The sequence below is a fragment of the Somniosus microcephalus genome, chromosome 10 (assembly GCF_052327205.1).
Source record: "Somniosus microcephalus isolate GS21.2 chromosome 10, FLI_Smic_1.0, whole genome shotgun sequence".
NCBI classification, from domain to species: Eukaryota; Metazoa; Chordata; class Chondrichthyes; order Squaliformes; family Somniosidae; genus Somniosus; species Somniosus microcephalus.
Window position 1 is genome coordinate 183911312 of NC_140996.1, and position 64575 is coordinate 183975886.

Consider the following 64575-nt stretch of genomic DNA (forward strand, 5'->3'; position numbering starts at 1 on the left):
GCCACCAGGCTCCATCTACTCAAGGAGAAAGTACAAGCACTGCAGGACGCCCCTGCTCCTACAAATGTGGCTGAGTTAAAAGCTTACCTGGGACTGCTGAACTATTATAACAGGTTTTTACCAAACTTGTCAACTGTGTTAGCACCTCTTCACAAACTACTGCGCAAGGAGACACAGTGGCAGTGGGAAGAGGAGCAGGGGGTTTCATTTGAACAGTCCAAGAAACTGATGCTGTCGTCGGATGTGCTGGTTCACTACAATGCAGAGAAAGACATCATTCTCTCTTGTGACGCTTCACCTTACGGGGTGGGGGCAGTTCTATCACACTGCATGGAAGATGGAACTGAAAGACCAATAGGGTTTATGTCCCGAACTCTAACACCAGCGGGAAAAAACTATTCCCAGTTAGACAAAGAGGGGTTAGCAGTAATGTTTGGGTTACAGAGGTTCCACAAGTACATATATGGCAGGAAGTTCACCATATGCACCGATCATAAACCTCTTCTCTCCCTTTTCAATGAAATAAAAGCAGTTCCACAGATGGTGTCACCCCGGATCCAGAGGTGGGCAGTGACGTTGAGGGCATATGAGTATGTCATCGTCTACAAGGTGGGCAAGTACCATGGGAACGCAGATGCCTTGAGCCGTCTTCCACTGCCAGGCACACCTATCCGTGCAGCTCCAGAGGACAGAGTTTTGATGTTGGAGGACACTGACATTGCACTTGTGACTGCAGAACAAGTAAGAACATGGACAGGTAAAGATCCAGTACTGTCTAGAGTTCGAGAATATGTGGTCAGGGGATGGCCACAGCATCTGGAAGGGGCTGACTTCACACCCTACAGTGTCAGGAAAACAGAGCTGAGTGTGCAGGATGGTTGTGTGTTGTGGGGAGCACGAGTGATTATTCCACAGCCAGCACAACAGTCTATCCTAGAGCAACTACATCAGTGTCATCCTGGGGTCTCGCGTATGAAAGCCTTGGCTAAGAGTTACTTGTGGTGGCCAAAGCTAGATGAGGAGATAGAAAATCTAGTCAAGACATGCAGCACTTGTCAGGAACACCGGAAGGCACCAGCAGCGGCTCCTCTCCACCCCTGGGAGTGACCGGATAAACCATGGAGAAGATTGCACTTAGATTATGCGGGTCCATTCATGGGGAAGATGTTCCTCATAATCATTGATGCACATTCCAAATGGATGGATGTTTATCCTGTAAATTCTGCTTCCGCCACTACTACTATAGACTGCCTGCGTCGGAGCTTCAGTAATCAAGGGCTACCGGAGATCGTGGTGAGTGACAGTGCCACTTGTTTTGTGAGTACAGAGACAAAAAGAGTTCTTGAGAAAAAATGGCATAGTGCAGGTGACCTCGGCTCCATATCATCCGTCCTCGAACGGACTTGCGGAGAGAGCCGTACAAACATTTAAGGAGATGATGAAAAAAAGTGCAGAAGGGAGTTTAGCAGCCAAAGTGTCACGGGTTCTGTTCAGCTACAGAATAACACCTCAATCCACCACAGGACTCTCTCCTGCTGAGATGTTATTAGGTCGTAGACTATGCTCCACTCTTGACCTTGTCCACCCAGACCTAAAAAGGAAAATGGAAAACAGACAAAACAAACAAAAAGAGAACCATGACAAAAGAACAAAGAGCTGAAGTTTTGGAGAAGGAGATGCGGTCCTTACCAGGAATTTCAGTTATGGACCAAAGTGGATTCCTGGCTTCATAGACTCAATGACAGGTCCAGTATCATATAAGGTCATGTTGGGAGATGGTAGGGTAGTACGCAGACATGTAGATCAGATACTTCCCAGACAAGCGGAAATTGAAATGAAGGTTCCAGATGCAATGACTGAAGACAGGGTTGCCCCCAGTTATCTAAGTGCATCTGTGGTGCCACCACCAGAGACAGAGCCAATTCCACAGGAACCCATTCGTCAAGAGGAAACCATCATTGCCGAGTCAGATACTCTGAGCACTGCTCAGGAGCAGCTGGTGGCTTCACCACAAACAAGCAGGGACTTTACTGTTAGACGTTCACAAAGGACTCGCAAGCCACCAGAGAGATTGATACTGACCTGTTAGATTCGTCAAGTATGGAACATGATGAATGGAGGCTCCTTATGTGACCCTCAGGAATGGTTTGTTAAGAAATTCATACTGAAATCTTAAGGGGGGAGGGATATAGTAATCTGGGATGTTATGATTAAGGTTATCCACCAGGTGGTGCTGTAGCCAATGCTGCTGCTAAGGTCAGAGGTTTGCTTCCTGTTAAGGTCAGAGGTTTGCTTCCTGTCAAGGTCAGCAAAGGTGAAATGCCAGGATGCAGGCATGATGTTTGTTACTCTGTTTGTTAATAAAGTACTCGTGCTAATTCTACGATATCGCCTCTTCGAGTCCTTGTCTCATAACATGGATTTATCACACAACACCAGCAGCCTTCTCCTCACTGATCTGATGCTCCACAGGTGAGAGGGAAGCAGTAGGGGTGCACCCCGCCGGGGACGATACCTCCATCATGGTGTACAGGCAGAGGATGAGCTTCCTGGACTTGACTGAGCAGCAGTGCTTCAGGAGGCTCAGGCTATCACGGCAGGTCATCGCAGACATTTGTAGCTTGCTGGAAGAAGACCTGCTGTCCAGAGGACCTGGTGGACATGCCCTACCCGTGGCTGTCAAAGTCACCACTTCAACTTCTTCACTTCAGGCTCCTTCCAGGGATCTGCAGCAGACATTTGCAGGATCTCGCAGTCAGCCGCCCACAGATGCATCACCCATGACCCATGCCATGTTTCACAAGTCAGCCACTGATGAAGCCAGTGCCACTGAGCGGGCGATCGGCTTTGCGGGTCTGGCTGGCTTCCCACAGGTGCAGGGCATCATTGACTGCACACATGTGGCCATCAAGGTCCCCCCAGATCACTCAGGAGTGTTTGCGAACTGCAAGGGCTTCCACTCCCTCAATGTGCAGCTCATCTGCAACCATAAAAAGATCATCATGCATGTGTGTGCCAGATTCCCTGGCAGCTGTCATGACTCTTTCGTCCTGTGCCAGTCCACCCTCCCTCCGCTCTTAGCACCTCCAAACAGACTTACCAGCTGGCTGCTTAGAGACAAGGGCTCTCCGCTGAAGACGTGGCTGATGACTCCCTTGAGGAGGCCAAGCAATGAGGTCAAGGAGCGCTACAATGAAAGCCACATGTCCCCCAGATGTGTCATAGTGCAAGCAATTAGCGTGCTGATGATGCGCTTCAGATGCCTTGACAGATCTGGAGGAACCCTGCAGCACGCACCAGCCAGGGTCTCCAGAATCATCGTTGTTTGCTGCGCGCTGCACAACATAGCACAGCAGCGAGGATTGGAGCTGCAGGAGGAGCAAGGCATGGAGCGCACAGCCTCTTTGGAGGAGGAGGAGGAGGAGGAACAGGTGGAACACGAGGAGAAGGAGGAGGAGGAAGAACCTGAGGTGGAGATGGCACCAGCAGCAGTGCACATTGCTGCCCAGGAGGCCCAGGATGGCCTCATAATGGCCTGATTTACATAACTTGCACCAGTGCACCCATCTGCCTCCCAGATGCTGTACCAACCTCCCCCCCACCACCCTGACAAAGCAGTCCTAAAATGACCAAAGCATTCCTGTCAACCAAACCCCCATTGCTCGAGGTTAAGTAATGTCTCACCATTCACTTCAAGTGACAAAGCCAGTTCCCAGGTAGTAGGCAAAAATGGACAAGACGGGAAAGTGGTGCAAATAAATAAGTTTATGTGCATCATAAATAGAACTGAAACTTAACACTAACAGTTTGGCAAACACCCATGTGCATCTACGATTGTGTCTTTTTTCTTTTCCTCGTGCTTCTACGAGGTGCAACCCCTGTGGCTTCAGCAGAGGTAGAGACAGGCTGCTCACTTCCCTGCTGTGACTGCGTCGACACTTTTGGTGCACATCCTCTGAATTTTAGGGCTAGTGAGGGCCCCGCCAAAGACTGCTCCTCCTGCAACTATGCAGGGGCAGTCTCGGCCATTGGGTTTCGAGGCAGCTTGTGGGGCTCTAACTGAGGGGGAGGCAACAGGGGAGAAGTGGGAGCACTTTCAGCAGAGCCCCCACTTCCATGTCCCCTCTCACCATCATCTCTCTCATGGGCCACCCGCACTTCCCTGCTAGCAAGGAACTGGAGAGCACCTTGCTGCACATCAGTGGGGCGATGAACGCGCAAGTCTATGTTGGTATCCCTTCTAGAGATGAGGTCAATAAGAGTCTGCCGTCTGTTGATCACAGCTATCATGTTCTCGTTCGACTGGCGCACTAGCTGCTCCATGCAGGTGGCCATCCTTTCCATGGAGCAGCACATCGTCGCCATTGCCTGTGAGATGGTGGTGCTCATGTTAGAGATGGACTCCTCCATTCTCTGCACAATCATGCATACCACGGCTGGAAAAGCTGCCAGAGCCTCACACATTTGTTGCTGCTCCTCCAAGATCAACCTCTTTGTCGACGGCCCCCGAGGTTTAGCATCTGCATCAAGCTGAGCAGAGCTTGGAGTGACCTGCGCCCCTGGCGAGGACTCTCCACTGCTGTCTCTGTCTCCACCATCTGCTGTTGCTCACTTGTGATGTGTGAGACACCGGGTGACGACACTACTCTGTGTGTCACGGGACCCACCGACGTGGGTGTATCTGCACTGGTGCTGGGTGCGCCTGGCTCTGGTGATGGTGCACCCTCAGAGAGTGGAGCTTCCTCTGAGGAGTCGCCTTCCTCCTCCGGCTGGACAGTGGGTTGGGGGGGGGGAACACTTGATGGACCTTTGGGAGAGTAAAGACATGAATTAGACCTCTTATGATAAGAAGGTGCAATGTTACCATTACACACATGATAATATTTCACTAGCTGCTGACGTCAGTCACCATGAGTGACTGTTGTATGCCATGTGGGATATTTAATTCTGTCACCAGGTTGTTGGGAGGTCCCCTTCTCTCCGTCTCCCACAACCAGCAACTCTTTCACTCCACTTATTTCGAGAGCCTCCTCCTCTGCAGGCATCAAATTTGTATATATTGGACGGCCATCTCTGCATCTCTCTCTTTCTCTCCTGTTCTGCGCTCTCTTCTCCTGCAAGGAGGGAAAGAAGAGAACTTTGAGTGAGAGTGATGGAATGAGTGTAAGGGATGTATGGGCTACATCTGTAGAGGGTGACTATGAGGGAATGGCATGGCATTGCCAAATGGCCTCCTTCTCTGGTGTTATTTTGCAGGATTGCATTAGGATGAGGGTGAGTGTCATTGGTGGATAGTGAGATGGGGATGTGAGTAGGTGCATAGACAGTGAGGGATGGTCCACCTGCAAGGTAGGTTGGTGTGAGGAGTGATATACAGGAGTAGGCTTGGAAAAGCAGAGTGATGCGGTTGGGGTGACACGCACATCAGGATGTAGTCGAATGTGGCATTGTACTCACCTTTACTGACCTCATTAGATCATTAAATCTCTTCCAGCATTGAATCCAGGAGCAGTTGACCACACCGCTAATACTCAATTCTTGGGCAATCTCCAGCCACGCCCTCTTAGTTTCTCTGGCTGCTCTCTTCCTGATGCTGCCAGGGAATAGCATCTCCCTGCGTGCTCTGACTCCCTGGACCAGGACTTCCAGGGAGGCATCTGAGAACCTGGGCGTAGCCTTCTGTCACTGTGACTCCATGCTGCTTGCATCCACACAAATCTCTGTGATATACATCAATAGCCACCTCTCCAACCACCTGTATGCCTCCTCCAACAACCTTCAACTGGGATGTCTGCAAGGCTCCTTTAAATATCTGAGCTGAAAGCGAGCCATTGATGATGTCATCAGACCCGCTCCACTTAATTGGCCAGGAAACCCGCATGACTGTTTCAATTGATGTAATTGAGTTAAACGCGCAGTGCAGAACGTGCTGTTGAAAACTTCGGGATGGTGACCCACCGCGCGGCCCACAGGCATCCGCCCTGACTCTCAGGTAACGTTCCCGGCCTAAATCCCTCCACCTTTAACAGCCTCTCTAAACCCACCTATGACAAAGCTTTCGGTCACCCCTTCTAATATCGCTTTCTTTGGCTCGGCTTCCTTTTTTTATGATTATGCCTCTGTGTAACACTGGCATTTTTTTTACGTTCTCTATATTGCTCTATAATAGGAAGTTGTTGCCGTTGTTGTGTTTGGTGTAGACCCATTTCAAAACTTTGGACACAAGTGTATGCTAACTTTTCTGCAAGAAATTCAGCTCCATAGCGCCCGATTTTTCCGCGCTACGGGTGCCGTTTTGTATCAGAGATGACGTCTGCGCACACTTCTGGTGCAGGCTGTGCCAGACGGCATTTTGGTGAGGGCGGGCATTAGGAGCATGCGTGGATCGTGACGTCAATCAGCGTGCAACGCTGACTTGATACCAGTGCTGCCATTTTCGTCCTCAACGCTGGAGCAAATGCCCATCTTAACCTTGCACAGCTGAACATGCGTTCAGTTGCAGCAAGGATCCCCCACCAGCGATATTTAAAGGGATCATCAACCACTCTCAGGTTAGTTGCTGATTAATTTCTACTGGGTCTGTGTAAGTTTGTAGAAGTGTTTGGTGCTTCCAGAGTTGTTTAAAGTTGGAGGTGACAGGGAGTGATGGTGCAAGTAGAGAAGGCCTTGGTTCTGACTTCAAGGGTACTGGTCAGACCACTTGCTCCCAGTCATGGGTGCTCTAGTTGTCATCCCCCTTGGCCTTCAGCATGACAGAGAGATGGAGCAGAGGCAGCAAAGAAGAGAACAAGCTGCTCGCAGAGGGAGGAGGAGGAGGAGGAAGAGGAGGAGCAGGAGGAAGAGAGGAGGCAACCAGCACATCCTGTTTCCGGCTGGGCAGTCCATGATTGCCTCATTCGTCTATGATTCCAGTGAACACAACCCCAAATCCCCATTGTACAACAGTCACATACCTTACCATCTCTCTTGTCTGGACCAACACAGCATCCCCTTGGCCACAATGCTGAAATAAAAGCCACCACAAAAGAAACATTCCAAACCATCTAATATTGCATAATAAAGTCAACTAATCACCCTTGTGCATTCCCTTAGTGCCTGTCTTCTGTGTGTCTTTGCCTGTCCTAGTGTTCCTACAAAGTGCTACCCCAGTGGCTGCAGCATGGCTGGTGGAAGGCTGCTGACTTTCAGTGGGGAAAACTCTAGATGGCCTTGCAGGGCGACCTCGAGCAGCTCTGGGCCTAGAAGGCCCAGCTTTTGACTGCACCACCTCGGCATGGGCGGCGGCAGTCTGGGCTGGCTGGCAACAGCAAGGGCACTGGTGGAGTGGCAGTGGTGGGAGGACGAATGCTGTCATCCTGAGAGTGGATAGCAGGATCGTCCTCCAAGGAGCCACTGCCACTCCCCCGGGGCGGCACCATAGCAATCCTAGTAATCTGCTGGAGGACAGATTGCTGGACTGCTGTGACATCCTGCAAGCCCCTTTCAACACTGGTAAATGCAGCCACCTTGGTAGCAGTCTGTGCTTGCGTGGCAGCAAGCTGAGCCTGCATGACAGAAGTCTGAGCTTCCACGGCAGCACTCAGACATTGGGTGGCTTCTGCTCATGCTGCAATGGAAGCTGAGACATCGGCCATCACACGCTGCATGATGGTTGGGTCCACAAGTGCGCCAATGGAGTAGCCTACCACTTGCATGCTGGAAAGGATGGGCTCCAAGCTCTGCGCAAAGCCCTGTGCAAGGTTGGTGCCAGACTCCTCCATGCTCCTTGACATTGCACTCAGCCTTTCTAACAGGCCTGTCAACACACCAAGCATTTCATTGTGAATACCCATCAGCGTTCTTCTGTAGGCCGCCCCATCGAAGTCCTCATCTGAGTCCTCTGCAGCAGAACTCGTGTGCGACCTCGCCCTCTGGGGAGCTGGCACCTGCCCCTGCCCTGGCTGCTGGCCACTCGTGCCCTGTGTCTCACCACGTGCATCTAATCTATCCTCTAAAGTATGTGGAGTGTCAGTGTCTGAGCTGGTGGCTGGGAGTGTGAAATCAAGTGACGGTGCTGTGCTTTCTGCATCACTGCCTTCTTCCTCTTCCATTTCCTGCTCCTCCACCAGTGCCTGGCCAGGTGGAGAAAGGCACAAGGGTAAGGTTGTGGTGAAGGGGTGGGGAAAGCAAGAGGTGCATGCTTGCACCATGTGCCATTTGTAAATCAGAAGAGATTGAGGGATGAGGGGGAAATGGGATATGAGAAGGAGGATTATGTATGAGGATACTGTCATCTTGTATTGTTTCAGCCCCGCCGCTGGCCACAGGCTCAGCGATGGCCCTCCCAATAATGGCCAGCACCATCTCCTTCATCGGGATAAGGTTATGCAGGCGCGCCTGCCCCCCCGCTGGTTAGGTCCTGCTGCCTCCGGTTGTGAGAGACCTTGTCCTACAAGAGAAAGAGAAGTGTGTCAGTGAGTATGGTGCAACGTGTTTGTGTGATGTGGCTGTCATGGTTCAATAGCTGACAGTATGTGCTAGCTGTGAGATGTGGGTGTGAGGATTGCAGTAGTGGTAAGTGTGTGAGAGTGAGGTGAAGCTATGAATGTGAGGTATGAGTCGTGTTTGGTAGAGATTGTTGGTAGGTGAATGATGGGGGTGTGGTCCATTGAGCAGTGTGTGAGGCAAGTGGTGCAAATGGTGGGATATGGGGCTAAATTTTAACTCAGCCATCAGGCGGGCTTTGAGGCATGTGGGGCGGTTAAAATTGCAAAACCTGGGGGTCGGGACCCCCCCCGCCTGGTTCCCGACACCTAACCATTTTAACCCAGGCGTGTCTGATGGTCCCGAATCAGTCCCGCCTGCAACAGGCGGGTCTGGTCTTTAGGGCCCTTAAACAGCACTAATTGGCCTTTGTAATCCCATTTTAACAGGCCCTTGCCTGTTTAACCCTTTTCCCATGTAAAACACGCCTGGTGGGGATCACGCCTGTGAAACCTGGCGTGAGCACTAGTGGCTTGCTGACTATCAGCTGCAGGTCAACCATTAAAGAGGAGATTTGATCAGTCATCATTTGCAGGTGGCAGGACTTTGTTGTCTCAGGCCTGGGGCAACTTTTACCAGGCTTAACCACACCTGTGGAAGGTTGGAGCCTCACACACTTTTCCAGTGTGACCTCCTGCGAAACCCCTCTCACCACCCTCACTCAGCGCTTCCTCAACTGAGGCATCTACCAGAAGCATGGGAGGCCTTTTTTTCCTTCCCTTCTTGTCATTAGAGGACATCCAGCACCAGGCGCGGCAGCAGCAGAACCAGGAACAACAGCAGCACCAGCAACAGCAGCAGCAGCAGCAGCAGGAGCAGGAGCGACAGGCTGCTGCTCACCCACCTGAGGCAGCACAGGCCAGAAGGGGCCAACACATGGAAGCCCGTCGGCGCAGGAGATACCCCCCAAACAGGGTCTACAGACATAGGGTCAGCTACCTCAACATGACTGAGCAGCAGTGCCAAAGGCGGCTCCGACTTTCGCGACAGGTAGTGACTGACATCTGCGCAATGATACAGCAAGACCTGCTGCCCAGAGGACCAGGTGGACACTCCTTACCAGTGGCCATCAAAGTCAGCACCGCACTCAACTTTTTTGCCTCAGACTCATTCCAGGGATCAGCAGCAGACATCAGCGGCATCTCCCAGTTGGCCACACACACTTGCATCATGCAGGTAACCAATGCCCTCTTTGCCCTCACGCACAATCACATCCATTTCACCAGGGATCGCACAAATGTGATGGCGCGAGCGGTTGGATTAGCTCATCTGGCAGACTTTCCAAGGGTGCAGGGCGTCATTGACTGCACACATGTGGCCCTTAGGGCACCCCATCACAATCCAGGTATTTTTGTCAACCGCAAGGGCTTCCACTCCCTTAACGTTCAGCTGGTGTGTGACCACAAGAAGGAGATTTTGCATGTTTGTGCCAAGTACCCTGGCAGTTGCCATGACTCCTTCATACTGCGCCAGTCTGGTGTGCCTCTGCTATTCAGTCCGCCAGACCAACTTCACGGATGGCTGCTTGGAGACAAGGGCTATCCCCTGAGGACTTGGCTAATGACGCCGTTGAGGAGGCCAGCCAACGAAGCTGAGGAGCGCTACAACTCCAGCCACATTTCCACCAGATCCGTAATCAAGCAAACCATCGGCTTGCTGAAGATGCGCTTCAGATGCCTGGATAGATCAGGTGGAGCCCTACAGTACTCAGCAGCCAGGGTCTCCAGAATCGTCGTGGTTTGCTGTGCACTCCACAACATGGCACAGCGTCGTGGCTTGCAGATTGCTGAGGGCCAAGTGGCTCCTCACATACCCTCCTCAGATGATGATGATGATGATGATGATGAGGAGGAGGAGGAGGAGGAGGGCGAGAACGAGCATCCTGCAGAGGCCCATCAACCAGCGGCAGCATTACGTGAGAACATTGCTGCCCGGGATGCAAGGAACGCACTCATCCTGGCCAGATTTGCTTAGCCTAGTAAATCAAACTCTTTTGCCTCACAGCTTCTTACCTGAGCATCGACAATGGCCAAACCCTGCGGATTCTGAGCTATTTGACCAGCATCCTGACAACTGCAAGTAATCCTAAGCCCTCAATGTGAAAGCCCCATTCGCGAAATGACACATGCCAGAACTGCAGCAGTTGCCATCAGAATTTTTATGCAAAACAAACAACTGATGGCATTTTTACAAAATACACAACATTTCACCCAAGTGACTACCCTTGTGACTATTTGTGCTTTATTTTCCTCTTACACGTGCTCCTACGTAGTGGTTCCCTTGTGGCTTCAGCAGATGTGGAGGCCCCTTGCTCACTTTCCTGCTGCTCCTGTCTCGACACCTTTGGCGGGCGTCCTCTGGGGTGGCGAGCCTGTGAGGGCTCATCAGCAGTCTGCTGCTCCTGCAGCTGTGCAGGAGTTGAGATGTTTATCTCCGTTGGGTGTGGACGCCGGCGGGGCTCTGACCGAGGGCTCAGCAGTGGCATGGAAGTGTGAGCGCTTGGAGAGGAGCCCCCACTTCCTTGAGGTCTGCCACCAACCTCCCTCTCATGGATCAGGTCCCCCTCAGTGCCTGCAAGTGGCTTGAGAGCAGCTTGCTGCACATGAGGGGCGCCATGGGGACCCGTATCTGCAATGGCAGTCCTACTCAGAAGGACTTCCATGAAGGTCTGGTTTCTCTGTTCAATAGGTGCCCATCGCTCCTCAAGAGATGTCATTCTATTCTGAACATGCACCATGTTTTCCATACCCTGGCGACTAACCTCCTCCATGGCCGTAGCCCTCCTCTCCTCTACCGTAGCCCTCCTCTCCTCTACCGTAGCCATCCTCTCCTCTATGGTAGCCAGCCTTACCACGGAGGCAGCAAACATTTCCACGTAGGTAGCCATCCTTTCCGTGTTGATGCGTTCATGCACCAATGATTCCACAAAGGCTCTGCTCATGTTCGCTATGGACTCCTCCATTCGCTCCACACTCGCAGCGACCCTGGAGACAAAACCTGCCAGAGACGCCTGCATCTGTGCATGGAGTTCCATCACCTCTGATCTTACGGATGGACCCAGAGGCAGAGGGTCGACATGCAGCTGAGCCAAGCTGGCACAGTCCTGCGCCCTCCGACGAGGACTCTCCACTGCTGTCCCTGTCTCCACAATCTGCTGATGCTCACTAGTGAGCTGTGCTACACCAGGTGACAATTCTACTCTATGTCCCGAAGGTCCCACCGAGGTGTGAGTGTCTGCGTTGGTGCTGGGTGCGCTGAATTCTGCTGACACTGCACCCTCAGAGCTTGCAGATTCCTCTGAGGAGTCTGGCATCTCAGGCTCTTCCTCCTGCACACTGGGGACAGGGGCTCTCGATGGTCCTGTGGGGGAGTCAAGGGAAAAGTTAGAGATGTGATGCCAAGGTTACATGCACATTGCATTTTGCAGATGATCATAAGTCCATATGATATAGCTTCAGAATTATTATCAGCGACTCATGCAATGCCAATGAGAGAGATGGAAAACTATTCTGTCACCAGCTTGCGGGGATGCACCTGTCTGTCCTTCCCCAACTTCCGCATCTCTGTCAGCCCCGACAATCTCCAGGACGGCTTCCTCCCAGGGGGTGAGCTGGGCTAATGAGGGCGGCCCTCCTCCTGTCCTGGCTCGCTCTCTCCTGTTGTGAGCTCTCTTGTCCTGCAATGATGGAGACAAGTGGAGGTTGAGTGAGAATGAAGGAGTGAGTGCAGAGATTGTATAGCATAGATACTTAGAAGGAGACAAAGATGGAGTGAGGTTGCAAGACCAAGGGCCCTCCCTGTGTGTTGTCAGTTGTGTTCAAAGCATCAGAGTGAGAGGGAGTGTGAGGGCAGCATGGTGGAATAGTTATGTGAATGTGAGCATAGAGAGGGAATGGGTAAGGGTGCATGGATGTGAGTGTCAAGTGGGATGTGGAGGAAGAGATTGCTAAAGCTGACTGCTGGTGAGGAAAGGCATTGGGGATCAGATTGAGGGTGATGGAAACTTCATTAGGAAGGACAGACAGGAAGGAAAGGGAGGTGGGGTGGCTGTGTTAATAAAGGATGGAATCACTGCAATAGTGAGAAATGATATTGGGTCAAAAGATCAGGATAATGAAACGGTTTGGGTGGAGATAAGGAATAATAAGGGGAAAAAGTCACTAGTGGGCATAGTCTATAGGCCTCCTAACAGTTGCAACTCTATTGGTCGGAGTATAAATCAGGAAATAGTTGGGGCTTGTAATAAGGGAACAGCTATAATCATGGGAGATTTTAACTTTCATATTGACTGGACAAATCAAATTGGGCAGGGCAGCCTTGAGGAAGAGTGCATAGAGTGCATTAGGGACGGGTTCCTTGAGCAGTATGTTACTGAACCAACCAGGGGGCAGGCAATCTTAGATCTGGTCCTGTGTAATGAGACAGGATTAATAAAAAATGTCCTAGTAAAGGATCCCCTTGGAATGAGTGACCATAACATGGTTGAATTCCAAATTCAGTTGGAGGGTGAAAGAGTTGGATCTCAAACCAGCATACTAAGCTTAAATAAAGGAGACTATGAAGGTATGAGAGCAGAGTTGACTAAAGTGGACTGGGAAAATAGATTAAGGTGTAAGACGGTACATGAGCAGTGGTGTACATTCAAGAAGATATTTCACAACTTTCAAAAAAAATATATTCCACTGAGAAAAAAGGGGCGTAAAAGAAAAGACAGCCATCCGTGGCTAAGTAAAGTAATAAAGGATAGTATCCGACTGAAAACAAGGGCATATAAAGTAGCCAAATCTAGTGGGAGGATAGAAGATTGGGAAGCATTTAAAAGCCAGCAAATAACTAAAAGATTAATTAAGAAAGGGAAGATAGATTATGAAAGTAAACTAGCAAAAAATATAAAAACAGATAGCAAGAGTTTCTACAGTTATATAAAAGAAAAAGGGTGGCTAAAGTGAATGTTGGTCCCTTAGAGGATGAGACCGGGAAATTAGGGGTGGGGAACATGGGGATGGCAGAAACGCTGAACAAATATTTTGTATCAGTCTTTACAGTAGAGGACACTAAAAATATCCCAACACTGGACAAACAGGGGGCTATGGGGGGGAGGAGCTAAACACGACTAAAATCACTAAGGAGATGGTACTCGGTAAGATAATGGGACTTAAGGCGGATAAATCCCCTGGACCTGATGGCTTACACCCTAGGGTCTTGAGAGAAGTAACTGGATTCAGGAAAGGTCCCAGCAGATTGGAAAACTGCTAATGTAACGCCCTTATTTAAAAAGGGAGGTAGACAAAAGGCTGGAAACTATAGACCAGTTAGCCTAACATCTGTGGTTGGTAAAATGTTGGAGTCCATTATTAAGGAAGCAGTAACAGGACATTTGGATAAGCATAATTTAATCGGTCAGAGTCAGCATGGTTTTATGAAGGGGAAGTCATGTTTGACAAATTTGCTCGAATTCTTTGAGGATGTAACAAACAGGGTGGATAAAGGGGAACCAGTGGATGTGGTGTATTTGGACTTCCAAAAGGCATTTGACAAAGTGCCACACAAAAGATTACTGCACAGGATAAAAAATCACAGGATTGGGGGTAATATACTGGCATGGTGGAAGATTGACTATCTAACAGAAAACAGAGAGTTGGGATAAATGGTTCATTCTCGGGTTGGCAATCAGTAACTAGTGGTGTTCCGCAGGGGTCAGTGCTGGGACCCCAACTCTTTACAATCTATATTAGCGATTTGGAGGAGGGGACCAAGTGCAACATATCCAAGTTTGCCGACGATACAAAGATGGGAGGGAAAGCAGTGAGTGAGGAGGACATAAAAAACCTGCAAAAGGACATAGACAGGCTAAGTGAGTGGGCAGAAATTTGGCAGATGTAATATAATGTTGGAAAGTGTGAGGTTATGCACTTTGGCAGAAAAAATCACAGAGCAAGTTATTATCTAAATGGAGAGAAACTGCAAAGTGCTACAGTACAAAGGGATCTGGGGGTCCTGGTGCATGAAACACAGAAGGTTAGTATGCAGGTACAGCAGGTGATCAGGAAGGCCAATGGAATCTTGGCTTTTATTGCAAGGGGGATGGAGTATAAAAGCAGGGAAGTCTTGCTTTAGTTATACAGGGTACTGGTGAGGCCACACCTGGAATACTGCGTGCAGTTTTGGTTTCCATATTTAAAAGATATACTTGCTCTCGAGGCAGTTCAGAGAAGGTTCACTTGGTTGATTCCGGAGATGAGGGGGTTGACTTATGAGGAAAGGTTGAGTAGGTTGGGCCTCTACTCATTGGAATTCAGAAGAATGAGAGGTGATCTTATTGAAACATATAAGATTGTGAGGGGGCTTGATCGGGTGGATGCGGGATGTTTCCACTGATGGGTGAGACTAGAACTAGGGGGCATAATCTTTGAATAAGGGGCTGCCATTTCAAAACTGAGATGAGGAGAAACTTCTTCAGTCAGAGGGTAGTAAATCTATGGAATTTGCTACCTCAGGAAGCTGTGGAAGCTGCAACATTAAATAAATTTAAAACGGAAATAGACAGTTTCCTAGCTGATAAGGGAATTAGGGGTTACGGGGAGCGGGCAGGGAAGTGGACGTGAGTCTAGGTTCGGATCAGCCATAATCCTATTGAATGGCGGAGCAGGCCAGAGGGGCCGTATGGCCTACTCCTGCTACTTCTTATATTCTTATGTTCATACAGTACTTACTTTTCCAGTGCGATGAAGGTCATGGAATCTTTTCCTGCACTGCATCCAGGTGCGCCGTGTGAGCCCCAAGGAGTTGACTTCCCCAGCCACCTGTTGCCACAGAGCCTTGGTCTGACTGGGAGGCCTCTTCCTCCCTGAAGAAGGGAACAGGACCTCCCTGTGGGCCCTAGCACCATCCAGCAATGCCTGGAGTGAAGCCTCATCAAATTTTGGGGCAGCTTTTGCCGTCCCGCTGGCCGTTGCTCCTGCAGGCTCCTGTGCCATCTTAATGGTAAAGTTTGGAAGCCTGCAGAAGAAGCAAGGCTTGCTGTGGGCCTTAAAAGCAGCAGCAATGATGACGTCATATTCTGCGACTTTCTGACTGGAAATACTCAATTGCCAAGGCTTCCCACACGTTGGAAATCAATTGGCCAATTGAGTTAAAATTGCATCAATCTCGCAGAACGATTTAGATTCGTGTGGGAAACACTAAATTCGGGGAACCCGACAATTCCCCGCACCTGAGTTAAAATTGACCCCATGGTATTTGAAGATGAATGCACTCACCTTGACCACACGTGTGAGATCATTAAGCTTCTTCCTGCACTGCATCCAGGTCCTCGGGGCTACACTGCTGGCTATCTACTCCCATTGTCTTTTCTGAATTTGCCTGGAGGTCCTCCTGGCCCCCTGTGGAAACAGGACCTCTCTCCTCCTGTCCACCTCCTGTACTACGGTCTCCAGTGCTGCATCTGAGAACCTTGGAGCACGGTCTCTCTCCTGTTGTGCCATTAGTACTACTTCTTCCTGCTCACACTCTGTTCCCCAGCCAGTTGAATCACCTGCTGCAGCCAGAATGCACCTCCCCTTTAAGAGGGACAGCCTTTAAAAAATGCAGGCTAGCTAGCTTTAATTGGTGCTAGCCTCACATGAACTTGGGCCCCCAGCTGAGTGTGCAGCCACTCAGCAGCGCATTCAGCACTGGGCTGCATGCCACAATCTTGTTAATCAGCAGGCAGCATGTTTGCAGGCTGCCTGCGTTACTTTGAACGGGCGTGGGTTGATCCTGCATTGCAATCCCCATTTTTGGGGGCAATCGCATTTCTAACCCTTTTGTAAACTCCAGTATACACTTATACACTTGCCTGAGTCACCGATTCAAAGGAATTCTTCCAAAGATTCAAAAGAGAAATATGGACAGGACAACCGCAGCTAGAGACAGCAGCAATTGGGAAATTCAAAAACTGGGAGCGCAAAAGGTGTGTGAGGTACTGTAGGCAGATTTAGTGTAAAATTCTTAGTTAATATGGAACCCTGCATTCCTGCACTGTCACCTTGCTACTATTGCTCTTGCTGGTGTTGCCTCTCCTGTTCTGCTCGGCCTGTCTCACACCTGGTCACTAGCCCTTTTACACACCTGGTCTGTTGGCTCCTATTTGACCTTGCTCTGCTGGCTTGATCCCATATTTGTTCGGCTGACTCCCTTGCTCTCCTGCATCTGCTATCTTTTAGCTGTTCCTAGTTGCAGATTTTATCATTGCCTCTCTCACTCGTGCTGCCTTCCTAACTCCTGATGGCTCTCCTGCTGACAATTTTTCTCTTGTCCTGCTGGCTCTATTGATGCCTCCACTGTTCTAGTTGCTATGGCCTGGCTGCTGGTGATAGCTGGCTGTGGGATGGCCTGGCTTGTTTGAATGGCTCAGGTGGGATATGCTTGCCGACCCATCAAGGGGAATTTGTTTTGTGCGTTTTGATTGTGCTGGTGCTAAATGTGTTGCATAATGCAATTGGTGACAGTAAAAGTATCGCCATACCAGTTTGCATTTATATAGTGTTTTTAATTGTAAAAAAAATGCCTGAAAGTGCTTCACAAATAGGTGTACTCTTTTGAGCAACCCATAAACAAATAAACTGTAACTTAACAGAAATACCTTAAATGAAACTTAACAAATTAAATTAAAATTGTATTCCCAGGGGTGATTATGCACTCCAGTCCCTGCGGTGCCCACCGGTCGCAGAAGGCTTCGAGCGTGCCGGCGGACACCGCGTGCTCCATCTCCAGGGCCACCCGGGCGCGAACGTGGCCTTGGAAGAGAGGCAGGCAGTTGGGCTGGACGACCCCCTCAACCGCCCACTGCCTGGACCAGTTGATGGCCACTTTGGCCAGGCCCAGGAGCAGTCCCACGAGGAGGTCCCCCGATCTGCAGCCCCTTCAAATAATGGAAGAGGGGCTGCAACCTCTCACATTCAATATAAACCTGGAACACGGACTCCTCCAGGCCACAGAAAAGGCAGGCGGCCTGGGAGTCCGTGAACCTACTTAAAACCTTATTGCTCGGGACTGCCCTGTGCAACACCCTCCAGGCCAAGTCCCCAATAGATAAAGGGAGGACTCCCGCATAGAGAGCCCACTATTGGGGACCCCCGCCTCCGCCGGACGGCAAGATCGTGCGCCAAGGCGTGTCCGGACGGCAGACGAGGGAGGATGGCAAAATGGAGGGTGTGCAAGAGCAGCCCATACAGGACAGACCTGGGAGTGAACAGTGAGGCAAGCAGCGAGGCTTAAAACCGGCAGCGAGGCCCGACCAGAGCGACGGACCTGGGAGTGAGCAGTGAAGCGAGCAGCGAGGCTTAAAACCGGCAGCGAGGCCCGACCAGAGCGACGGACCTGGGAGTGAGCAGTGAGGCGAGCAGCGAGGCTCAAAACCGGCAGCGAGGCCCGACCAGAGCGATGGACCTGGGAGTGAGCAGTGAGGTGAGCAGCGAGGCTTACCAATTCAACAGCGGGGGAGAGAGGTAAAAAGTAATCAAAGTGTGACGTCACCAGGAAGCAGGTAAGTGATTGGTTGGTGAGTATTTCTCTTTTTAAACTTTAACTCTGTGGTTTATAGTTACTAAGGTCACTCTGGTGTAGCGGGGACTGTTGGTAAACCAGTTAACTGTAGTATAATTAGTGGGATTGATTGATTTAATTTAAATTCAATTAATTAAAGGGTAAGTCATGGCAGGACAGCCAGGCCACGTGATATGCTCCTCCTGCGATATGTGGGAAATCAGGGACACTTCCTGTGTCCCTGACAATTACATGTGCAAGAAGTGCATCCAGCTGCAGCTACTGACAGACCGCATTGCGGCACTGGAGCTGCAATTGGATGCATACTGCAGCGCTCACGATGCTCAGGACATCGTGAATAGCATGTTTACGGAGTTGGACACACCGCAGGTAGAGGTTGGACAGGAAGAAAGGGAACGGGTGACCAACAGGCAGAGTACTAGGCGCAGGCAGGTAGTGCAGGGGTCCCCTGTGGCCATCCCCCTCTCCAACAGATACACCACTTTGAGCACTGTTGGGGGGGATGGCTTATCAGAGGAAGGCAGCAGCAGCCAACTTCCTGGCACCAGGGGTGGCTCTGCTGCACAGAATGTGAGGAAAAAGAGGGGTAGAGCTATAGCAATAGGGGATTCAATTGTAAGGGGAATAGATAGGCGTTTCTGCGGCCGCAAACGAGAGTCCAGGATGGTATGTTGCCTCCCTGATGCAAGGGTCAAGGATGTCTCCGAGCGGCTGCAGAACATCTTGGAAGGGGAGGGTGAACAGCCAGTTGTCGTGGTGCATATAGGCACCAACGATATAGGTAAAAAGCGGGATGAGGTCCTAAAAGCGGAATATAGGGAGTTAGGAGATAAATTAAAAAACAGGACCTCAAAGGTAGTAATCTCAGGATTGCTACCAGTGCCACGTGCTAGTCAGAGTAGAAATAGAAGGATACTTCAGATGAATATGTGGCTAGAGGAATGGTGCCAGGGGGAGGGATTCAAGTTCCTGGGACATTGGAACCGGTTCTGGGGGACTGGGACCAGTTCAAACTGGACGGTTTGCACCTGGGCAGGGCTGGAACCGATGTCCTAGGGGGAGTGTTTGCTAGTGCTGTGGGGGAGGGTTTAAACTAAAATAGAAGGGGGTTGGGAACCTGAGCAGAGAGACAGAGGAAAGGGAAACAAGGATAAAAGCAAAAGGCAGGAAGGAGAAAAACAAAAATGGCAGTCAGAGAAATCAACAGTTTAAATCAAACGTGGCCACAGTAAATAATAATTCTAATAGGTCTAAGAGCATTAAAAAAACAAGCTTGAAGGCTTTGTGTCTTAATGCGAGGAGCATTTGTAATAAGCTGGATGAATTGGCTGCGCAAATAGAGGTAAACGAATATGATTTGGTTAGGATTACGGAAACGTGGCTCAAGGATGGCCAAGACTGGGTACTCAACATCCAGGGGTATTCGATATTCAGGAAAGATAGGCAAAAAGGAAAGGGAGGTGGGGTAGCATTACTGGTTAAAGAAGGGATTAACACAATTGTAATGAAGGATATTAGCTCTGATGATGTGGAATCTGTATGGGTAGAATTGAGGAATACTAAGGGGAAAAAAACGTTAGTGGGAGTGGTATATAGACCTCCAAACAGTAAGGCAGAGGTTGGGGATGGCATTAAAAGGGAAATTAAAGAAGCGTGCAATAAGGGCACAGCAGTCATCATGGGTGACTTTAATCTACATATAGATTGGGCCAACCAAATTAGTAACAATACTGTGGAGGAGGAATTCCTGGAGTGTTTACGGGATGGTTTCCTGGACCAATATGTCGAGGAACCAACCAGAGATCAGGCCATCTTAGACTGGGTATTATGTAACGAGAAAGGATTGATTAGCAATCTTGTTGTACGAGGCCCCTTGGGTCGGAGCGATCATAATATGATCGAATTCTTCATTAAGATGGAGAATGAAGTAGTTGACTCAGAGACTAGGGTCCTCAATTTAAATAAAGGAAACTACGATGGTCTGAGGAGCGAGTTGGGTAGGATTGATTGTGGAATGGCACTCAAAAGGTTGACGGTGGATAGGCAATGGCAAACATTCAAAGACCGAATGGATGAGCTACAGAATTTGTTCATCCCAGTTTGGCATAAAAATAAAACAAAAAAGGTGACTCAACCGTGGCTAACAAGGGAAATTAGGGATAGCATAAGATCCAAGGAGAGGACATATAAATTGGCCAGAAAAAGCAATAATCCTGAGGATTGGGAGCAGTTTAGGATTCAACAAAGGAGGACAAAGGGATTAATTAAGAAAGGGAAAATAGACTATGAGAGTAAGCTTGTAGGGAACATAAAAACTGACTGTAAAAGCTTTTATAGATATGTGAAGAGAAAAAGATTGGGGAAGTCAAGTGTAGGTCCCTTGCAGTCAGAATCAGGGGAATTTATAATGGGGAACAAAGAAATGGCAGACCAACTAAATACATATTTTGGTTCTGTCTTCACAAAGGAGGACACAAATAACCTCCCAGAGATGCCGGGGAACATAGGGTCTGATGAAAGGGTGGAACTGAAAGAAATCAGTATTTGCAGGGAAATGGTGTTAGGAAAATTGATGGGACTAAAGGCCGATAAATCCCCAGGGCCTGATAATCTACATCCCAGGGTACTTAAGGAAGTGGCCCTAGAAATAGTAGATGCATTGCTGGTCATCTTCCAGAACTCGATAGACTCTGGATCAGTACCCATGGATTGGAGGGTAGCTAATGTTACCCCACTATTCAAAAAAGGTGGTAGAGAAAAAGCGGGGAATTATAGACCGGTAAGCCTGACATCGGTAGTGGGGAAAATGCTAGAGTCCATTATAAAAGATGTAATAGCAGAGCACTTGGAAAGCAGTGACAGGATCGGACAAAGTCAACATGGATTTACAAAAGGTAAATCATGCTTGACTAATCTATTGGAATTTTTTGAGGATGTAACTGGTAAAATAGGTAAGGGAGAACCAGTGGATGTGGTATATTTGGACTTTCAGAAGGCTTTCGATAAGGTCCCACATAAGAGATTAGCATGCAAAATTAAGGCACATGGGATTGGGGGCAAGGTATTGACTTGGATAGAGAACTGGTTGGCAGACAGGAAGCAAAGAGTTGGAATAAACGGGTCGTTTTCCGAGTGGCAGGCAGTGACTAGTGGGGTACCGCAAGGATCGGTCCTAGGACCCCAGCTGTTCACAATATATATTAATGATCTGGATGAGGGAATTGGATGTAATATCTCCAAATTTGCAGATGACACAAAGCTGGGTGGGAGGGTATGCTGTGAGGAGGTTGTCATGAAACTCCAGTACGATTTGGACAGGTTGGGTGATTGGGCAGAAACATGGCAAATGCACTATAATGTGGATAAATGTGAGGTTATCCACTTTGGTGGCAAAAACAGGAAGGCAGATTATTATTTGAATGGCAATAGATTGGGAGAAGGGGAAGTGCAAAGAGACCTGGGTGTTCTTGTGCACCAGTCGCTGAAGGTAAGCATGCAGGTGCAGCAGGCGGTTAAGAAGGCAAATGGTATGTTGGCCTTCGTAGCAAGAGGGTTCGAGTACAGGAACAAGGATGTCTTGCTACAGTTGTACAGGGCCTTGGTGAGACCGCACCTTGAGTATTGTGTGCAGTTTTGGTCGCCTTACCTGAGGAAGGACGTTCTTGCCATGGAAGGAGTGCAGCGAAGATTCACCAGGCTGATACCTGGGATGGCAGGAATGACGTATGAGGAGAGATTGTGTCGACTGGGCTTATACTCACTGGAGTTTAGAAGATTGAGAGGGGATCTCATCGAAACCTATAAAATTCCGTCAGGCCTGGACAGACTCGATGCAGGAACGATATTTCTGATGGCCGGGGAGTCCAGAACCAGGGGTCATAGTTTAAGGATAAGGGGTAAGCCATTTAGGACTGAAATGAGGAGGAATTTCTTCACCCAGAGACTGGTGAACCTGTGGAATTCTCTGCCACAGAGGGCGGTGGAGGCCAGTTCATTAAATATATTCAAGAAAGAGTTGGATATATTTCTTAAGGCAAAAGGTATCAAGGGATATGGGGAGAAGGCAGGGACATGGTACTGAATTTGGATCATCAGCCATGATCTCATTGAATGGCGGAGCAGGCTCGAAGGGCCGAATGGCCTACTCCTGCTCCTATCTTCTATGTTTCTATGAAGCCCCTCCGCGCAGAATGAAAAGGCACGGAGGACATTTCCCTCCCTCAGGTTGTGAGGCACCGGCTCCCGAGAGAGGTTTCAGGCACAAATAGGTGTAAGGAAAGCAGACACTCAGCCAATAAGGAAGAGATTAGGAAGGGGGGAACCAAAATTCAAATTGAAAAGATGAGTTTTGACTGAAGTTTTTAAAGGTAGAACGAGCGTTATAAAGGCTGAGAGGTTTAGGGAAGAAGCTCCAAAGAGAAAGGAGGTTGGGGCAGGCGATTGGGAGAACCCCACCCTGTAAATTCCTGGCACAAATGCTTTTCACAAAATTATACATTTTAATGATGCAACACCTAATGGAGGGAGGAGATTGGATATGTTAGTAGGAGTGGCGAGGCCCCCCCAGGCAGTGACCGCTTCAAGGCAAAGCGCCCCGCTGCCGATCGTGGCTCCGTTCACAGTCCTCCCCCACTCCGAGCTTTCCCTCTGGACGGTCCCCGGCTGCGGCCTCCTGCCGCTTGTTTGCCCGCCCGCCGGCCAGGCTGTCGGGCGGGAGCCTTCAGACCGGCAGGGCCTCCAAGTCCCCCGGCCTCGCCAGGTCCGTCGGCCGATCGCAGCCTCCCCCACACCCTCCCCGTTAATATCTTTAGTGCCGCTTCAGGACCGTCCCAAAATAAAACAGTTGTAAGAAAAAATTCAGAATGATCATCTACCGATTTAGAGAATTGTAAACAAAACTCAACCCAAAAAGTGCAACGCGACTTAAATGTTTCCTAAAACTGACTGGGACAAAAGAAAAACTTTAAAATAATTCTTGAAGGGTTAAAGCACAGGTTAGATAAAGTCGTTAACATTTAACTATCATGACGTGTGCATCTTACTGTGGCGAAATAGCAAATCCGATGTATCAATGATATGAATCAAATTTGCAGAGCTACGTGGTATCCTTATCAACGCGATGCAAATAGTGTACGAGGAGGTACAGGCAATTGAAGCCCAAATACTTGGTATGGTTTAAAAAACATTTTTGCTAAGAAAAAAATCTTTCCAGTAAGGGGTTGTCACATTAATGCCCTTAGGTTTGGAGACAGTAGAGATTATTAGGAACAAAGGTCCATTCACGGTGAAGAGGGCTAAAGCATTATGTAAATAATATAATCACAGTGAACTTTCAGAGACTTTGTCAAATAGACAGCTGAGCCGAGAATATTGGCAGAACATGACACTATTGTTGACTGCAACGTTAAACCAAGAAAGGAATTGTGTGATTAATTGTTACTAATAGCACTGACCACAGTGGTGTCCTTAGATACCAGTAGAACATAGAGCTAAGAAATATTGCCTGAAATAGCAAATAACAAAAAAATGTTGATATTTTAATTCTTAAACAGCTTGCATGTCTAGAGAACGAACTTGTCTCCTTGTACTGGATGGTTTTCTCAATTTTCAACTCACATACTGATCATTCTGAAACAGCTGTGTATTATTATTGTAATAAAGTTCCTCAAATGTCAAGACATTTGGGATGTCAGCTGCTGTCGGGCATTACCCAGAGGCCATGTGCTCATATTTCGAGTTTTCAGTGCCTACTATCATTTTCTTGCAGAGAGGCGAACCACTGCTGCTGAAGCTCCACAGCTACAACTGATGGGGAGCCCCATTCAAAGGGTCATGGTGTATCCATGGAGAATGGTGGCTATGCATTCCCATATTTTATGGTGAGTTGTGCGGATACATAGATACATAGAAGATAGGAGCAGGAGTAGGCCATTCGGCCCCTCGAGCCTGCTCCGCCATTCAACGAGATCATGGCTGATCATCCAAATTCAGTACCCTGCCCCTGCTTTCTCCCCATATCCCTTGATCCCTTTAGCCTTAAGAAATATATCCAACTCCTTCTTGAATATATTTAATGAATTGGCCTCCACTGCCTTCTGTGGTAGAGAATTCCACAGGTTCACCACTCTCTGGGTGAAGAAATTCCTCCTCATCTCTGGCCTAAATGGCTTACCCCTTACCCTTAGACTGTGACCCCTGGTTCTGGACTCCCCGACCATCGGGAACATCCTTCCTGCATCTAGTCTGTCTAGTCCTGTTAGAATTTTATAAGTTTCAATGAGCTCCCCTCTCATTCTTCTAAACTCCAGCGAGTATAAGCCCAAACGACCCAATCTCTCCTCATACGTCATCCCTGCCATCCCAGGTAGCAGCCTGGTGAATCTTCGTTGTACTCCCTCCATGGCAAGAACATCATGCTGCTCATGGGGTGTACCCTAGTCTGCCTAGTGAGGGCTCAACCTCTGCTTGTTCGTTTTCTAATGACCACCTAGTGACTATTTTCATTGTGAGGATAGTCATTAGAAAACGGAGAAACTCAAATGACAGGTTCTGGCCTCCACCATGGAGAGACAGATTGGTGGGACCGAATAGACAGGGGCGTTGAAAGAGTTCAGTGGAAGTGAAGAGCCCCAGCCCCACAGAATTGGCAGTGGCTCTATGGGAGCAGTACGGATTGCCCTCTCCCAGAATGTCAGCACATATACTCCTTCGTCACCCTCTCAACCAATACCCGTCATGGTGCCAGCAAGTCAACTGGGCCACAATGCCCGGGCAGCAGCCGAGATGCAGCATTCTGCAGCTGGGTCCTCACAGGCTCGAGTGCCCAGAAGTCGCCAACCACGAACATTTCATGGGTCCCAACAAGAGCAACAGCAGCCTTCTACCATCTTTACTGAGCACCTCATAGGACTAGTAGAACATCTTTTAAGAAAGGCACCATGGGTTGACATTTGGGTGAGAAATTAATTCAAGACAATTATTATGTTGGGAATTAAATTCATCAACTTTATTGTTAAGTCTGTGTGTTATATTGAGAATTACTACACAGACCACAAGAGTAAACTTTAACAGGTCTTTACTAGTTGAAGGTCAGGGCGGAGCTGCTCAATAAATCCTTACACAGCACTTATATACCGGTGTGGTCACCACCGGTATTACAGTATACAGCAGCCAAGATAAAGTAGTGCAACCCTTAAAATAGTTCTCTTAAAGGTGGAACGGTTACATACACTACAATCCTCCCTTTTTAGGTTAATAGTATATATTCCCATTAAACATAACATCATAACATATATACACAACTTAATGTAAAAACAGTTCACAGATTCAGTCTCTCTGGAGGCTTCCTGACTCGGTCCGGATAACGCCTCGGTGGTGTAGTAGTTTTCGGTGGTGTAGTAGGTTCTTTTGGCAAGGTCGATTCGGCTTGAATGTCAGTGTCGGGTTCATCTGGTTCCAGTATCACCGGATCGGAGGTAGATACTATGGGTATCTCTGCTTCATTATTAGGCGTATAGAGTTGTGGTGTAGGTTGTCCCTTTTCGGATGACGCTATGATCTGATCAGCATGGCGCCTTATGCTTTCACCAATGTCCACGGTATACATCAGCGGTCCTAGTCGTGTGCAAATAGTTCCAGGCTGCCATTTCTCGGTACGGTAGTCCCGGGCCAAAACTTGTTGACCTATCTGGAAGGTTCTAGTTGGCCTTTCATTCATGCCTTGAAATTGCCGGTTCTCTACGTCCCTTCTGATGTTTGGCTTGATCAAATCCAGCCGGCATCTTAGTCTTCTATTGAAAAACATCATGGCGGGAGTTTGGTTTGTGACCGCATGTGTTGCATTCCTGTACGCCAACAAGAAGTTATCTACCTTATGTTGTAGATTAATGTCTTCATTACCCATGGCCTTTATGGCCTTCTTGAAGGTCTGGACAAACCTTTCAGCTAATCCATTGGTGGCGGGATGGTATGGGGCGGACGTGTAGTGCTTAACCCCATTGTTTTTTAAGAACTTCCTGAATTCTTCGGACACAAATTGCGGTCCATTATCAGAACAGATCTGTTCCGGCAGCCCATTCCTGGCAAATATGGTCCTTAATACTGTGATGGTTTTTTCCGTGGTGGTGGAGGACATCTTTATTACCTCCAGCCACTTGGAGTGTGCATCCACCGCGATTAAGAACATTGAGTCCATAAATGGACCAGCAAAGTCGATATGTACCCTTTGCCATGGAGATGAGGGCCACTCCCATGGATGCAGAGGAGCTTGTGGTGGGGCGTTTTGGACCTTCTGGCATCCTGAACAGCTCTTGGTCATTACTTCGATGTCTCCATCGATACCTGGCCACCACACGAATGCTCTGGCTAGGTTCTTCATTTTCACTCCACCCAGATGCCCCTCGTGAAGCTCCTTTAGCACTTTATGCTGGAGTTTGGGTGGAATCACCACTCTGGATCCACACATCAAAGTTCCTCGGCACACTGACAGCTGTTCTCTTCTTTGCGAAAATGCTGGCAACAGTGGTTCGCCATGTGCTGGCCATCCCTTCACCGTTAAATCGTAGACTCGTGAGAGAGTCGGGTCATTTCTTGTTTCCTTTTCGATCGTAGAATTTGTTACTGGTAGACATTCCACTATGGTTGAGTGGAACATCTCCACTGGGTCCACTGTAGGCGCCTCTTCTACCGTTGGCAACGGTAGGCGTGATAAACCATCAGCATTCCCATGCTGTTTTGATCCTTTGTATTCTATGTCATATTGGTGTGCCCCTAGGAAAAGGGACCACCTCTGTAGCCTTTGCGCTGTCATAATGGAAACGCCCTTTTTAGGGTTGAATATGGATACCAACGGCTGGTGGTCTGTCAGCAGTGTAAACTTCTGGCCCTGCAGGTAATGATTAAACTTCTTTACTCCCCACACCAGGCTGAGAGCCTCCCTATCTATCTGAGCATAGTTGCGCTCAGCGGAGGTCAATGATCTGGATGCAAATGCGACTGGCCTTTCCGAGCCATTTGGCAACTTGTGTGAGAGTACTGCTCCAATACCATAAGGAGAAGCATCACAAGCTAAACGAATAGGTAGCGTTGGGTTGAAGTGAGCCAACACTTCCTCTGAGGTGATCAATGTCTTGCTTTTGCGAAAGGCCTTCTTACAGTCCTCGCTCCACTTCCATGGTACTTCTTTCTGCAAAGGAGCATTCAGCGGGTGCAGCACCATGGATAGATTTGGCAGAAACTTATGGTAATAGTTAATCAACCCTAGGAACGATCTCAACTGGGATACATTTTCCGGAGCGGGAGCCTTCACAACAGCTTCGATCTTGTCAGGTTACTTGTGCAGCCCCTCCTGGTCAATGACATGACCACAGTACGAGATCCGTTTCTGAAAGAACTCACATTTCTGGCGATTAACTCGAAGGCCATATTCCTTCAACCTGGTGAGCACCAGTTTCAAATTCGCAAGGTGTTCCTCATCGTCATCTCCTGTAATCAGGATATCGTCCAAGTAACATTGAGTGCTTGGAATTCCCTGTAATACCTGCTCCATGGCCCTCTGCCAAATTGCCGGAGCCGAAGCCACTCCAAAAACCAGTCTATTATATCGATACAAGCCTCTGTGCGTGCTGATTGTGAGATACTGGCGCGACTCTTCCTCAACTTCCATCTGTAAGTACGCTTGCGCCAGGTCTATCTTGGTGAAGCGTTTCCCGCCAGACAATGAAGCAAAGATATCCTCAATCCGCGGAAGCGGATATTGCACCGTGTGAAGCACCGGATTAACTGTGATCTTGAAGTCTCCACAGATGCGGACCTTCCCCGGTTCCCCTGGCTTGTTACTCGATGAACGCTTCATGACGGGAACAATGGGCGTGGCCCACTCACTCCAGTCCACCTTAGACAGTACTCCTGAACATTCCAGCCCTTCCAGCTCAGCTTCCACAGCAGGTCGTATCGCATACGGTACCGGTCTGGCTTTGAAAAATTTTGGGTTTGCATGTTCTGCAATCTTGATTTTTGCCTTAATTCCTCTCAGTGTTCCCAGTCCCTGTTGGAACACCTTTTTAGCCTCATCCAATATTCTGGACAATCGTTCAGGTTTGACATCTTTTTTTCCGGAATCTACCGTTATTGCGTTTAAGGAGTGCCAGTCCATATTTATTTTCCTGATCCACTCCCGTCCCAGAAGTGGTGGACCTCCCTCAGGTAGTACATATAAGTCCATTCCTTGGTGTTCTTTGCCCTTGTGTATCACCTTGACTTTTATCTTTCCGATGGGGTATACTTTTTGCCCCGTGTATGTCTGCAATACTATCTCCGTATCCCGTAGGGGAATATGTTTGAATAACTTTTTGTAATCTTGCTTATTCATGACCGTCAACGCCGATCCGGTGTCCAATTCCATCTTCACTTGGACTCCTGCTATCTGCAGTGTGACCCAGATAGTTTGTCGGTCAGCTTCCTTACTCACGTTGTGAATTCTCAGACTACCCAGTTCCTTGCTGTTGGAGTCTGAATCCGAATTCTGTTCATCCGAACTCTTCTCAGCCACCTTATGTACCTTTCTGCACTTTTCCTGTGGTGACTTTTTGTTGCTGGTCTTCTTTCCTGACCGGCATACTTTAGCTATGTGACCAAGCTTGCCACATTTTCTACATTCCTGGTTTTTAAACCAGCATTGGTTCTGATTGTGTGTTGTCTTCCCACAACGATAACATTTCGTTGTACCCGAAGCCATTTGATCTACGCTGAGTACCGCTGCCTTCAGCTGCATTTCCGCGGTGCCTCTCGCTGCGGCTTCGTGCGATGCTGCAATAGTGACCGCCTTATCAAGTGTAAGATCATTCTCTTCAAGCAACCGCTTTTGTGTTCCTTCTTTCGACAATCCACACACGAATTTGTCTCTCAGTGCCTCTGTCAGGCTTTCCCCAAACTGACAGTATTTCGCTAGCTTACGCAGTTCAATTAAATACTCCGCGTTGCTTTCCTCTTTCAGTTGCGTTCTCGCATAAAATCTAAATCGTTCCGCTAACATCAGCGGTGTGGGGTTCAAATGATTCTTCAGGACAGCAACAATATTAGCGAAAGTCTGATCCGCCGGTTTAGCTGGTGATAGAAGATGCTTCAATAGCCCGTATGTCTTCGCACCCATTGAGTTTAGTAAGGTTAGTGCTTTATCTTCATCTGATATTTTATTTGCCTTACAATATATCTCTATGCGTTCTACATATGTGGCCCAATCTACGACATCGGGATTGAAATCGTTGATGTTACCACGCTTAGGCATCCTCGCGATCTTCTTGAGAAACAAAAGATTTTTTTTTTTTTTACAAAATGGCGGTTTCCCGCGCTTGTCTTCTTCCCCCGCCTCCGAAAATGGCGGCTTCCCACGTTTGCCTTTCTCCCCCACTGGCTGTAATGGCGATTGCCGATTTGCTGCGTTCGCCCTCCCCCAGCGGTTTTCAAATCGTGCCTCCCAGCCCCTCTTGCAGTCCGGTCCTTTCCCCCCCGGCTGCGGCTGAGTTCTCCGCGTTTTTTTAAAATTTTCTCCCGCGCCTTACGCTGACCCGGTCGCTGCGCCTCGCGGCCTCGGTAGCTGCCCGGCCTTTTTCACTGGTCACGGTCGAGCTCTCTCTCGACGCTGTTGCGTCTCCCAGCCCGCTTGCAGCCCGGTCTTTCGCACCGGCTGCGTTTGCATTCACCGCGGCTTCCGTGCCTTACGCTGCCCCAGTCTCAGCGCCTCTGGCCCCGACTTCTGTCCGGCTCCTTTCCCCGGCCGTGGTCGAGTTCTCCGCCCTTATATCCTCCGTTTTTTTATTTTATTTTCTCCCCTACTCACAGTCAACGTGGCCGACTTGCTGCTCGTCGCTGATCGGCTTACCCACCACCGTGATAGAAGGGATGATCACTGCCTGTTGCTGATGGAAGGCTTCGTGTCAGAATTCTTCCTTTGCTCTGCAGACCCGAGTCTTTTCTCAGCAGAATGATGAGGGTGGATGCCTCCTCTCGACGCCCGTTAAACTGCCTTGGATGTATCTCTGCCACAGGGTAAGATCGTACTTGTCGCCACTGTTAAGTCTGTGTGTTATATTGAGAATTACTACACAGACCACAAGAGTAAACTTTAACAGGTCTTTACTAGTTGAAGGTCAGGGCGGAACTGCTCAATAAATCCTTACACAGCACTTATATACCGGTGTGGTCACCACCGGTATTACAGTATACAGCAGCCAAGATAAAGTAGTGCAACCCTTAAAATAGTTCTCTTAAAGGTGGAACGGTTACATACACTACATTTATCACATTTGGCACATTTTTTTACAGTGTGGTTTTATGGCAGTTTCTGAGTCAGCATTGTCAGTATGTCATTGATATTGAAGGTGGCTGAATGATTTCAATGTTCTTTAAAGCAGGATTAAGGGAGTGGTGAAGGATGTAACAGGGACTGTTAATGCAGAGGGGCTTTATGTATGTTTTCAGGGAAGGAAAATTAGTTGGTCACGGGAATCACTGTGCAATTAATACATCCCTCACATCTCTTGCATTGATCCTCCTTCTTCCTTGCCGTCACCCTGGTCTTTCTTGTCTGATGAGAGCTATTGCTCTGCCTCCTCCAAATGCAGGCCTCTCTGTGTAGCAAAGTTGTGCAAGCTAACGCCCAGCACTATGATGCAGAAGCCCCTTTGTGGGGCATATTGTAGGGAGCCCCCAGACCTGTCCAGACACCTGAACCTTAATTTGAGTAGCCACATGGTGTGCGCAGTCATCTCAGGGCTTTGGTAATACCTGTGCAGCTCAGGCATGGTGGGGTTGTGGAGGAGTGTCACAAGCGATGTGTGTAGGGGGTATCCCCCAATCAGTCATCCTGTCCCATTGCTGGAAGGGTTGAATATTGAGGGGATGGTTGAGTGTTGCAAGATGAAGGCTTTGTGACAGCTGCCTGGGAACACTGCATAAACTTGCATTATCCTGTACCTGTGATGGTAGACAAGCTGCACATTAATTGAGTGGTGCTCTTCCTATTCACAAAGGCTGCTGGCTGGTGTTCTGGCGCACTGATGGCAACATGTGTGCAGCCAATGATGCCCTGGACATGAGGGAAGCCAATCACTACTGCAAGTCGCCGAGCTCTCTCCTGTTGATTGTTGACGTCAATTAGAAAAGTGATGTACTGATTAGTCCTGGCAAACAGGGCATTGGTGAGCTGTGTACTGCAGACTAGGATATGAAGGAGATGTCATCTGTAGCAGACTGGAAGGAGCCAGTGACAAAGAAGTTAAAAGCTGTGGTGACTTGGACAGCCACTGGCTAAGCACGACCACCTGGTCCAGCAGGCAGATCCTGTTCTAAGAGGCTGCAAAGGTCTGAGACAAACTGCCTGGAGAAATGCAGCCTCCTGATGCACTGCTCTTTAGATAGATTAAATAAACTCATTCTTGGCCTATACACCCTGTGTGCTGGGTATGGCCTCCTGCGAACAACCCCCACCCCCACCTGCTGTCTTCTGCAGGTTGCTGAGGCTGCTGCTCCTCTTACTCCATCTCTTCCTCCATCCAAATTAAACAGGCAATACTCACATCAATCATAAGCTGTGAGTGCTTACTGAGGGCAAAATATAAGAAAGAAGCAATCTGGAGGCTGGAAACTCTTCTGCCAATCCAAGCAGCACGATAGCAGCAGATCCTGTGCTGCTGATATGCAAATGGGGTGTCCCTTTAAATAGTGATTCCAGTGACTCTGAGAGACTAATCCAGCTAGGTTTTACTGGTGGGTTGGCACTGGGCGGGACTTCCATGATATTGAGTTAAAAATTACTTTGGGGTCCTAATGACACTTTCGGACCTTGATTTACTTCTATTCATGAGGCCCCCATCTATCTCTGGGTGGCACTTCGGCCAACATAAAAAAGCTGCATAGTCAAACTAGCGGCCAGTGGAAAGCGAGTGGTAAGCACTCTACAGCAATTTTAACTGCACACCCACTCAATTTCCGCCGGGTGGGGGTGGGTTAAAGTCGCCGCAATAGTGGTCAGAATTAACCTATTATTCTTATATACTTCTATAAGGTCACTTCTTGTTTGGTTCCTTTCAAGGCTGAAGAGCCCAAGTTTTTCTAATGTTTATTCACAATTCACTAGTGCCTTGATATTGACGGGGCGGGTTGCGTAAGTGGAGGGAGGAGTTTTGGTCCCCACACGCTCTGCAGTTTTAACTCCACAGAGTGCCTCTTTTTTTTTAAACAGGATCCCCAGAAGCCAGCCTGATTGACAGGTTTGGCTCCCTGTCAGGCGGGGAACGCTCTGGTGGAGACCGCAGCTACAGGAGCAGGTAGGGAGCCTGCTGCTGCGTTAGTGGGAGCATAGTGGGTTCAGATTCCGGAGGGGGATCCGATCCCAGATCCTGGGGAATGGCCTGATCCCAGAGGGGCCCAATCCCCGATCCCAGGGGGGTCCGATCCCCGATCCCGGGGGATGGTCTGATCCTGGGGCGGGGGGGGCCGATCCACGATCGCGGGGGGGGGAGTGATGGCGGGGTATGATGGGGTCCAATGGCAGGGAAGAAGGTAAGCTTGTGGGGCCTGGGGAAAGCACTCCTGCTCCTCCTGGACCACAAGCTGTAAAGGCACTTGCCTTCTCCCCAAAGCTGTCCTTGCCTCCCTTCAGCTGCCGGGTTTCCTGATGCCTGGCAAATCCGGCCAGCCAGGGTTAAACCTGGAAGACAGGTAAATCTGAGACACGCAGCCTCAGTATAATATAGAATGGCCAACCTGCCTCCTGGAAGCGGGTTGGTCACCCGCCCCCTGTCCCGCCTCCGTTAAACCTGGAAATGAGCGGGTTGGGGTCAGGTTTGAGACTTAAAACATTTTTACATCTCACCCTGTAGTGTCCGTGTGTAGATAAAGACACTGAAGACAGGAGTTGGTTCATAGGTATTTACTAAGCAAGTCTGGGGGGGGTTTCTAAAGGATATACACAATACACAGGCTTATATAGCCCAAGTGGCAATTACCGGCATTACACACACCTGGGGCTCTTAAAGGCACATACACCATAATTGCTCTTAAAGGCACATACACCACAATTCCTCCCCTTCTAGCTAACTAGTACATCATATTTTAAGTAATTATTAATTACATGTTATATGCAAAATAATATACATTGCTGTATTAATTAATTATAAGTTAGTCTCTCAGGAGGCTTCCTGACTCGGTCCGGATAACGCCTCGGGGGTGTAGTAGTTTCTGGTGGTGTAGTAGGTTCTTCTGGCAAGGCTGATTCGGCTTGAAGGCCAGTGTCGGGTTCATCGGGCTCCAGTATCACCGGATCGGAGGTAGATATGGGTATCTCTACTTCATCGTTAGATGTATAGAGTGGTGGCGTAGGTTGTCCCTTTTCGGATGACTTGATGATTTGGTCAGCATGGCGCCTTATTATGCTGTCTCCGATGTCCACGGTATACATCAGTGGTCCTAATCATGTGCAGATAGTTCCAGGCTGCCATTTCTCGGTACGGTAGTCCCGGGCCAAAACCGGTTGGCCTATCTGGAAGGCCCTAGTTGGCCTTTCATTCATGCCCTGAAACTGCCGGTTCTCCACGTCCCTTCGGATGTTGGGCTTGACCAAATCCAGCCGGCATCTTAGGTTTCTATTGTAGAACATCATGGCGGGAGTTTGGTTAGTAACCATATGCGTTGCATTCCTATATGCAAATAAGAAGTTATCCACCTTGTGCTGAAGTTTTATGTCTTCATTACCCATGGCCTTGATGGCCTTCTTGAAGGTCTGGACAAACCTTTCAGCCAATCTATTGGTGGCGGGATGGTATGGGGCGAACGTGTAGTGCTTTACCCCATTGTTCTTTAAGAACTTTCTGAATTCTTCGGACACAAATTGCGGTCCATTATCAGAACATATCTGCTCCGGCAGCCCATTCCTGGCAAATATGGTCCTTAATACAGTGATGGTTTTTTCCGTGGTGGTGGAGGACATCTTTATTACCTCCGGCCACTTGGAGTGTGCATCAACTGCGATTAAGAACATTGAGTCCATAAATGGACCAGCAAAGTCGATGTGCACCCTTTGCCAGGGAGATGAGGGCCACTCCCATGGATGTAGAGGGGCCTGTGGCGGAGCATTTTGGACCTTCTGGCATCCTAGGCAGCTCTTGGTCATGTCTTCGATGTCTCCATCGATACCTGGCCACCATACAAACGCCCTAGCTAGGTTCTTCATTTTCACTCCACCCAGATGCCCCTCGTGAAGCTCCTTTAGCACTTTATCCTGGAGTTTGGGTGGAATCACCACTCTGGATCCACACATCAAGGTTCCTCGGCACACTGATAGCTGTTCTCTTCTTTGCGAGAATGCTGGCAACAGTGGTTCGCCATGTGCTGGCCATCCCTTAACTGTTAAATCGTAGACCCGTGAGAGAGTAGGGTCATTTCCTGTCTCCCTTTCAATGGCAGAATTTGTCACCGGTAGACATTCCACTATGGTAGAGTGGAATATCTCTACTGGGTCTACTGTAGGTGCCTCTTCTATCGTTGGCAACGGTAGGCGTGATAAACCGTCAGTATTCCCATGCTGTTTTGACCCTTTGTATTCAATGTTGTATTGGTGTGCCCCTAGAAAAAGGGACCACCTCTGTAGTCTTTGTGCCGTCATAATGGGGACACCTTTTTTAGGGTTGAATATGGAGATGAGGGGTTGATGGTCAGTCAGCAAGGTAAATTTTTGTCCGTGTAGGTAATGGTTGAATTTCTTCACTCCCCATACCAGGCTGAGTGCTTCCCTGTCTATCTGGGCATAGTTACGCTCAGCTGAGTTCAATGAGCGTGACGCAAAAGCTATCGGCCGTTCCGAGCCATCAGGGAATCTATGGGACAATACCGCTCCTATGCCGTAAGGGGATGCATCACACGCCAGTCTGATTGGTAGTGATGGGTTGTAATGAGCCAAAATTTTCTCGGATGTGATTAAGTCTTTACATTTATGGAAGGCACGTTTACAGTCTTCGTTCCATTTCCAAATCACTCCTGTCTGTAGAAGATCATTAAGAGGGTGTAGAATAGTTGATAAGTTCGGTAAAAATTTATGATAGTAATTTATTAATCCCAGGAATGACCTTAATTGTGAAACATTTTCAGGTGCTGGGGCTTTTATAACTGCTTCAATTTTTTCAGGTGACTTATGCAATCCTTCCTTATTAATTATGTGGCCACAATATGATATCTGATTTTGGAAAAATTCGCACTTGGGGCGATTTGCTCGTAGGCCCCGTTCTTTCAGCCTAGTGAGCACCTGCTCCAAATTGGCAAGGTGCTCGTTGTCGTTTTCTCCTGTTATAAGGATGTCGTCTAGGTAGCATTGAGTCCCTGTAATCCCTTGCAGGACTTGCTCCATAGCTCTTTGCCAGATAGCTGGAGCTGATGCTATTCCAAAAACCAGTCGATTGTACTGGTACAGGCCTTTGTGTGTGTTTATTGTGAGATACTTTTTAGAGGTCTCCTCAACCTCCATCTGTAGATATGCTTGTGCCAAGTCAATTTTTGTGAAACGTTTCCCTCCGGATAGTGAGGCGAAAATATCTTCTATCCTCGGAAGAGGATACTGTACCGTGTGAAGGACCGGGTTTACAGTCACCTTAAAGTCCCCACAGATGTGAATTTTTTTCTGTTCCTCAGAGTTATTTTTCAATGTTTTTTTCATGACTGGAACGATGGGTGTTGCCCATTCGCTCCAATCTATTTTGGATAATACGCCTGCCTTTTCCAAATTCTTCAGCTCTGCCTCGGCTGCCGGACGTATTGCGTATGGCACCGGTCTTGCCTTAAAAAATTTTGGAATTGCTGTATCTTCCACTTTTATTGAGACGGTGATGCCTTTCAAGGTTCCTAGTTTCTCTTGAAACACTTCTTTGGCGTTGGCCAAGATGTCTTTTAATCGTTCAGGTATGATGTCACCATTGTTTTTTTTCTTACTGGTCACCGTCAGTGCCTGAATGGAGTGCCAGTCTAAACGTATCTTCCTTATCCATTCACGTCCCAACAACGGTGGACCACCATCTTGTAGAATGTATAAATACAACTTTTGTATTTCTTTGCCGTTGTATACCACAGGCACCCTTATTTTTCCTTTGGGGTAGACTTTCTGCCCCGTATATGTTTTTAAGATAATGGATGTGTCTTTTAGAGGTATATGCGAAAATAGCCTCTCGTAATCTCGTCGATTTATTACGGTTAGAGCTGATCCTGTATCTAGCTCCATTTTAACTGGGGACCCTGCTATTGTGAGGGTAACCCAAATGGTTTGGTAATCCTCTTTGGCAAGTACATTATGTAATTTGAGACAGCTTAGTCTCTTGTTTCCGGAGTCGCTATCGCTATTCTGGTCTTCGGAGCTATTGTCCGTCATCATTTGTACCTTCCTGTACTTTTCTTTATTGATTTTTTGTTTTCTGTCAGTGGATTTATTTTGTCCAGATTGGCATACCCGTGCAATGTGTCCAATCTTACCACATTGCCTGCATGCTTTGCCCTTGAACCAGCAGTCCCTCTGGTTATGGGTGGATCTGCCGCAGCGATAACATCTTCCGAACTCCTGTGTCATTTTATGGGTGCCGAAGTCCTGTGTCTCTTGTTGTATCTCTGCAGCTCCTTTTGCTGCTGCTTCGTATGATACAGCCATACTGAAAGCTTTGTCCAATGTTAAATCTTTTTCAGAAAGCAGTCTTTTTTGTGTTCCTTCACTTAAGAGACCGCAAACAAATTTGTCTCGAAGATAATCCGATAGTCCTGCTCCGAATTGGCAGTACTTTGATAGCTTTCTTAATTCATTTAGGTAATCAGCGTTACTTTCATTCTTGTGTTGAATTCTCTTGAAGAACTTGAATCGTTCCGCTATCAGCAGCGGTGTTGGGTTTAAATGCTCCTGCAGGGTATCAACAATTTCTTTAAAAGTCTTGTCCTTTGGTTTGGCTGGAGTGATTAAATTTCGTAACAGCCCGTATGTCTTCGCGCCCATTAAGTTCAGAAGTACTGAAGCTTTTTTTTATCTGTTATTCCATTTGCAGTGCAATAAACCTCTACTCTTTCCACGTATGTGGTCCAATCTTCTATTTCGCCATCAAAAGCCTCAATATTACCAGATTTAGGCATTTCAGAAAAGATATGGCGCTTCCCGCGCTTTTTTTTTTCTCTCTGTAGCAACGATATGGCGCTTCCCGCGCTTTCCCGCCGCTGCTACCGATAACAACGCTGTTTTACTGTGGTTTCCGTTTATTCACTGTTGGAGACTCGTTCCCGACGGAGGTCTAAACGCTGACCTGCTTGCCGCGCCGGCCGTCTCTCGAGTGCACCCTCCCAGTCCGTTATTGCTTGCCTCCGATTTCGCTGCCTGTCTCAGCTGTAGAGCCCGCCGCTGGAGCTCCAGCCTGACGCCCAGGAAGGATTAGCGCAGTACCTGTCACCAGCTTGGCCAGCTGGTGAAACCACAGTTTCTCTTCCTTGAGTCTTCTGGACGCTGGAGGAATCGATGTCCTTGAGGTGCTGCCGAATTGCAGGTAAGTCCGTTTCCACTTCGTCGCCACTGTAGTGTCCGTGTGTAGATAAAGACACTGAAGACAGGAGTTGGTTCATAGGTATTTACTAAGCAAGTCTGGGGGGGGGTTTCTAAAGGATATACACAATACACAGGCTTATATAGCCCAAGTGGCAATTACCGGCATTATGCACACCTGGGGCTCTTAAAGGCACATACACCATAATTGCTCTTAAAGGCACATACACCACACACCCGACTTCAATCCACCCGTTTTCGGGGGTTAAAATTACCCCCTAGGGATCGGCCTGATGGTCCTTCTCAGCATCACTTTCAGTGTTTGCATCTTTTCCTTGTGCCTTGATGACCAATACTGAACACAGTGTTCATTTTGCAGTCTGACCAGAGCATTGTACAGTTTCAGTATGCCAATGTCAGATATGTACTTTACTAATTTAACAGTATAGCTCAGCATTCTCTTTGCTTTGTTGATTGCTCTTCTGCAATGACTAGACACCTGGACATAAGTCAGTATTGAGTCTATTATTACTCCAGAATGCTGATTTTTTCCCCCTCACTGGTTTGGTACAATTCATTAGGTAGAGACCCCATTTTTTCTTCCAATGTGTAAGACCTTGAATTTATGTGTATTTAGTTCTGTCTGGCATAGTTCACCCTCTTACAAATATTGTCTAGGTCTGTCTGTAATTCCTTAGCTGCTTTGTCTGATTCCAACTACCTCACTAAGTTAGTATCACCTACAAATTTGGCTATCTTACTCAGCATTGCTGGTTCCAAATTATTTTGTTGGGTCAGAAACAGTAGAGGCCACAACACCAATCGCTGGGGCACTCCACAAGGTATGTCTTCCTGGTCTGACATCACTCCCCTAATTAGTGCCCCAGCATCCTCAGCTAATTCCTAAACCACCAGTAAAGTGTACCTAGGAAATCCAGTGCCTTCAATTTGTGTGGCAGCCTTTCATGTGGAACTTCACCGAAGACTTTCTGGAAATCTGGGGATATTAATTTCAACATTTTTATCTTCTTTCTTGAAAATACCTAGCACGTTGGTTTGTTTCCAATCCAGTGGGACCTCCCCTATATTCACTGACTTGCTCGTTATAACTGTTAGCACTTGATAAATTTTGCCTCAATTCTCACTTATAAATAGCTTGATATCTTACATTGTTGATCATGCTCTCTGTTAAGTCTGTGAATTATTTAGTTAATTAAAACACAGACTAATGAGTAACAATAAAAACAGGTCTTTACTGGTTGGAGGTAGGGACTATACTGAATACAAGATTACTGCACAGTGCTTATATACCGGTGTGTTCACCCCCGGTATTACGTCTACAGCAGCCTGAGAAAGTAGTACATCTCTTAAGGTGGAACAGGCTTAAGCTCTCTTAAGGTGGAACAGGTTACATACACAACACTCCTCCCTTCTTAGCTTTATAGTCATCCCCCCCATTTAACATAACGTAATAACATATATACATATATAACTTCATGTTTAACGTAACATATCACAGATTCAGTCTCTGCGGAAAACAGTTCACAGATTCAATCTCTGTGGTGTAGTCGGTTCACGTTACTCATTCAATAGTCCTTTCATGGATTTAACAGCTTGAACTTCTGAACTGATTTGGCTCCGTTCGGAGGGACCACGTGTGTGATCTGGTAGAGGTGATAATGGTTCAGATGGGTCATCTTCTGTTTTTACTTTTCCTTTTCTGCTTCTTGGAGACTCTCTGGGCTCCATTGTCAGCTGCCACAGCTGCCAGCTGCATGCGCAGTTCCTCCTTCTCTTCCTCCTGTTTCCGTCGTAGAGCCAGCTTCTCCCGATGTTCCGTAGACTTTTGGTGCTCCTCCATGATTTCTGCACTTTGGGAGTCGAAGTTACAAGCTGGGCAGGACAGGACATCGTAATATTCGGTGTCGTCCACCAGGTCATGGTAATATTCGGTGTCGTCCTGAGCTAGACCAGTGAGAGGGTCGTCTATTTCCTCCATACCCAGCTGGACGTTAGCCAGCTCTTGTTCCAAATCCAGACATCTTTCCTGAAGAGACTTCTTCATGTGTACCTCTGCATCCAGCTTTTTCTGGGCTTTCAGCAAGTTGTTTACTAGTGACCTCATTTGTGATTTTAATACTTCAACTTCCTTTGGAGATTGATTGATCGGACTATGCAATCCCTCTACCGGAGCAGCTGTTTCAGCGGTCTGTTGTTCTACATTGACGTGAGTCAGCGTACTTTTGGCATCCAATGGCTGCTCTGTTGCAGTCGTTTCAGTCTGTGTCGTCACATCAGCCATCCCAATGACTTTTGAGAGCTCCGAACCCTTTTCCTTTGAAGATCGCAGCTCGTGTTCAAGTTTTTCCCATTTCAGAGTCTTGTCCCTCAGCATATGAAGGAGTTGGCTGACCGTTAACTCTTCTGACACCAGATTATGGCACGCACCTTCAGAACCTGAATCAGCTTTGATTCGTTCGGCCTCCTCGTGCAGATGGTTGGTGTGCTCCTGCTCCATTTTCTCCATCAGTTGCTTCTGTTGACTTTCCAGATTCTCCCACTCTGTAACAAAGAACTTTTTAATTTCATTCATCTCTTGCTCAAAACGGCGAATCATTTGTTCTAATTGCTGTTGTAGTTTGAAATGGAGTTGAGTTCGAGCCCAGTGTCCCTCAAAAATGTGCATATCAGTAGACTTGACAGACTCAGAATTCTCTGTTAAACTATGTTGTTGTTGCTCAGTGGAATTCTGTGCTGAAACTTTGTCTTTTGCACATGGGTTGGTCTTACCATCATCAGTTCTAGAGTCTGGGCTGATTATCTGCACCGAGTTCTCACTCTTTATGGCTTTTAGCGAATGCCAGTCCATATTTATGTTTCTAAACCACTCCCGGCCTAGTAGTGGTGGACCTCCCTCCGGTAGCACATATAAGTCCATTATTTGACTTCCTTCGCCCTTGTTGGCCACTGCAACCTTTATTGTCCCGATGGGGTACACTCTCTGCCCCGTGTAGGTTGTCAATATAATCTCCGTATCCTGTAGGGGAATATGTTGGAATAACCTTCTGTAATCTTTCTTATTCATGACCGACAATGCCGATCCAGTGTCCAATTCCATTTTTACTTGGACTCCTTCTATCTGAAGAGTAACCCAAATTGTCTGGAGGTCTGCACCCTTACCAACGTTGAGTACCCTTAAGCTAGCCAGTTCAATACTGCTTGCATCTGAATCGGACTCCTGTTCGGCCACCTTGTGTACCTTTGCGTATTTCCCTTGCGGTGACTTCTTGTTGCTGGTCTTCTTCGCTGACCTGCATACTCTAGCTATATGTCCAAGCCTACCACAAGTTCTACATTCTTGGTTTTTAAACCAACACTGGTTCTGATCATGCGTTGTCTTTCCACAACGATAACATTTGCCAGAACTCACACCCAATTTGTGTGCACTGAGCTCCGGTGACCGTAGCTGCATTACTGCCGTGCCTCTCGCTGCGGCTTCGTGTGCTGCTGCCATAGTGACCGCCTTCTCAAGCATCAGCTCATTCTCCTCGAGCAGTCGCTTTTGTGTATCCTGTTTAAATAAACCACACACAAATTTGTCTCGAAGTGCCTCTGTCAGTCCCGTTCCAAACTGGCAATATTTCGCTAATTTACGCAATTCCAGCAAATATTCAGCATTGCTTTCATGCTGTAGCTGCCTTCTGTCGTAAAATTTAAATCGTTCCGCTAGCATCAGCGGCGTGGGGTTTAGATGATCTTTCAGGACAGTAACAATCTCATCGAACGTCTTATCCGCCGGTTCATCTGGTGATAACAGGTGTTTCAATTGCCCGTATGTCTTCGCACCCATTAAATTTAATAATGTTAGAGCTTTATCTTGGTCACGAATTTTATTGGCCTTACAATAATTTTTTACTCTTTCAACATATATGGCCCAATCTTCGAGGTCACTATCAAAGGTGCTAATATTCCCGTGTTTAGGCATTGTAGATTTGCAATTTCTCAGATTTTATTTTCTTTACTTGTTATCAAAGATGGCGGCTTCCCGCTCTTGCCGTCGTCCTCCGCCCACAAAATGGCGGTTTTCCCGCGCTTGGCGGTCTTCACCCGTCCCCCGACGCCGTCTCCCTTCAGCCCCCGAGTGCGGCCCTTATCAGCGGATGCGATCGATGGCCCGGCTGCGCCTCGCACTTGAAAGCGGCCCGGCCCTTATCTGCCGCTCGCTATCGCCCTGTACCTCTCTCTTCCCCAGTCCTGTCTTCTACTCCGGTTCACAAGCTGATGGAGGCTTCAGGGTCCTAATGCCTGTCGCTTCCTGTGGGGTGGTGAGTGGTGAGGTTTGAAACCTCTCTTCAACCGCCGTGGAATAACTGCCGCAGGGTAAGAACCTGACTCGTCGCCAGTGTTAAGTCTGTGAATTATTTAGTTAATTAAAACACAGACTAATGAGTAACAATAAAAACAGGTCTTTACTGGTTGGAGGTAGGGACTATACTGAATACAAGATTACTGCACAGTGCTTATATACCGGTGTGTTCACCCCCGGTATTACGTCTACGGCAGCCTGAGAAAGTAGTACATCTCTTAAGGTGGAACAGGCTTAAGCTCTCTTAAGGTGGAACAGGTTACATACACAACACTCTCTAGGTCATATATAATCTGATATAATTTTATGAACATTTTAATATAATTGAAAAACAATTGTACAGTATTTTGTGTTTGGTGTGCGTTGCCAAATCAATACAATAAATAGTATTATAGAGACACCCAGTGACAAGAATAGGGGGGACTGCACAATAGGGTAGCCAACAGTACAGTGCGCTTAAAAACAGAAAATGCTGAAAATACTCAGCAGGTCAGGCAGCATCTCTGCACAGGGTGTAGAAGGCAATATAAGGCTGGATGAGGTTGCAGAGATAAGATAGGGTGAGGCCAAGGAGGGATTTGAAGATGAATATTTAAAATTGAATGCCTTGTGGGATAGGGAGTCAACACATCTCCAGCAATAGCTTTCTTCCAACCCAAGCACCATTCACTCCAGAGGACAGGAGGACTGGGCGAGCAGGACTTAATGCAGGACAGTTTATGGGCAACTGAGTTTTTGACAACTTGGAGTTTGTGGTGGATGGAAGATGGGAGGTCAGCAAGGAGGACACTGGAGAAATCATGCCTACAGGTGACAAAAGCGTGGGTAAGAGTTTCAGTGGCATAGAGGCTGAAGTAGGATGGAGGTGGACAATGATGCCGAGGGGAAAAAAGGTGCTCTTGGTAATAAATAGGAAGTGGCGCTGAAGCTCAGCTCTGGGTCAAACAGGACACAATGGTTTTACATGGTCTGGTTCAACCTGAGTGAGTGGCCAGGGAACGGGATGGTATCGATAGCAAAGGATCAGTTTATAGCATAGCCCAAAATCAATGGTTTCAGACTTCCTGATGTTCAATTGAGGTAAGTTTTGACTCATCCATGACACTTCACCCATGACAGATGTGCTCACAGGTAGAGGGTGGTGATGGAGAGGTAGAGATGGTGTCGTCAGTGTACATATGGAACTGATGCTATGCCTGTGAATGACATCACAAAGAGGCAGTGTGTAGATAAGGAAGAGGAGGCCCAGAACAAATCCTTGGGGCACTCTGGAATGAATGCTATGTGGGTTGAAAGAAAGTCATTGCTGGAGATGTGCTGGTTTCACTCATACAGGTAGAAGTTGTCCCATGGAGCTGGGCAATGGAGCTGAGAGGCCACAACACATTTGAGGATCGTAGAGAAGAAAAGGAAGTTGGAGATGGGGTGGCTGTTGGAGATGTTGCTGGCTTGAGATGGATTTTTTTTAGGAGAAGTGTGATGGCAGTTTTGAAATGGAGCAGGATGAGGCCTGAGGAAAAGGAGTAATTGATAATGTGAGCTGGCTCATTGGTGCTATATCAGTCCTAAAATCTTATATGGAGCTTTTTACTTTAATGCCATTTCCCTGCCCTTTCCTCATATCCTATAGAGGTAGTACACCAATGAAATGTTTCATGGACAATGTGTAAGCAGCACTTCCAAGTGTATTTTCAAAGAGGAAACGTACTCAAGAAGGCAGTTGAGGCCAATTCATTAAATATATTCAAGAAGGAGTTAGATATATTTCTTAAGGCTAAAGGGATCAAGGGATATGGGGAGAAGGCAGGGACAGGGTACTGAGTTTGGATGATCAGCCATGATCTCATCGAATGGCGGAGCAGGCTCGAGGGGCCGAATGGCCTACTCCTGCTCCTATCTTCTATGTTTCAACTGAATTGTACATAGTCTATTGCGTTAGAAAGGGTGATAACTTCACCACTCCAGGTGTCATTCAGTTATTTCTTGTTTGTGTTTTATACTTCAGAACCACTTATTAGAGTGAGCCTCGGAACAGATATCTTTAAGAGAAGGCCTGTATGCTTACTCCAGTCACATTACGACTATGAACAGTAGGCTGAAGACAATAGTTTGGATTCTTCCTCATTGGCAGGCTTGTGGCACCTTTTTTTACTCAAACTCAATCTCTCAACTCACTTTGCCTGCCACAAAGGCTTTTGTTAGTCTTGAAGAACACTTCACTTAAAGGTACATAGAACCTTCATTTCTCATCATCATGGTGTGCATGATTTCATATGGAGGTAAGTCTCCACGACACTCATTGGCCAGTAACTTGGTCTTCTCTCCCTCAAAAGGGAAAAATGGTGTACAACCATTCCCACAGAAGTCCAACCAGGGGAGGTCAACCGTCACTGAAAACCCTGAGTCGGCAGGAAGAGGTGGCATTAGCTTTAATAGGCAGATATACAGGAAAGACTGTAGGAGAGGGTAAGGTTGGAGGTGAGCTGGCAAAAGAAGTTTGGTAAAAGCTGGCTAAGGCTCATAATACATAGTTTCAGCTTCATCTGCTCTCTCAAAGTATTGCAATGCCCTTACACTCACCCTCTATTTCTTCAAGGGCAAATGCCACTGTGTGCACAGTTAAACAAGATCTTCTGTCTTTCACATCATAAGGGAGGCAGGCCTTGAAGGAAAAAGCCATCCATTTTACTAACTGCTCAGGCATTTCCAGATCCACAGCAGCTGCCACGTCACCACCAACACTGTCTTGACATCTTACTGTGCAAGGATGAACATAGAGACACCATTCACCAGGAATTAGTTGTACAGTTAGAAGAGTTGTCACTGGATGAGTCACTGAACACTAGTGAAAATGAGGGTCTAGAAGTGGAAAAGCAAGAGAGAGAGAAACTAAGAGAAATTTCTCCAGAGAGGGGGGAGAAACAATCATGCCCTTCTGTGGAGTCTAGGGATCCAGATCTCAGGGACCCAGTTTTCAAATGAGCAATGATTCCGAAGGAAATGGAAATGGTTTCCATGCATATGGTTGAGATGATGGATAAGTGGGAGGAGTCAATTACCCGTGACTGCAACAGGAAATTTCTCATGAACTGTAGAACTTCCCAAAGACTGAAAGGTGACAGTGCTGCAATGGATGCTTTAAACAGGACACTTTCACAAAGCTTCCAAGACCTGATGGGGACTATTCAGTCTATGATATTAATGACCATAGACTGTGGCCCCAGTACCCAGTGGGCTGTAAGCATTGAGCACAGCTGTTGCTCTTCTAAGAGTGACAATGGACCCATTTCTTTAATGCCTCTTCGAATATCTTCACGAGGGAATTTCAGACATGGGCCCAGCGTGATGAGGGTCGGGGGGTGGTGGGGGTGCAGTGGCTGCGGAATGGGAGAACAGGCAGGTGTGAAGTCACTTTATTTGGTGAGTCAACCTTTATTTATTGAAGGTTCTGGCTATCTGTTGCTCTATTCTTGCTATGGCTACTGGCTCTCCTCTTCCACTTACTCCTCCTTCTTGTACACCCTATTCGTGCTGTGCAGCTGCCAAAATAAGATCTCTTGATTTATAGACCCTGGTGAATGAGTGTCTACATGTAGGGAATTGATACTCTTAAGAGCCTCTAACCTAACCTCTTCCATGTCTTTAGCCTGCTCCTCTTCAAAATAAAGGTATTCCCATTGAGGAATGTATGCGTGTAGTGGAAGGCAGAACCTTGAGCAGAGCTGGGTAAGAGTAGCAGCACACCACATCCACTGGTTCTCCCTTATCTATTTTACCAGTTACATCCTCAAAAAATTCCAGTAGATTAGTCAAGCATGATTTACCTTTTGTAAATCCATGTTGACTTTGTCCGATCCTGTCACTGCTTTCCAAGTGCACTGCTATTACATCTTTTATAATGGACTCTAGCATTTTCCCCACTACCGATGTCAGGCTTAGCGGTCTATAATTCCCCGCATTTTCTCTGTCACCTTTTTTGAATAGTGGGGTAACATAAGCTACCCTCCAATCCATGGGTACTGTTCCAGAGTCTATTGAGTTCTGGAAGATGACCAGCAATGCATCGACTATTTCTAGGGCCACTTCCTTAAGTACCCTGGGATGTAGATTATCAGGCCCTGGGGATTTATCGGCCTTCAGTCCCATCAATTTTCCTAACACCATTTCCCTACAAATACTGATTTCTTTCAGTTCCACCCTTTCATCAGACCCTATGTTCCCCGGTATTTCTGGGAGGTTATTTGTGTCCTCCTTTGTGAAGACAGAACCAAAATATGTATTTAGTTGGTCTGCCATTTCTTTGTCGGTTCAGTTACATACTGCTCAAGAAACCCATCCCTAATACACTCAATGAACTCATCCTCAAGGCTGCCCTGCCCAATTTGATTTGTCCAGTTAATATGATAGTTAAAATCCCCCATAATTATAGCTGTTCCCTCATTACAAGCCTCAACTATTTCCTGATTAATACTCCGTCCAACAGAGTTGCAACTGTTCGGATGCCTATAGACTACGTCCACTAGTGTTTTTTTCCCCTTATTATTCCTTATCTCCACCCAAACTGTTTCACTATCCTGATCCTTTGACCCAATATCATCATTTCTCTGTATTACAGTGATTCCTTCCTTTATTAACATAGGACACAGGCTTCCAGTCACAAAAGCAACCTTCGACCATCACCCTCTGCCTCCTGCCACTCAGCCAGTTTAGGATCCAACGCGCCAAGGCACCCTGGATCCCATGGGCTCTTACCTTCTTGACCAGTCTCCTATGCGGGACTTTGTCAAAAGCTTTACTGAAGTCCATGTAAACCACATCCACAGCATTTCCCTCATCCACCCCCGTAGTCACCCCCTCGAAAAATTCAATCAGATTTGTCAGACATGATTTACCCTTGACAAAGCCATGCTGACTATCCCCGATTAATCCTTGCCTCTCCAAGTGGAGATTAATTTTGTCCCTCAGAATTTTTTCCAATAATTTCCCCACCACAGATGTTAGACTCACTGGCCTGTAATTCCCTGGTTTATCCCTGCTACCCTTCTTGAATAATGGTACTACGTTAGCTGTTCTCCAGTCCTCTGGTACATCCCCTGTGGCCAGAGAGGTTCTGAAAATTTGTGTCAGAGCCCCTGCAATCTCCTCCTTTGCCTCCCACAGCAGCCTGGGATACATCTCGTCCGGGCCTGGGGATTTATACACTTTTTGGCCTGCTAAAACCGCTAGCACCTCCACCCTCTCGATGCTAATATGTTCAAGTATGTCACAGTCCCCTTGCCCGATTTCTATGTCTGCATCGTCTTTCTCCATAGTGAACACAGATGCAAAAAATCCATTTAAAACCCCGCCTACATCCTCTGGCTCTACACACAGATTGCCACTTTGGTCCCTAATGGGCCCTACCCTTTCCCTGGTTATCCTCTTGCCCTTAATATACTTATAAAACATCTTAGGATTTTCCTTTATTTTGCTCGCCAGTGTTATTTCATGGCCCCTCCTCGCCCTCCTAATTTCTTTTTTAAGTATGCCCCTGCACTTTTTATACTCCTCTAGGGCTTCTTCCGTCTTTAGTCTTTTGTAACTGCCAAAAGCCCCCCTTTTATTTCTAATGCATTTTTGTATATCCCTTGTCATCCAAGGTTCCCTTTGCTTGTTGGTCCCACCCTTGACCTTTACAGGAACATGTTGGCGTTGTACTCTCTCTATTTCCCTTCTGAAAGTCTCCCACTGTTTTGATGTGGATTTTCCTATAAGCAGCTGCTCCCAGTCCACTTTGGCCAGATCCTGCCTTATCATATTAAAATCGGCCTTCCCCCAATTTAGAACCCTTATTTCCGGGCCGTCTTTGTCTTTTTCCATGACCACCTTAAATCTCACCGAATTATGGTCACTGTCGCCAAAATGCTCTCCTACTGACACTTCCACCACTTGCCCAGCTACATTCCCCAGAATTAGGTCCAGTACCGCCCCCTCTCTTGTAGGACTTTCTACATGTTGGCTCAAAAAGCTCTCCTGGATGCACTTTAAGAATTCTGCACCCTCTAAGCCTTTCACACTCTGACTGTCCCAATTTATATTGGGGAAGTTGAAATCCCCCACTATTATTACCCTATTATTTTCGCACTTTTCTGAGATTTGCCTACATATCTGTTCCTCTATCTCCCCCTGACTGTTTGGGGGCCTATAGTACACTCCCAGCAAAGTGCTTGCCCCCTTTTTGTTTTTAAGTTCTACCCATATGACCTCATTAGAGGAACCCGCTAATATATCATCCCTCCTTACAGCAGTAATTGACTCCTTAATTAATATTGCAACACCCCCTCCCCTTTTACACCCCCCTCTGTCTCGCCTGAAGATTCTATACCCCGGAATATTGAGCTGCCAGTCCTGCCCCTCCCTCAACCATGTCTCCGTGATAGCAACAATATCGTACTCCCATGTGTTCAACAACAACTTCAGTTCATCCACCTTATTTGCAAGACTCCTTGCATTAAAATAAATGCCTTCCAGCCCTGCCATATTCTCTTTTGCCTTCACATATTTGCTCTGCCTTCCCAGCTGACTTGTTTTTCCCTCTGTATTTGGCTGTAAATCACCCCCTACTATAGCTCCACTCTGTACCCCAACCCCCTGCCAAGTTAGTTTAAACTCTCCCCAGCAGTGTTAGCAAACCTCCCCGCAAGGATATTGGTTCCCCTCTGGTTCAGGTGTAAACCGTCCGACTTGTACAAGTCCCACCTTTCCCAGAAGCAGACCCAGTGATCCAGGAAACTAAAGCCCTCTCCCCTGCACCATCCCTTTAGCCACGCATTCATCTGTTCTATCTTCCTATTCCTATACTTACTAGCATGTGGCACCGGGAGTAATCCAGAGATTACAACCTTTGAGGTCCTGCTCTTTAATCCTTCACCTAGCTCCCTAAATTCTTGCTGCAGGACCTCATCCCTCTTTTTACCTATGTCGTTGGTACCAATGTGGACCACGACCTCTGGCTGTTCACCCTCCCCCTCCAGAATGCCCTGCAGCCGCTCAGTGACATCCTTGACCCTGGCACCAGGGAGGCAACAAACCATCCTGGATTCACGTCTACGGCCACAGAAACGCCTATCTGTTCCCCTTACTATAGAATCCCCTACCACTATTGCTCTCCCACTCTTTTTCCCCCCTTCCTGGGCAGCAGGAGCACCCCCAGTGCCAGGAAGTTGGCTGCTGCTGCCTTCCCCTGGTGAGTCATCCCCCTCAACAGTATCCAAAGCGGTATACTTGTTTGAAAGGGGGATGTCCGCAGGGGTTCCCTGCACTACCTGCCTGCCTTTGTTGCTCCGCCTGATGGTCACCCCCTGTGCTGCCCTACCCTGAGGCGTGAACAACTCGCTAAACGTGCTATCCACGAGCCTCTCAGCATCGCGCATGCTCCAAAATTCATCCACCCGCAGCTCGAGCGCCACAATGCGGTCTACAAGTAGCTGCAGCTGGATGCATTTCCCGCACACATGGTCGCCAGGGACACTGGCAGCATCCCTGACTTCCCACATAGAGCAGGAGGAGCAGAACACGGGTCTGAACTCTCCTGCCATGACTTACTCCTTTAATTAATTTTTAACATTTATTCAATACCCCAGTTACAGGTATGCTCTAGGGCGCTTTATTTACCAACTATCTACCGACTGGTCTCGGGCCTCGCCGCTCTCCAGTTTTTATACCGGTCTCCCCACGCTGCTCCCGCTGGCCCCGACTGGTCTCGGGCCTCGCCTCTCTCCGGTTTTTATACCGGTCTCACCACGCTGCTCCCGCTGGTCTCTATCCAAGTCAATACCTTGCCCCCCTACCTCAGGGATCGGTGCTGGGTCCCTTGTTGTTTGTGATCTACATAAATGATTTGGATGAGAATGTAAAAGGTATGATCAGTAAGTTCGCAGATGACACGAAAATTGGTGGGGTGGTAAATTGCGAGGAGGAAAGCCTCAGGCTACAGGACGATATAAACGGGTTGGTCAGATGGGCGGAAAAGTGGCAAATGGAATTTAACCCTGAAAAGTGCGAGGTGATGCATTTTGGATGGACAAATAAGGCAAGGGAATACACAATGAGTGGTAGGACCCTAGGAAGTACAGAGGGTCAGAGGGACCTTGGTGTACATGTACATAGATCACTGAAGGCAGCGGAGCAGGTAGATAAGGTGGTTAAAAAGGCATATGGGATACTTGCCTTCATTAGCCGAGGCATAGAATATAAGAGCAGGGAGGTTATGATGGAGCTGTACAAAATGCTGGTGAGGCCACAGCTGGAGTACTGTGTGCAGTTCTGGTCGCCTCACTATAGGAAGGATGTGATTGCTTTGGAGAGGGCGCAGAGAAGATTCACCAGGATGTTACCTGGGATGGAGCGCCTCAGCTATGAAGAGAGGCTGGACAGGCTGGGGTTGTTTTCCTTGGAGCAGAGAAGGCTGAGGGGGGACCTGATTGAGGTGTACAAAATGATGAGGGGCATAGATAGGGTAGATAAAGAGGAACTTTTCCCCTTAGTGGGGGGGTCAATAACAAGGGGGCATAGATTCAGGGTAAGGGGCAGGAGATTTAGAGGGGATTTGAGGAGGAACTTTTTCACCCAGAGGGTGGTTGGAATGTGGAATTCAATGCCTGAAAGGGTGGTAGAGGCAGGAACCCTCACAACATTCAAGAAGCATTTGGATGAGCACTTGAAATGCCATTGCATACAAGGCTATGGACCAAATGCTGGAAAATGGGATTAGACTGGACAGGGATGGATGGGCGGCGCAGACACGATGGGCCGAAGGGCCTCTTTCTGTGCTGTAAAACTCTATGACTCTATAAGTCCTGGCTTGACCCTCCTAGTTCTAAAACAATCCCTAAGCAGGCTAAGAAACAGCAACCTTCAGTAGTCGCATAAAAAAATTACCCTCTCAATATGGAGTCCACTTCGGGGGTATCTTGCAGCAGCTCTTACTGCCACTGATCTGGTGGTGGTGATTGTTTGGGGCATAAATAGAGGGAAAGAGGGCAGAGAGATTAACCACACCCCCTTTACGCTATTTAAATGTGGCAGAATGGGCTTGTGCCGGGTCTTAAAGGATACTGGTGGTTTTTATGGAGGAGAATTTATGTGTTATTTTTCTTGTGGCGGGTTTAAAGCAGGAGCCTTTAAGAAAATATTCTTCTCTGTTAACTTCCCCAAAATTGGGCGGTAACTCAGAAGAGGATCCAGGTCAAAGTTCCCTATTTACAGTCTTGTTGGAGCAGAATTTCATAATGTCATTTAAAGGGGATGTTTCTAGTAAAATGTCTGCTCCCCTAGTTATCTCTAATCAGCACAGTAACATGGACAACTGAAAGGCACCAGTAAATGTAGTTATCTGCTTTCATACCATTGAGTAGTTCTGAAGCAATTCAGTCAAACATCCTTCCCCTTTAATAACACTGCAAAACCAGTTTTTCAGGATATTTTACTTGTATTAAGAGCCCCTGTGTTGTGCGCACAAGTGCTACATTTTACAGTGGTGAATAGGAAAACTAGCTGATATGCAGCTTTAAAAGTATGACTTCTTTAAAAAGAATTTGTTTCTGTAAACAATAAAAATGTGCCACAGCAGTGTGACTATTAGTGTAGTGCTTACAGTACAGTACTGCTTTGGTTATAACTTTACTGCTGCTAAGTATTCATAATCTTTGATTACGGAAGTTTAATCCAACAAGGAACGTCTCTGCTGAAAAAGAAAGAGCAGCATTATCCCAGCACACCCACTGATAACACACCCAAGGTTCCATTTAAACACTGTGCTGGTTAACCTTTGGACTCCCTGGACTCTGCTTTTCTGCTTGCAGGCTTTCTATAAAGTGTGAAACTGCACAAACACTATTGTTTGGGGAACATTATTATTGAAGGAAATGACAGTCATGCAGTGAAATCAAAGCAGGAAAGAAGGATTTCCCAGATAAACAGAACAAGCCAATAGAGTTCATGGCACAACTCACATGATGTCAGTAATATTTTATATTGTCGGTTTTGTCTAGCCATGGCAATTCACAGCCACCCAGCACCACTGGGTCTGCAAGAATATAGAAAACTCAAAATACAGCTACAGACAAAAAAAAAGAGAGGAACTCAAAAGTAATTGAGAATCAACGGCCAAAAAAAACAAATGCAGAACAAAATTTAGGAGCAGATTATGGGGTGGAAATTGCATAGCGCAGACCTGTTGGCATGAACCGGGCACAAGGAACAATCCCTGTGCTGGGGTAGCTAGGCCCAAGGCCTGATCTAAATTTCAATTAGATCGGCGAGCTGCGGACACCCAGGCAGCTCACCTCATCTTTCGATTAGGCACTTTACAGCCTTCTGGACTCAACATCGAGTTCAACAATTTGAGACCATAACCTCTGCCCCTACACTTTTTTCCCTTTTTTTCCCATTTTTTCTCTCTCTCTCACATGGCAGCTGTCGATCATTCTGCCATCGCCATTTACACTTCATCTAGAGCCATCTTTTGTTTTTTAACTTGTCCCATTACCATCTCCTTTTGCTGTGCACCATCATCCCTTTTGTCTCTTAATCTCCCCTGCCTTCCATCCTATCACAGACCTTCCCTTTTGTTCTTTCCTCCCCTCCCCCCTCTCCCTGCCCCTGCACTTGCTTAAAAACCTGTTCCATCTCTAACTTTTTCCAGTTCTGACGAAGGGTCATCGACCTGAAACGTTAACTCTGTTTCTCTCTCCACAGATGCTGCATGACCTGCTGAGTATTTCCAGCATTTTCTGTTTTTAGCTCACTGGTGAAGTGGACATCAATTTTGGGCTGTTGCAATAACAGGTAGGTTCTGGGAGAGGGGAGGGCAGAGGTGATCATGGGGGGGGGGGAGGCGATCGGTGTGGGGTGGGAGAACGATTGGGAGAGGCAATTGGGAGAGCGGATGAGACGATTGGGAGGGGGCTGAGCGAGGGCTGGCAACGGACGGTCTTCGGGACTGCAGTGAAGCCGAGTGGAGCACTCCTACTCACTCTGGCTTCCCAGGAAGGGCTTTGTTTTGAATCTTTTTTAAAGCACTTACCTCTCGTTGGCAGTCGCGGGAGTCGGTGAAGCTTGACGCCTGTCCCGCTCATACTGACGAATTTTGAAAAGGGGGTCCTAATTGACATATTCAAAGCCTAGGATGCATAAAAAATTGGTCCCACGAATTTAGCAGTGGGATCAACGCCTGCTAAGTTGGTATGCTTTATGCCTGTTTTATGCCCGAAAAATATTATCAATCTTTACCCCATTACTTTAAATATGCTCAAATTCTTCTATTTGTTCAATAAATGCAGTCCGTTTCTCAGCCAATCATTAGTCACTTAATTTATACCAAAAAACACTATCCTTCCAGACTGCGCATGGAGTTGAAGTGCTTGGATGAACTGAGGGAAGTCCGAACGTCCAAGTTGATGGATCGGTGGGGGAGGATTATCCATTTTTACGTGTCATTTCCCTGTGCTCTGCAGGAACTCTCGTGGTATCTTTGAAGAAGAGAAGATAATTTACAGTGAATGCACTGTAATAAATTGTACCATAACTAAATAAAGGTGTTTTTTTGCCCACCCATCAAAATGTTATTTTAGGGATATCACAGTCTCAGGGCTCCAAATTGGTGCACCATGGAGCAGTAGGATGTGGGCTTGTACCTGTGATTTCCATATGGTGAGAAGACCCTGGAAAAAGCTAGGTTACTTTGTACAGTAAAGAGGTTAAATTGCAGGGATACAATCATAGTCACACAGCAGGCAGCAGGGCAGAACTAGTTCATTAAATGCTGACTATCCAAGGTATATATAGCTGGTCCTATGGAATATTACTGTAAAATAAAGTAAATTAGTTATAAAGACTAGAGAGAGCAGACACAGACAGAAGCTTCCCCCTTCACAAAGACAGAGAAACAGAGAGGAGTGATCCAGGGAGACACATTGACTTCAGTGGAAAAGAAAAATCAGGCATAGTGTAAAATGGGCTTCCGATTCACTATCAGGCCATTTCACGCAACTGGCGTAGAACAATTTCACCAAAAAGAAATGCTCAGAGCAGCAAATAAACAGATATAACTTAACCACTGGACATTCATTCTGCAACTATAGCTACATTTCATTTACGTTACTTGTTAACTTTATTAACTCTTTAGGGTTAATCTTTAGGAAACATGTAGCAGCAGTGCTGGTGGGCTTAGACCTGCTGGTTGTGGAGAAAGCTTCCTCCCCACATAACTTTAGAGTTTCCTCAACATCTTGTTCTAAAGTATGGTGGCAAACTGAGGTTTGAGGTAGTGGTGCCCCAAGGTAAGGGTTGGCTCAGCTTTCGGGTTCCCCAGGACAAACAACGAGATTCCAAACGACAAACCACAGGGCTCAGTACTAGGTCCTTTGCTTTTGTGATATACATCAATGATTTAGACTTCAATGATTAAGAAGTTTGCAGATGATACAAAAATTGGCTGTGTGGTTGATAGTGAGGAAGAAAGCTGTAGACTGCAGGAAGATATCAATGGACTGGTCAAGTGGGCAGAAAAGTGGAAAATGGAATTCAATCCAGAGAAGTGTGAGGTAATGCATTTGGGGAGGGATAACAAGACAAGGGAATACACAATAAATGGTAGGATACTGAGAAGTGTAGAGGAACAGAAGGACCTTGGAGTGCATGTCTGCAGATCCCTGGAGGTAGCAGGATAGGTAGATAAGATGGTTAAGAAGGCATACGAGATACTTTCTTTTATTAGCCGAGGCATAGAATATAAGAGCAGGGGGGTTATGCTAGAACTATATAAAACACTAGTTAGGCCACAGCTGGAGTACTGTGTACAGTTCTGGTCACCACATTACAGGAAAGATGTGATTGTACTAGAGAGGGTACAGAGGAGATTTACGAGGATGTTCATAGAATCATAGAAATCTACAGCATAGAAGGAGGCCATTTGGCCCATCTTGTCCACGCCGGCCGACAAAGAGCTATCCAGCCTAATTGCACTTTCTCGCACTTGGTCCATAGCCTTGTAGGTTATGGCACTTCAAGTGCATATCCATGTACTTTTTAAATGTGACGAGGGTCTCTGCCTCTACCACCCTTTCAGGCAGTGAGTTCCAGACCCCCACCACCGTCTGGCTGCAAGAAATTCTCCTCAAATCCCCTCTAAACCTCCGACCAATTACTTTAAATCTATGCCCCCTGGTCATTGACCCTTCTGCTAAGGGAAATAGGTCCTTCCTATCCACTCCATCTAGGCCCCTCATAATTAAATACACCTCAATTAGGTCTCCCCTCAGCCTCCTCTGTTCCAAAGAAAACAACCCCAGCCTATCCAATCTTTCCTCATAGCTAAAATTCCCCAGCCCAGGCAACATCCTTGTAAATCTCCTCTGCACCCCCTCTAGTGCAATCACATCCTTCCTGTAATGTGGTGACCAGCACTGTATGCCTTACTCTAGCTGCGGCCTATCTAGTGTTTTTTACAGTTCAAGCATAACCTCCCTGCTCTTATATTCTATGCCTTGGCTAACAAAGGCAAGTATCCCGTATGCCTTCTTTACCACCTTATCTACCTGTCCTGCTACCTTCAGGGATCTGTGGACATGCACTCCAAGGTCCCTCTGATCTTCTACACTACTCAGTGTCCTACCATTTATAGTGTATTCCCTTGCCTTGTTAGCCCTCCCCAAATACATTACCTCACACTTCTCCAGATGTGAATTCCATTTGCCACTGTTCTGCCCACCTGACCAGTCCATTGATATCTTCCTGCAGTCTGCAGCTTTCTTCTTCATTATCAACCACACGGCCAATTTTTGTATCATCTGCAAACTTCTTAATCATACTTTCTACATTCAAGTCCAAATCATTGATATATACCACAAAAAGCAAAGGACCCAGTACTGAGCCCTGTGGAACCCCACTGGAAACAGCCTTCAGTCACAAAAACACCCTTCGACCAGTACCCTTTGTTTCCTGCCTCTGAGCTATTTTTGGATCCAACATGCCACTTTCCCTTGGATCCCATGGGCTTTTAGTATCATAAGAACATAAGAAATAGGAGCAGGAGTAGGCCAATCGGCCCCTCGAGCCTGCTCCGCCATTTAATAAGATCATGGCTGATCTGATCCTAACCGCCAATCTACTATCACAGAACCATCTCCTGAATGTAACAGAATTAGACACATGAAATAGGAGCAGGATCAGGCTACACGGCCCCTGGGCCCGCTCCGCTACCCACAGGGCCATGTCCGATCCGAACCTAAACTCATGTCCAAATTCCTGCCCGCTCCCCGTAACCCTTAATTCCCTTTACTTCTAGGAAACTGTCTATTTCTGTTTTAAATTTATGTAATGATGTAGCTTCTACAGCTTTTTGGGGCAGCATATTCCATGGACCTACCACCCTCTGAGTGAAGTAGTTCCTCCTCATCTCAGTTTTGAAAGAGCAGCCCCTTATTCTAAGACTATGCCCCCTAGTTCTAGTTTCACCCATCATCGGGAACATCCTCCCCGCATCCACCCGATCCAACCCCTTCACAATCTTATATGTTTCAATAAGATCGCCTCTCATTCTTCTGAACTCCAATGAATAGAGTCCCAATCTACTCAACCTCTCCTCATATGTCCATCCCCTCATCCCCGGGATTAACCGAGTGAACCTTCTTTGTACTGACTCGAGAGCAAGTATGTCTTTTCTTAAGTATGGACACTAAAACTGTATGCAGTATTCCAGGTGCGGTCTCACCAATACCTTGTACAACTGAAGCAATACCTCCCTATTTTTATATTCTATCCCCCTAGCAATGAAAGCCAACATTCCATTGGCATTTTTAATCACTTGCTGCACCTGCATACTAAACTTTTGAGTTTCGTGCACCAGGACCCCCAGATCCCTTTGTACTTCAGTACTTTCCAGTTTCTTGCCATTAAGATAATAGCTTGCTCTACGAATTTTCCTGCCAAAGTGCATAACCTCACACTTTCCAGTATTGTATTCCATCTGCCAAATCTCTGCCCACTTACTTAGCCTGTCTATGTCCCCTTGCAGGTTTTTTATGTCCTCCTCACTCACTACTTTCCCTCCCATCTTAGTATCATCTGCAAACTTTGATATGTTACACTTGGTCCCCTCCTCCAAATCGTTAATATAGATTGTAAAGAGTTGGGGACCCAGCACTGACCCCTGCGGAACACCACTAGTTACTGATTGCCATTCTGAGAATGAACCATTTATCCCAACTCTCTGCCTCCTGTTAGATAGCCAATCCTCTATCCATGCCAGAATATTACCCCCAATCCCGTGATTTTTTATCTTAAGCAATAATCTTTTGTGTGGCGCACCTTGTCAAATGCCTTTTGGAAGTCTAAATACACTACGTCCACTGGTTCCCCTTTATCCACCCTATATGTTACTTCCTCAAAGAACTCCAGCAAATTTGTCAAACATGAGTTCCCCTTCATAAAACCATGCTGACTTTGTCCTATTAAATGATGATTATCCAAATGTCCTGTTACTGTCTCCTTAATAATGGACTCCAAAATTTTACCTACCACAGATGTTAGGCTAACCGGTCTATAGTTTCCAGCCTTCTGTCTACTGCCCTTTTTAAATAAGGGTGTTACATGAGCAGTTTTCCAGTCTGCCGGGACCTTTGCTGAGTCCAGGGAGTTTTGGAAAATTATTACCAATGCATCCACAATCCCTACCGCCACTTCCCTTAAGACCCTAGGATGTAAGCCATCAGGTGCAGGTGATTTATCCACCTTGAGTCCCATTATTTTACCGAGTACCACTTCCTTAGTGATTTTGATCGTGTTTAGCTCCTCCCCCCCTATAGCCCCCTGTTTGTCCAGTGTTGGGATATTCTTAGTGTCTTCTACTGTAAAGACTGATACAAAATATTCATTCAGTGTTTTTGCCATCTCCATATTTCCCACCATTAATTTCCCAGTCTCATCCTCTAAGGGACCAACATTTACTTTAGCCACCCTTTTTCTTTTTATATAACTATAATAACTCTTACTATCTGTTTTTATATTTTTTGCTAATTTACTTTCATAATCTATCTTCCCTTTCTTAATCAATCTTTTTGTTATTTTTTGCTGTCTTTTAAAGTTTTCCCAATCCTCTATCTTCCCACTAGATTTGGCTACCTTATATGCCCTTGTTTTTAGTCGAATACTATCCTTAATTTCTTTACTTAGCCACGGATGGCTGTCTTTTCTTTTACACCCTTTTCTTCTCAGTGGAATATATATTTTTTGGAAGTTGTAAAATAACTCCTTAAATGTACACCACTGATCATGTATCATCTTACCCTTTAATCTATTTTCCCAATCCACTCTACTCAATTCCGCTCTCATACCTTCATAGTCTCCTTTATTCAAGCTTAGCACGCTTGTTTGAGATCCAACCTTCTCACCCTCTAATTGAATATGGAATTCAACCATGTTATGGTCACTCATTCCAAGGGGATCCTTTACTAGGACATTTTTAATTAATCCTGTCTCGTTACACAGGACCAGATCTAAGGTTGCTTGCCCCCTGGTCGGTTCAGTTACATACTGCTCAAGAAACCCATCCCTAATACACTCAATGAACTCATCCTCAAGGCAGCCCTGCCCAATTTGATTTGTCCAATTAATATGATAGTTAAAATCCCCCATAATTATAGATGTTCCCTTATTACAAGCCTCAACTATTTCCTGATTGATACTCCGTCCAACATAGTTGCAACTGTTCGGAGGCCTATAGACTACGCCCACTAGTGTTTTTTTCCCCTTATTATTCCTTACCTCCACCCAAACTGTTTCATTATCCTGATCTTTTGACCCAATATAATTTCTCTGTATTACAGTGATTCCTTCCTTTATTAACATAACCACCCCACCTCCCCTTCCTTCCTGCCTGTCCTTCCTGATCGTTAAATAACCTGGTATGTTTAATTCCCAGGCATTGTCACCCTGCAGCCATGTTTCTGTAATGGCCACAAGATCATACCCATATGTAGTTATTTGTGCCATTAACTCGTCTATTTTGTTACGAATGCTACGTGCATTCAGATAGAGAACTTTCAAATATGTTTTGTGACACTTAGTTCCTGCTTTTGCCCTTTTTATTTCTTTACCTTTTACTCCATACCTTCTGCCCCTTCCTGACACGCTCTGGTTTTTAATTTCCCCACTGCTACCTAAGTATCTGACCTCTGTTGTCATTTTTATTATTTGCTCTCTGGGAACCTCCCCCCGCACTAGTTAGTTTAAAGCCCTCTCTACAGCCCTAGTTATATGATCCGCCAGGACTCTAGTCCCAGCACTGGCCAAGTGAAGCCTGTCCCAACGGAACAGCTCCCTCCTGCCCCAGTACTGGTGCCAGTGTCCCAGGAAGCAAAACCCATTTCTCCCACACCAGTCTTTGAGCCACGCATTTAACTCTCTAATTTTATTTGTCCTAGCCAAATTCGCTCGTGGCTCAGGTAATAATCCAGAGATTATTACCCTTGTGGTTCTGTTTTTTAATTTGACCCCTAGCTGCTCATACTCCTTTAACAGAACCGGCTTCCTAGTCCTATCTACGTCGTTTGTACCAACATGGACCACGACAACTGGATCCACCCCCTCCCACTGCAAGTTTCTTTCCAGCCCAGAGGAGATGTCCTTAACCCTGGCACCGGGTAGGCAACACAGCCTTCGGGACTCTCGCTCTCGGCTGCAGAGAACTCTATCTATCCCCCTAATAATAGTATCCCCTACCACTACAACATTTCTAGTTACTCCCCCCTCTTGAATGGACCCCCGTTCCACGGTGCTGTGGCCAGGTTGCTCATCCTCCCTGCAGTCCCTGCTCCCGTCCCCAGAGGGAGTAAGAACCTCGAACCTGCTGGACAAGAGCAAGGGCTGCGGCTCCTCCAGCTCTACCTCCTGGATCCCCGTACCTGCCTCACTTGTAGTCACACCGTCCTGTCCCTGACCATGGGCTACATCTGAATTAATTAACTTCATAGGTGTGATCACCTCCTGATACACAGAGTCCAGGTATTTCTCCCCCTCCCTGATGTGTCGCAGTGTCTGAAGCTCAGACTCCAGCTGATCAACACGGAGCTGGAGTACCTGTAGCAGCAGACACTTGTCACAGACGTAATCACCATGAGCCTCAATGGGGTTCACCGGCTCCCACATCTCGCAACAGTAACACATCACCTGCTCCATTCTATGTAATTAATTAAATTTTTTATTATTAGTTATGGATACCCTCTGCCCGATTATAGATGCTAGTATCCCCTTTAATTAATTGGATTTAATTTAAATCAATCCCTCTAATTACACCAGTTAAATGGTTTACCAACAGTCACTCTGCACCAGAACGGCCTTATTAACTACAACCCACACAGTTAAAGTTTGAAAAGAGCACCTAACACCCCACTTACCCTAACTCACACACTTACCCAAACTCACAGCACTCTCTGCTGACTTGCACTCAGTGCTTGCTCGCAGTAGCCTGGTCTTTTTATACTGTTTGTTTGTTTACAGCCAAATGAGTCACCCCTGCTGATTGGTTAGAAAACTGGTTTCCACTGCCTGCTGTGCCAATTTACTCCTACTGCAGTGTAACCTTGTTTTACTCTTCTTAAACCAACAGAATCCCAAATATTTAACTTTTCCCCTTTACTTAAACTGCTTAAGTAATCTTATCAAGAATGATTTAAAGAGAAATAACAATTAAAGAACTCACACACCTACCCAAACTCACAGCACTCTCTGCTGACTCGCACTCAGTGCTTGCTCGCACTAGCCTGGTCTTTTTATACTGTTTGTTTGTTTACAGCCAAATGAGTCACCCCTGCTGATTGGTTAGAAAACTGGTTTCCACTGCCTGCTGTGCCAATTTACTCCTACTGCAGTGTAACCTTGTTTTACTCTTCTTAAACCAACAGAATCCCAAATATTTAACTTTTCCCCTTTACTTAAACTGCTTAAGTAATCTTACCAAGAATGATTTAAAGAGAAATAACAATTAAAGAACTCACACACTTACCCAAACTCACAGCACTCTCTGCTGACTCGCACTCAGTGCTTGCTCGCACTAGCCTGGTCTTTTTATACTGTTTGTTTGTTTACAGCCAAATGAGTCGCCCCTGCTGATTGGTTAGAAAACTGGTTTCCACTGCCTGCTGTGCCAATTTACTCCTACTGCAGTGTAACCTTGTTTTACTCTTCTTAAACCAACAGAATCCCAAATATTTAACTTTTCCCCTTTACTTAAACTGCTTAAGTAATCTTATCAAGAATGATTTAAAGAGAAATAGCAATTAAAGAACTCACACACTTACCCAAACTCACAGCACTCTCTGCTGACTCGCACTCGTGACCAGTCTGCCATGCAGGACCTTATCAAAAGCCTTGCTAAAATCCATATAGACTACATCAAATGCACTACCATCATCGACCCTCCTTGTCACCTCAAAAAATTCAATCTTTGCCTGGACTGGTGAATTTTAGCTATGATGAAAGATTGGATAGGCTGGGGTTGTTTTCCTTGGAACAGAGGAGGCTGAGAGGAGATTTAATTGAGGTGTATAAAATTATGAGGGGCCTAGATAGAATGGATAGGAAGGACCTATTTCCCCTAGCAGAGAGGTCAATAACCAGGGGGAATAGATTTAAAGTAATTGGTAGAAGGATTAGAGGGGAGTTGAGGAGAACTTTTTTCACCCAGATGGTGACGGGGGTCTGGAACTCATTACCTGAAAGGGTGGTAGAGGCAGAAACCCTCATCACATTTAAAAAGTACTTGGATATGCACTTGAAGTGCCGCAATCTGCAAGGCTACGGACCAAGAGCTGGAAAGTGGGATTAGGCAGGATAGCTCTTTTTCAAACACCGCAGACACAATGGGCCAGCCTTATGATACATCACCTTAACCAGTAGAAACTCCAGGTCCCACTTCCTAAAATGAATCGTCCAAGGAGGCTTATGGCTGGAAGAACTGAGCTTCTTTCCTCTGCAACTTTTTTCCTTAGTGCAAATGACCCTGGCATGGTTTACAGGCCCCACCCTTCAAACAGCCTGTTTAAAATCCATGCGAGTAATATGTATTACAATAGGGTAGATTTTCAACTTGCCTCCTGGATGTAAAGCTGGTGTTGCGAATCAGCCGCCTATTATAGAAACCGCCTGATTGGCATTTCCACAATGGAAATAAAAGTAGGGTGGTTACTACAATGGGCAGCCAATCCCCAATGTTAGTTTTCCACCCAGGAGGCAAGTTGAAAATCTATCCTAATGTCTTTTCAGCTGTTTAAATCTTACACACATTAGTAAGTACAAAATTGAGTTGGTGAAAATTGAGAGACCCAAGGAATAGAATACTAAAATATATCATGAAGCGTGAACTACCTGATTTATTGTTAAAGGACTTGAATTTAGGCCACTGTGTTTACAGCTGGAGGTTACAGTGAGCTGACTAAGTAAGGAGAGTCAGTTTAATTACAAGCATCAGTAAAGCCAGTTTACCTAAAAGTTCAATCTCAGCCCTGCCCAAAAAAACGTACAAATCAGCGACGCACCCTTGTTACTGAAGTGTTTAGCTGACAGAGTGTGGTTTGGTTACCTGCATTGCAAAACATTTCCTATTTAGATCATTTTTTAAATCAATTTCATGCAAGTGCCGTGCAGGTGATGAACTTCATTGTGAGAACTGTTGTTTATTGTAGTGTTAAACCATCCAGTTGTGAATGAGTCTTAACTTCTTCCAGTTAACAACAACAACTCGTATTTATATAGCGCCTTTAACATAGTGCCTTTAACATAGTAAAAATGTCCCAAGGTGCTTCACAGGAACATTATCAGATAGTATTTGACAGCGAGCCATATAAAGATATCAGGACAGGTGACCAAAAGCTTGTTTAAAGAGGTAGGTTTTAAGGAGCGAATTAAAGGAGGAGAGAGAGGTAGTGAGACGGAGATGTTTAGGGATGGAATTCCAGAGATTAGGGTCGAGGGAACTGAAGGCACGGCTGTCAATGGTGCAGCGATGAAAATTGGGAATGCGCAAGAAGCCAGAATTGGAGGAGCGCAGAGATCTCGGAGGTTTGTAGGCCAGAGGAGATAGGGAGGGATGAGTCCATGGAGGGATTTGAACACAAGGATGAGAAATTTAAAATCGCTAAACATTAAAAAGTTGAACATTAGGAAGACCAAAGCCATCATCTTCAGCCCCTTTTGGCCATTTCCTCAGTTTTAACCTTGGTGACCTGTTCAACCCTGAGCTGAGCTCCTGACCCAATATCCTCCCCACCACAAACACTGCTTATAATCTCTGCAATACTACCCACCTTCATCCCTGAAACCCTTAGACATGTCTTTGTTATGTCGAGACTCAATTACTCCAGCAGTCTCCTTGCTGACCTCCCGTCCTGCCTCCTCCATCATGTCAGAAAAAAAGGAATCGATCACTTGCGATTTGGAGATCGTATTTTAGCCACCACAGGTCAATGAAGAGTGGATCGTGGATATCCAACATTTTAAAGTTAAAGAAAATAAATAAATGATCAACCCTTCTGTGCTGAGTTCTTCGGGGAACAAGTTATACAATATCCTATTATCCTGCATAAACACATTTCAGATTAAGAACCCAGAAGAGTATATGCTAGTTTCACTCACCTTTGTAGATGTGATACACTATGGATAGACTTAGTCGTGCACTGTGTAGGGGGTTTTGGCGTGTGTGCCCAGTCAGCTCTGCCCCTGACTGTCTCTGAGCAGTTCGAATCGCTCCACACCCCCTGGGTTCTAGACACCGGACTTAGGTACAGGCGGCGATACAGAAAATCGAGTAGACAAGTAATTTGGTGCAAGAAAACCAAATTTTATTAAAAGGCTGAATAAAACACAATACTACTGAGAATTACTGGTATAGTTACAGGCATAAAACAGTTAATACACTTATATGGGAATGGGGAACACACGGCACATCGAGGGAAACAAGTACATTAAAAATCCCCTTATCCTTATCCCATCCCCTATACCTAACTAGATTAAGCTACGAGGGGCCAGGAATTCATGCTCACCAATCCGAAACCTGTTGCTTTAACTGGGTTGGTTTTGAGGTCCACTCTTTCTGTCCTTTGGGGTATCCCATCGCCATGTGGTCTCAGGGCGCGGTGCTGAAGTTGTTTATGTGAAGCACCCTCCTTTTCCTCAGCTACCATCATCGTCGAGTCGCGATGGGTCTTCTTCGTCTTCCTCGGGTGGTCGTCGGCGGTATTGCTGCGGTTGGGGGTCGGTTGGTGGTCTTTACCGTCTAAATGATTTCTCTATCCAAGCTTCGAACACCAGTTTATTCTTCAACCGGGCTATTACTGTCCATGTGACAAACGCCAGCTTATAACTAGGCCGTTTGTCTCGATTTTGCTACCCATTCTTTGAACGCCAGCATATTCTTAAAAACGGGGTTTCACTGTCCGTGCATGTAACACCAACTTATTCACCAAACACCAGCTTATAACTGGGCGTTTGTCCCCCAACGCGTCTTTCCGCTGCCCTTCTCTGCCTTTACCGGTTTACCTTCTTCTTCGTCTCA

General features: G+C 46.8%; 1 long non-coding RNA gene across 4 annotated transcripts; it reads left to right on the forward strand.

The window, feature by feature from the left end:
- Positions 1–16224: 16224 nt before the first annotated feature.
- LOC147111921 (uncharacterized) lies at positions 16225–53601 on the forward strand. Of its 4 annotated transcripts, XR_015079771.1 has the most exons (4): positions 32251–32393; positions 43993–44213; positions 52725–52814; positions 53368–53601. It is a non-coding gene; the product is annotated as an uncharacterized LOC147111921 (long non-coding RNA). The 4 variants fall into 4 exon arrangements; XR_015079773.1 differs by lacking the exons at positions 32251–32393; positions 43993–44213 and adding an exon at positions 16225–16483 and having other exon boundaries at positions 53368–53600; XR_015079774.1 differs by lacking the exons at positions 32251–32393; positions 43993–44213 and adding an exon at positions 16226–16474 and having other exon boundaries at positions 53368–53600.
- The last annotated feature ends 10974 nt before the right edge of the window (positions 53602–64575 follow it).